This window comes from Hyperoodon ampullatus, assembly GCF_949752795.1.
Source record: "Hyperoodon ampullatus genome assembly, chromosome: 1".
Lineage (NCBI taxonomy): Eukaryota > Metazoa > Chordata > Mammalia > Artiodactyla > Ziphiidae > Hyperoodon > Hyperoodon ampullatus.
Genome location: NC_136914.1, coordinates 14178354 through 14250442, shown reverse-complemented (window position 1 = coordinate 14250442; position 72089 = coordinate 14178354). Strand labels below are relative to the sequence as shown.

Sequence of the window (72089 nt, the reverse complement as noted above, 5' to 3'; positions counted from 1 at the left end):
CCTTCCTTCCTTCCTTTCTTTCCTTCTTCCTTTCTTTCTCTCTCTCTTTCTTTCTTCTACTAATTCTTTCTTTCTACTTTTTCTCCCTTTTATTCTGAGCCGGGTAGATGAAAGGCTCTTGGTGCTGCAGCCAGGAGTCAGTGCTGTGCCTCTGAAGTGGGAGAGCCAACTTCAGGACACGGGTCCACAAGACACCTCCCAGCTCCACATAATATCAAGCAGCAAAAATCTCCCAGAGATCTCCATCTCAACACCAGCACCCAGCTTCAGTCAACGACCAGCAAACTACAGTGCTGGTCACCCTATGCCAAGCAACTAGCAAGGCAGGAACACAACTCGACCCATACACAGAGAGGCTGCCTAAAAACATAATAAGGCCACAGGAACCCCAAAACACACCACCAGACGTGGACCTGTCCACCAGAAAGACAAGATCGAGCCTCAACCACCAGAACACAGGCACTAGTCCCCCCCACCGAGAAGCCTACACAACCTACTGAAACAACCTTAGCCACTGGGGACAGACACCAAAAACAACGGGAACTACGAATCTGCAGCCTGCAAAAAGGAGACCCCAAACACAGTAAGATAAGCAAAATGAGAAGACAGAAAAACACACAGCAGGTGAAGGGGCAAGATAAAAACCTACCAGACCTAACAAATGAAGAGGTAATAGGTAGTCTACCTGAAAAAGAATTCAGAATAATGATAGTAAAGATGATCCAAGATTCTATTTCCAAGATCCAAAATCTTGGAAATAGAATAGACAAAATGCAAGAAACAGTTAACAAGGACCTAGAAGAACTAAAGATGAATCAAGCATCGATTAAAAACACAATAAATGAAATGAAAAATACTCTAGATGGGATCAATAGCAGAATAACTGAGGCAGAAGAACGGATAAGTGAGGTGGAAGATAAAATAGTGGAAATAACTGATGCAGAGCAAAATAAAGAAAAAAGAATGAAAAGAACAGAGGACAGTCTCAGAGACCTCTGGGACAACATTAAACGCACTAACATTCGAATTATAGGGGTTCCAGAAGAAGAAGAGAAAAAGAAAGGGACTGAGAAAATATTTGAAGAGATTATAGTTGAAAACTTCCCCAATATGGGAAAGGAAATAGTTAATCAAGTCCAGGAGGCACAGAGAGTCCCATACAGAATAAATCCAAAGAGAAATACGCCAAGACACATATTAATCAAACTGTCAAAAATTAAACACAAAGAAATCATATTAAAAGCAGCAAGGGAAAAACAACAAATAACACACAAGGGAATCCCCATCAGGTTAACAGCTGATCTCTCAGCAGAAACTCTACAAGCCAGAAGGGAGTGGCAGGACATAATTAAAGTGATGAAGGAGAGAAACCTGCAACCAAGATTACTCTACCCAGCAAGGATCTCATTCAGATTTGATGGAGAAATTAAAACCTTTACAGACAAGCAAAAGCTGAGAGAGTTCAGCACCACCAAACCAGCTTTACAACAAATGCTAAAGGAACTTCTCTAGGCAAGAAACACAACAGAAGGAATATACCTACAATAATGAACCCAAAGCAATTAAGGAAATGGGAATAGGAACATACATATCAATAATTACCTTAAATGTAAATGGACTAAATGCTCCCACCAAAAGACACAGATTGGCTGAATGGATACAAAAACAAGACCCATATATATGCTGTCTACAAGAGACCCACTTCAGACCTAGAGACACATACAGATTGAAAGTAAGGGGATGGAAAAAGATATTCCATGCAAATAGAAATCAAAGGAAAGCTGGAGTAGCAATTCTTAATCAGACAAAATAGACTTTAAAATAAAGACTATTATAAGAGACAAAGAAGGACACTACATAATCATAAAGGGATCGATCCAAGAAGAAGATATAACAATTGTAAATATTTATGCACCAAACATAGGAGCACCTCAATACATAAGGCAAATACTAACAGCCATAAAAGGGGAAATCGACAGTAACACAATCATAGTAGGGCACTTTAACACCCCACTTTCACCAATGGACAGATCATCCAAAATGAAAATAAATAAGGAAACACAAGCTTTAAATGATACATTAAACAAGATGGACTTAATTGATATTTATAGGATATTCCATCCAAAAACAACAGAATACACATTTTTCTCAAGTGCTCATGGAACATTCTCCAGGATAGATCATATCTTGGGTCACAAATCAAGCCTTGGTAAATTTAAGAAAATTGAAATTGTATCAAGTATCTTTTCCGACCACAATGCTATGAGACTAGACATCAATTACAGGAAAAGATCTGTAAAAAATACAAACACATGGAGGCTAAACAATACAGTACTCAATAACGAAGTGATCACTGAAGAAATCAAAGAGGAAATTAAAAAATACCTAGAAACAAATGACAATGGAGACACGACGACCCAAAACCTATGGGACGCAGCAAAAGCAGTTCTAAAGGGGAAGTTTATAGCAATACAATCCCACCTTAAGAAACAGGAAACATCTCGAGCAAACAACCTGACCCTGAACCTAAAGCAATTAGAGAAAGAAGAACAAAAAACCCCCAAAGCTAGCAGAAGGAAAGAAACCATAAAGATCAGATCAGAAATAAATGAAAAAGAAATGAAGGAAACGGTAGCAAAGATCAATAAAACTAAAAGCTGGTTCTTTGAGAAGATAAACAAAATTGACAAACCATTAGCCAGACTCATCAAGAAAAAAAGGGAGAAGACTCAAAGCAATAGAATTAGAAATGAAAAAGGAGAAGTAACAACTGACACTGCAGAAATACAAAAGATCATGAGAGATTACTACAAGAACCTCTATGCCAATAAAATGGACAACCACAAAGAAATGGACAAATTCTTAGAAATGCACAACCTGCCAAGACTGAATCAGGAAGAAATAGAAAATATGAATAGACCAATCACAAGCACTGAAATTGAAACTGTGATTAAAAATCTTCCAACAAACAAAAGCCCAGGACCAGATGGCTTCACAGGCGAATTCTATCAAACATTTAGAGAAGAGCTAACACCCATCCTTCTCAAACTCTTCCAAACAATATCAGAGGAAGGAACACTCCCAAACTCATTCTACGAGGCCACCATCACCTTGATACCAAAACCAGGCAAGGATGTCACAAAGAAAGAAAACTACAGGCCAATATCACTGATGAACATAGATGCAAAAATCCTCAACAAAATACTAGCAAACACAATCCAACAGCACATTAAAAGGATCATACACCATGATCAAGTGGGGTTTATTCCAGGAATGCAAGGATTCTTCAATATACGCAAATCAATCAATGTGATACACCATATTAACAAGTTGAAGGAGAAAAACCATATGATCATCTCAATAGATGCAGAGAAAGCTTTCGACAAAATTCAACACCCATTTATGATAAAAACCCTGCAGAAAGTAGGCATAGAGGGAACTTTCCTCAACATAATAAAGGCCATATATGACAAACCCACAGCCAACATTGTCCTCAATGGTGAAAAACTGAAACCATTTCCACTAAGATCAGGAACAAGACAAGGCTGCCCACTCTCACCACTCTTATTCAACCTAGTTTTGGAAGTTTTAGCCACAGCAATCAGAGAAGAAAAGGAAATAAAAGGAATCCAAATTGGAAAAGAAGAAGTAAAGCTGTCACTGTTTGCAGATGACATGATACTATACATAGAGAATCCTAAAGATGCTACCGAAAAACTACTAGAGCTAATCAATGAATTTGGTAAAGTAGCAGGATACAAAATTAATGCACAGAAATCTCTGGCATTCCTGTACACTAATGATGAAAAATCTGAAAATGAAATCAAGAAAACACTCCCATTTACCATTGCAACAAAAAGAATAAAATATCTAGGAATAAACCTACCTAAGGAGACAAAAGACCTGTATGCAGAAAATTATAAGACACTGATGAAAGAAATTAAAGATGATATAAATAGATGGAGAGATATACCATGCTCCTGGATTGGAAGAATCAATATTGTGAAAATGACTCTACTACCCAAAGCAATCTACAGATTCAATGCAATCCCTATCAAACTACCACTGGCATTTTTCACAGAAGTAGAACAAAAAATTTCAAAATTTGTTTGGAAAAACAAAAGACCCCGAATAGCCAAAGCAATCTTGAGAACGAAAAACGGAGCTGGAGGAATCAGGCTGCCTGACTTCAGACTATACTACAAAGCTACAGTAATTAAGACAGTGTGGTACTGGCATAAAAACAGAAAGATAGATCAGTGGATCAGGATAGAAAGCCCAGAGATAAACCCACGCACATATGGCCAACTTATCTTTGATAAAGGAGGCAGGAATGTACAGTGGAGAAAGGACAGCCTCTTCAATAAGTGGTGCTGGGAAAACTGGACAGGGACATGTAAAAGTATGAGATTAGATCATTCCCTAACACCATACACAAAAATAAGCTCAAAATGGATTAAAGACCTAAATGTAAGGCCAGAAACTATCAAACTCTTAGAGGAAAACATAGGTAGAACACTCTATGACATAAATCACAGCAAGATCCTTTTGGACCCACCTCCTAGAGAAATGGAAATAAAAACAAAGATAAACAAATGGGACCTAATGAAACTTCAAAGCTTTTGCACAGCAAAGGAAACCATAAACAAGACCAAAAGACAACCCTCAGAATGGGAGAAAATATTTGCAAATGAAGCAACTGACAAAGGATTAATCTCCAAAATTTATAAACAGCTCATGCAGCTCAATAGCAAAAAAACAAACAACCCAATCCAAAAATGGGCAGAAGACTTAAATAGGCATTTCTCCAAAGAAGATATACAGACTGCCAACAAACACATGAAAGAATGCTCAACATCATTAATCATTAGAGAAATGCAAATCAAAACTACAATGAGATATCATCTCACACCAGTCAGAATGGCCATCATCAAGAAATCTAGAAACAATAAATGCTGGAGAGGATGTGGAGAAAAGGGAACACTCTTGCACTGCTGGTGGGAATGTGAATTGGTACAGCCACTATGGAGAACAGTATGGAGGTTCCTTAAAAAACTAAAAATAGAACTACCATATGACCCAGGAATCCCACTACTAGGCATATACCCTGAGAAAACCATAATTCAAAAAGAGACATGTACCAAAATGTTCATTGCAGCTCTATTCACAATAGCCCGGAGCTGGAAACAACCTAAGTGTCCATCATCGGATGAATGGATAAAGAAGATGTGGCACATATATACAATGGAATATTACTCAGCCATAAAAAGAAACGAAACTGAGCTATTTGTAATGAGGTGGATAGACCTAGAGTCTGTCATACAGAGTGAAGTAAGTCAGAAAGAGAAAGACAAATACCGTATGCTAACACATATATATGGAATTTAAAAAAAAAAAAATGTCATGAAGAACCTAGGGGTAAAACGGGAATAAAGACACAGACCTACTTGAGAATGGACTTGAGGATATGGGGAAGGGGAAGGGTAAGCTGTGACAAAGGGAAAGAGAGGCATGGACATATATACACTACCAAACGTAAGGTAGATAGATAGTGGGAAGCAGCCGCAGAGCACAGGGAGATCAGCTCGGTGCTTTGTGACCGCCTGGAGGGGTGGGATGGGGAGGGTGGGAGGGAGGGAGATGCATGAGGGAGGGGATGTGGGAACAGATGTATATGTATGACTGATTCACTTTGTTATAAAGCAGAAACTAATAAAAAAAAAAAATGTAAAAAAAAAAAAAAAAAACCCTGCAGAAAGTAGGCATAGAGGGAACTTTCCTCAACATAATAAAGGCCATATATGACAAACCCACAGCCAACATTGTCCTCAATGGTGAAAAACTGAAACCATTTCCACTAAGATCAGGAACAAGACAAGGCTGCCCACTCTCACCACTCTTATTCAACCTAGTTTTGGAAGTTTTAGCCACAGCAATCAGAGAAGAAAAGGAAATAAAAGGAATCCAAATTGGAAAAGAAGAAGTAAAGCTGTCACTGTTTGCAGATGACATGATACTATACATAGAGAATCCTAAAGATGCTACCAGAAAACTACTAGAGCTAATCAATGAATTTGGTAAAGTAGCAGGATACAAAATTAATGCACAGAAATCTCTGGCATTCCTGTACACTAAGGATAAAAAATCTGAAAGTGAAATCAAGAAAACACTCCCATTTACCATTGCAACAAAAAGAATAAAATATCTAGAAATAAACCTACCTAAGGAGACAAAAGACCTGTATGCAGAAAATTATAAGACACTGATGAAAGAAATTAAAGATGATACAAATAGATGGAGAGATATACCATGCTCCTGGATTGGAAGAATCAATATTGTGAAAATGACTCTACTACCCAAAGCAATCTACAGATTCAATGCAATCCCTATCAAACTACCACTGGCATTTTTCACAGAACTAGAACAAAAAATTTCAAAATTTGTTTGGAAAAACAAAAGACCCCGAATAGCCAAAGCAATCTTGAGAACGAAAAACGGAGCTGGAGGAATAAGGCTCCCTGACTTCAGACTATACTACAAAGCTACAGTAGTCAAGACAGTGTGGTACTGGCACAAAACCAGAAAGATAGATCAATGGAACAGGATAGAAAGCCCAGAGATAAACCCACGCACATATGGTCAACTTATCTTTGATAAAGGAGGCAGGAATGTACAGTGGAGAAAGGACAGCCTCTTCAATAAGTGGTGCTGGGAAAACTGGACAGGGACATGTAAAAGTATGAGATTAGATCATTCCCTAACACCATACACAAAAATAAGCTCAAAATGGATTAAAGACCTAAATGTAAGGCCAGAAACTATCAAACTCTTAGAGGAAAACATAGGCAGAACACTCTATGACATAAATCACAGCAAGATCCTTTTGGACCCACATCCTAGAGAAATGGAAATAAAAACAAAGATAAACAAATGGGACCTAATGAAACTTCAAAGCTTTTGCACAGCAAAGGAAACCATAAACAAGACCAAAAGACAACCCTCAGAATGGGAGAAAATATTTGCAAATGAAGCAACTGACAGAGGATTAATCTCCAAAATTTATAAACAGCTCATGCAGCTCAATAGCAAAAAAACAAACAACCCAATCCAAAAATGGGCAGAAGACTTAAATAGGCATTTCTCCAAAGAAGATATACAGACTGCCAACAAACACATGAAAGAATGCTCAACATCATTAATCATTAGAGAAATGCAAATCAAAACTACAATGAGATATCATCTCACACCAGTCAGAATGGCCATCATCAAGAAATCTAGAAACAATAAATGCTGGAGAGGATGTGGAGAAAAGGGAACACTCTTGCACTGCTGGTGGGAATGTGAATTGGTACAGCCACTATGGAGAACAGTATGGAGGTTCCTTAAAAAACTAAAAATAGAACTACCATACGACCCAGGAATCCCACTACTAGGCATATACCCTGAGAAAACCATAATTCAAAAAGAGACATGTACCAAAATGTTCATTGCAGCTCTATTCACAATAGCCCAGAGCTGGAAACAACCTAAGTGTCCATCATCGGATGAATGGATAAAGAAGATGTGGCACATATATACAATGGAATATTACTCAGCCATAAAAAGAAATGAAACTGAGCTATTTGTAATGAGGTGGATAGACCTAGAGTCTGTCATACAGAGTGAAGTAAGTCAGAAAGAGAAAGACAAATACCGTATGCTAACACATATATATGGAATTAAAAAAAAAAATGTCATGAAGAACCTAGGGGTAAAACGGGAATAAAGACACAGACCTACTTGAGAATGGACTTGAGGATATGGGGAGGGGGAAGGGTAAGCTGTGACAAAGCGAAAGAGAGGCATGGACATATATACACTACCAAACGTAAGGTAGAGAGATAGTGGGAAGCAGCCGCAGAGCACAGGGAGATCAGCTCGGTGCTTTGTGACCGCCTGGAGGGGTGGGATGGGGAGGGTGGGAGGGAGGGAGATGCATGAGGGAAGGGATGTGGGAACAGATGTATATGTATGACTGATTCACTTTGTTATAAAGCAGAAACTAATAAAAAAAATAATAATAAATAAATAAATAAATAAATAAATAAATAAATAAAAATAAAATCCCATTTGCGGGCTTCCCTGGTGGCGCAGTGGTTGAGAGTCAGCCTGCTGATGCAGGAGGCACGGGTTCGTGTCCCATTCCGGGAGGATCCCACATGCCGCAGAGTGGCTGGGCCCGTGAGCCATGGCCGCTGGGCCTGTGCATCCGGAGCCTGTGCTCCGCAACGGGGGAGGCCAGGAGAGTGAGAGGCCCGCGTACCGCAAAAAAAAAAAAAATCCCATTTGCCTCCACCTTCACCCTGATTTCCCTAACTTCTCAAATCCTTTGATCTCTGGTTTTCTGAACTACTGGGGCTGCCATCCCGAAGACTATGACACAATCTAGTTTGGCTTGATAATTGTTTATATCTCCCCTCCCCACCTCAACCAACTTGCAGGGATGAGTAAACACATTATTCTTCTTTTCTATGCCAAATACACACAGTGCTGGGCAAAGAACTCAACAAATATTTGACCAGTTTTTAACCAATTCATTGGCATCTGTGAGATTTCTGACGTTTTCCTCAATGCTCCTTTCAACTGAAAAAGTAGTATTCTTTACCTTATGAGAGCTTCTTTAATGCCTTGTCTGTCTTCCAGTTTATTTTCAACTCTTAACAAGGCTGGTATGTCATGGCCTTCAGAGGAGAAAACGTGCAGTGACAGAAAGTCAGCCCAGTGATTTGAGCAAACCAAGAACTCAGCACCATGGAGTTTTGAAAGTGACTACAGGGGCAGCAAAAAGGAGTGCAAGCCAGCAGCCCAAGTTCTTTTAAGAAACAGCTTTGGGAGAACAGAGCTTCCTTCCCTCCCTCCCTCCCTCTTTCCTTTCTTTTCTTTCTTTCTTTCTTCCTCTCATTTTTTATTTTTCAGAATATGTTAAAAGGTAGGTACCCACCTACTTAACTGCTTTATACAGTAAATTTTCACGACAGGGACTTCCTTGGTGGCGCAGTGGTTAAGAATCCGCCTGTCAATGCAGGGGACACAGGTTCATGCCCTGGTCCAGGGAGATCCCACACGCCACAGAGAACTAAGCCTGTGCACCACAACTACTGAAGCCTGCGCGCCTAGAGCCCATGCTCCACCACAAAAGAAGCCACGGCAATGAGAAGCCGGCGCACCACAACATAGAGCAGCCCCCGCTCACCGCAACTAGAGAAAGCCCGCGTGCAGCAACGAAGACCCAACACAGCCAAAAATAAATTAATTAATTTTTAAAAAATTTCCATGACAAATAAGTTTGTACATATTTTTCACTTTTCTAAATTTAATGTGCCATAAATTTTTTTTCAATAAGTCTCTGAAAAGTACAGTTGTCCCTCAGTATCTACAGCAGATTGGTTCCAGGACCTGGAACCAATCTGCTGTAGATTGGTTCCAGGATTTTGGAGATACCAAAATCCACTGATGTTCCAAGTCAGCCCTCCACATCCACAGTTCTGAATCAATGGATTCAACAGACCTCGGATCATGTAGTACTGTAGTATTTGTTGAAAAAAATCCACACATAAGTGGGCACGCACAGTTCAAACCCATGTTGTTCAAGGGCCAACTATATATATATTCAAATTATAAACCCAATTTTTATAACATAGAGGAGGCTCAAAAGAGAAAAACAAGAAATCACAGCTCTTAGCTTACCATATATGGGGGTAAATGTGAAGTAGTTCAGATGACAAATATTATAGGCTTCAATTCTAACATCTTTCCAGATGCCCTGGGTAGGAAAGGAAGGCCCCCAGTCCCAACTAAAGGAACACTGTGCCTGTAATTTTAAGGGAAAAAAAGAAGATCGATTCTAATTACCATGAAACTTAAACATTATGAAAACCTTTTTCTTTTAAAACATTACGTACATGTGTACTAGTTTGCTACGGCTGCCGTAACAAAACACCACAAACCGGGTGACTTAAACAATAGAAATTAACTTTCGCATAGCTCTGGAGGCTGGGAAGTCCAAGATCAAGGTGTTGGCAGGTTTGGTTTCCTGGGCTTACAGATGGCCACCTTCTCACTGTGCCCTCACACAGCCTTTTCTATACACACACACACACACACACACACACGCCCCTAGTGTCTCCCTCTGTTGTCCAAATTCCCTCTTCTTATAAGGACATCAACCATACTGGATCAGGACTAATCCTAATGGTCTCATGTAACTGAATCACCTCTTTAAAGACCTCATCTCCAAATAGAGTGACATTTTGACCTTACTGAGGGTTAGGACTTTAATATACAATTTTGGGGGGCACAGAATTAAGTCCATAATAGCGTGTGTGTGTCCCATATACAGCATCTAAAATGACTCAAAATGATCCTCTCCTGGTATTCACGTCCTTGTGTAATCCCCTCCCCTTGAGTACGGATTAGACCTAATGAATCACTTCTAACCAACAGAATACAACAGCAGTGAGAGCACGTCCAAAATTAGGTTATAAAAGAGTGCACCTTCTGTTTTGGGTGCTCCGTCAGCTCTCTCTTGGCCAAGGGGGAAGTCAGCTGCCATGCTGTAAGGCAGCTCTGTAGAGAGGCCCACAGGAGTGAGCCTGGAAGCCCATCTGAGGCCTGCCAATAACCACATGGGTGAGCTTAGGTAGGCCTCAGCCAGGCTTAAGGTGACTGCAGCCCTGGTCCACAGCTTGCCAGTAACCTCATGAGTGACCTTGAGCCAGAGGTACCCAGCTGAGCCACACCTGCATTCCTGACTGACAGAAACTGTGATAATAAATGTTGTTTTAAGCTGATAAGTTTTGGTATAATTGTTACACAGCAATAGATAGCTAAAACAATAACTAATCTATCAACCTAGGCAACACAGTTAAATTTGGCAGAAATGTTCTCAGACCATAAAATCTAATTATGTACATTTATTCTTCAAAAGCATATTACACTGAAGCAACACAATAGTTACTCTTTAAATTTCTCCCAAATATCTCTGCACCCACTATTATATTTAAATGTAATAACTATAAAGAATGAAGAAACATATTGAAAGATAAAGATACAACAGTTTAAGAAACTCTAACTAGAGTTTCTTGCCAACCCCTATTTCCTCCAGTACGAATTCAGAAATCCTGGTTTCTGAACGTACAGCCCAAAAACAATCAGTTCAGCATTTAGACACTGACACAGGTGACCAGAGCAGAATTTTTCTAATTTCCTCTTCTTAAAAGAAAAAAAAATATTTGTAAAACACAGTCAATTAAACTTTGTGAGGCTATGAGTTAAGCTTTTAAAAAAGAACAAGCACCAGAAGTACTGAGATCTTCCTGAATGGAACACTTGTAGGATGGAGCCTGAGGATTTGCCCAAACTGTTCTCATTTAAGTATTATTTCCTAAGCTCTGTATTTATCTAAAACAGAGATAATTTAGTTTCTATTACAGAGAAAAATAAAGAATAAAAACCACTTCACACCATCGACAGATGAATGGATAAAGAAGATGTGGCACATATATACAATGGAATATTACTCAGCCATAAAAAGAAACAAAATTGAGTTATTTGTAGTGAGGTGGATGGACCTAGAGACTGTCATACAGAGTGAAGTAAGTCAGAGAGAGAAAAACAAACACCATACGCTAACACATATATGTGGAATCTAAAAAAAATAAAATGGTTCTGAAGAACCTAGGGGCAGGATGGGCATAAAGACGCAGGGGTAGAGAATGGACTTGAGGACACGGGAAGGGGGAAGAGGAAGCTGGGATGAAGTGAAAGTGGCATGGACATATATACACTACCAAATGTAAAACAGATAGCTAGTGGGAAGCAGCCGCATAGCACAGGGAGATCAGCTTGGTGCTTTGTGACCACCTAAAGGGGTGGGATAGGGAGGGTGGGAGGGAGGGAAACACAAGAGGGAGGGGATATGGGGATATGTGTATATGTATAACTGAATCACTTTGTTATAAAGCAGAAACTAACACACCATTGTAAAGCAATTATAGTCCAATAAAGATGTTTAAAAAAATAATAAATAAATAAATAAAACCACTTCACAGCATCCACATCATATAAAGTCACCACTTCAATATCAGATTCTCATGCTCAGAATGAAAACCGTCTTGGGGATGTTTACTGGAGAGTTTTTAAGTTCAGATACATAATTCTTTTATTAGGGATAGAGAGAAGGAGGCGGGCAAAAATATTCAACATCTTATAAGGCAGATTATTTTCCCCAGCAAGGGCTACAAATCACTGTTATTCATACAATCTCTCCAAATAAAAGTTTTCACTTATTCAAAAATATTTGTGAAGTGCTTTCTATGTTTCAGGCTGGAAGTATATCAATATACAAAACAGAAACAGTCCTTCTGCTTACAGCACTCACAGTATAGCAAGAAATTGAGGCATTGAAAACATAGTCACAAATCCAAAGGCAACAGACAGGGAACATATAATGGGGGGAGAACGGGTGTCAAGACAAGTGTCCCTGAATAACAGTGACTGTTATATGGAGACGTGACAGGTGAGTACCACTTCTCCAGTGTGCCTAGGGGAGAGGGAAGTGAATGCATCCCTTTCAGAAGGAACAGCATATGCAAAGTCCTCAAGATGCAAGAGAATATGATGCATTCCAGGAAATTAAGAGAAAACAATGGGAAGAGATGGGCAGAAGACTGGAGCAGTGGGCGTGGGGCAGCCTGAGCTAAGAACTTTGGACTTTCGCCTAAAAGCAACAAGAAACTGTTGAAGAGTTTTACAAAGTCGGGGGGGGGGGGTGCTATGATTTTTATCTGAAAGGAACATTCTGGCTGCTCCTTGGCAAATTAATTGCAGGCAGGCAAACGAGGTCGTAGGGTACCAGTTAGGCAACCAGGGCAATATTTGATGCAAGAAATGATAATATTTTGAACCCAAGCACGAGAGTAGAAATGGAGCAAGAGCAGATTCAAGAACTACTGAAAAGGTGGGCTTCCCTGGTGGCTCAGTGGTTGAGAGTCCGCCTGCCAATGCAGGGGTCGCGGGTTCATGCCCCGGTCCGGGAAGATCCCACATGCCGCGGAGCGGCTGGGCCTGTGAGCCATCAACATCATCAAAAGGACTTCCGGATCTCTTTTAAAAAAGAGACAGGGAGGCATCAAAAATAACTCTGAGGCTTCTGGCTTGAGTGACTGCTTTGAATGGTATTCCATTCAGTGAGACAGGGAGCCCTGGGAACAGGGTTTAGACCCCACATGCAGTGTTGGACACACTGAGCTTTAGGCACCTGTGGTATGGGTTGGCCAAAAAGTTCGTTCGGGTTTTTCTGGACGATAGTATGGAAAATCCCGAATGAACTTTTTGGCCAATCCAATATACAATGGAATTTAGTTGGTCTTAAAAAGGAAGGAAATTCTGACACGTGTTAAACACAGATGAACCTTGAGGACATCACACTAAGTGAACTAAGCCAGTCACAAAAAGACAAATACTGTATGATTCTACTTAGATGAGGTATCTAGAGGAGTCAAACTCCTAGAAACAGAAAGATGGTGGTGGCCAGGGGCTGAGAGTTGGGGAAAGCGGGGAGTTGTCTTTTAATGGGTATAGAGTTTCAGTTTTGCAAGACGAAAACATTCCGGAAATAGGTTTCACAACAATGTGAATATATTTAATCCTACTGAACTATACACTTAAAATAGTTAAGATGGTAAATTCTGTGTTATGTGTATTTTACGACAATTAAAAAAATTTTAAGTAAAAATAAAACTAAAAACTAAGTGTCACACAATATACTAATTCATCCATGTATTAGGATAAATCCAAGTCATCTACACTGAGATCATACACAAAGAATATTTACTACCTGTGGGTTTTGTTATCTTTTGTTAGATTTTATGAGAACCTAGCAGTAAAAAATCGCATGTCAGCAAATACATTGACAGTTGCAGAAGGCTAGTACTAAGAATCACTCATAAATATGAACCCTACAGTCTGGTGAAAAGTTTGATAAACCCAGGTGTTTTTTAAAAAAAATTTTAAAGGGGGAATTCCCTGGAGGTCCAGTGGTTAGGACACGCTTCCACTGCAGGGGGCATGGGTTCAATCCCTGGTCGGGGAATTAAGATCCCTGCAAGCCTCACGGCACAGTCCAAAAAAATAAAAAAAAATTGTAAAGGTACATTATCAGTCACCTATTTTTCTTCTTTTTCCAATGATATCTAAGTTCTGAAGCACTCCTCAAGAAGGAAACCTAGAAAGACAAGCTCTCTACAAAAATTCTTGTAACTTTTGGTTTTTATTTCTAATTTTTAAATCCCACTAAGGGGGCAGGAAAGAGATGCGCAACTTCTGAAATACAACTGGAGTCTTCAAACAAGCGTTTCATACGCCCTCATCCCATCCTCAAGGGTAAAGCCCCTCCATTGTGAGACTGTTACCTTGCGAATAAAGTTGACATGGCATTCGCCATCCTGCACACGTGGAGGGCAGTTGGGGGGCACACTGTAGTGAGTGTGAATTTTACTCCTCTGGTCCGCATATATCACTGGTGACTGGAAATCCACCTCAAGGATGTTTACTGCTTGGACCACATGTGTAATATCAAAGCTCTAAATTAAAGGGAAAGAACAAATGTGAAAGTAGCCTCCTGTGTAAAATTTTAGATATAGGCAGAATGTATGAAAGATGCATAAAATAATTGAAATCTTTAGGTTTAGCCTTTTTGCAGGAGAAAGCACTTCTCCAAAATAGTACAACTTAGTTGACTACTTTTAGTTATAACTGATCACATTCTCCTACCCAAACATAGATTTCTAGGTTTTCTCCTGCTATTTTTACTGGCAGATGATGGTCCTAGGCAAACAGAGCAAGCAGAGACTATCTTTAGCCCTGGAATGTCTGCTCTGGCTATTTACACATGGCTTTGAATTGCCAAGGATTTCCTAGACACTTCGTGATAACCTGACTCTCTGATATGCATAGCATGTATTTCTAAGTCATAAGTTATTTTTGTTTTGAAAAGTCTACCCTTGAGAGGGAAGGGACACCAGGATACAATCTCTTAAGGTAACTGTTCCCGAAAGGAAGGAACATTTTCTTTTAAAATGGTTTGTCAACTGTCATTTCCCATGAAACTCTGGATTACCAAATAACAGAGAAGGGAACAGCATTTGTCAAACATTGCCTATGTGCCAAAAACTAATATATAGTTTATATATTTTTATATAATTATAATCACTTTATATAATTAGCTCATTACATCCTCACAGTAATTCCATAGGGTTTGAGTGTCTTCATCATTCTACAAATATGGCAACTGAGAGATAAAGTAACTTACCCAGGGCATCAAAGGACTTGTACTGCCACTCATGATAACAATGAACGCAAATACATACAAGTGGTTCTTTTTAACCTGATGTCATTATGTACGTACATAGCTTCTGAACGTGTTGTCTGTTTCGCCAACAGGAACACTATTGATCAGGACTACTGCAACTGTATCGATGCCTTCAAAAACCAAATTTACTTTACTCCATTTTCTAAAAAAAGAAGATTTTAAAAACAAGATGTATAGAACATTAACTTAGATAATTAGCCTTTTTTATTAGTTAAGAATGAAAGGAATAAATATTTCATAGAAAATATACATTCTTAGAAGGGAGTTTGCAATGAAATTTTCAGAAATATTGCTTTAATACACTTTTATGTTGAGTGATCCAGTTTAACTTTCTTCACAATATTTCCATCACCATAAAATCATGAGCATGACTTCTAATTTCCATGCATTGACTTGTTTCCTAGAACTTCACAAATTCTTATAAGAACGAAGTTAAATAATAGACATAAAACATTGTCACAAACTATTATATTTACTAACACTAAGAGAACACATCAACCAATGAACAAGTACCTATGAGTGAACATTATGTGCCCAGCACTCTGCTAAGCCTTACAGGGAACTAAAACAGTCTCTGAATTTAAGGAATCTGCAATCTGGTTAGCACTGAAGCCTAAAACACAGGAAACAAAGAGAAAGCTTTCAAACTCTTCTACTTTGTGGTACAGTCTTGTTGGATAGACTACAAGTGCTATCAGAGTTTATGTCATAAGGAAAGACTTCAAGAAGGAGACAAGAGTTTAAAGAAGAACAAAATACATAAAATGTATACCCATACAATAAAACAGCACTCAGCAATAAAAAGAAATGAAGTCCTGGTGAATATGACAACACGGATGAGCTTGAAAACATTATTATGCTAAGTGAAAGAAGCCAGTCACAAAGGACCACATATCGTATAATTCCATTTCTTTGAGATTTCCACAAGAAACAAATCCACAGAAATAAAAAATTAATTAGTGGTTGCCTAGGGCTGAGAGAGGGATGGGGGATGGAGATGCAGGAAGTGGTGCACGATTGGCAACAGTAAGCAGCATTTTCACAGACAAGCAGAGAAAATTAAATGTAATCTGCCAATCGAAAGGAAGACACCGTCATTCTTAAGCAAGAATGTCATGGTAAAATCAATATTTGGGAAAGATGAATCTTATGTTTCTGCATACGAAAGACTGCAGAATAATAAAGGCCTAGGCAAAGGCGGAAACTTGGAAATGAGGAGGCAGGGGCTGAATCAAGAGAAATGATAGGCAAAAATTAACAGGACTCAGAAACAGACCGAATACAGGGAGATGAAGAAAAGATATGATGAGCCAAAAACTCCTTGGGCACGGAAGATTGGGAAGATGGTATTACAGTAAGAGAAATAATGAGGTTGCTGGAATATAAAGCAAGCTTTCAGTGGGAAAGTCAACTGGTTAAATTTCGGATATGTTGAGGTCAAGGTGAAAGAGGACCCCCTATCAGAGATATTTTAAGTATGATCTGAAAATAAGAGCCTGGAACACAGTAACTCCATGATATGGAGCGCTATTTTCTGGCTTTATTTCTTTTTTAAGAAGCTAGTAAATAATTACCCAAAAAAGGTCATATTAAAGGGACAAAAGGGTTTTTTTTTTTTTTGATTTAGCAATAATGGTGGTAGATACAATTGGGTTACATTCTGCTGCATAGAACATTACTGAAAACTATACCATGGTTTTCCTCGCGGCCTCATGACATAATCTAAGGCCAATGCCTTAGTTTCAGTGGCTGGTTAACACTACACCAAACAAAGGATGTATCTCTGATCCTACGTGACAATATTGTAAATATATACACTCTATGGATTACCGGGAGGGCGGGGAAAAGGAAAGGCAGATAAGAGAATTGACTAGGTCTAGGTGACTCCATTATAATCACTGGAAAAATGATTGAGTAAGACATAATTTTGTGACTAATGATCAGTGGCACCACCCTCATACACAAATCAAAACGTAAATCATATATATTCACTTTTATCGTACAGGCTTTAGTCTGACGATGTTCTGATATGCAACCTAAACAAACAAAAGATTATGGCAGACAGAAAAAGAACAAAAGTTCAAATAATAATAATAAATGAATAGATAGATATAGATATAAATATAGATATATACATGTAAGTACCTCATGTCAAAAGGGATTTTAAATTTCTTGATATAGGTCCAGTTATCCAAGGCGATCCATCTGTAGTTAAGGTTATTAAATCTGTAGTAAGGATCCTGTTAATAAAAATTATGGTAGGTGATTAAATATGCAAAAATAATTAATTAAATTAATATGAAATAAATTATCAATGATAGCTACTTATTACCTAAAAATTAATGAACTCTTGGTCTAAGAGTGCAAGCATTTCATAGGCTGGCACATCTCGTCCTCAAGGCTAAAGCTCCATCTGTTTAAGAGACCATTACCTTTCAAACAAAGTTGCCATGGCATGAGCATACTAAAAATACTAAAAATAATTTTAAACGGAAAAAAAAAGCCCAACACAATCAAAATACCTGAAATGAAAGAGCTCTGAGATACAACTATTACATAGTTTCATTATGAAAGAACATGTGTGGAGATGGAGATTGGCTTCCCCTGCTAAAACCAAACACAGAGGGCTTCCCTGGTGGCACAGTGGTTGAGAGTCCGCCTGCCGATGCAGGGGACGCGGGTTCGTGCCCCAGTCCGGGAGGATCCCACATGCCGCGGAGCGGCTGCGCCCATGAGCCATGGCCGCTGAGCCTGCGCGTCCGGAGCCTGTGCTCCGCAACGGGAGAGGCCACAGCAGTGAGAGGCCCGCGCATCGCAAAAAAAAACAAAAAACAAAAAACAAACACAGAACCTGCAAGGTATCAGCAGAGAATGAACGGCAGCACTTCTTACGGTGCGCAGCCATCAGACACTCACCACCCTCTGGTTCCCACTTTGCGTTTTGCTGCCACTATCCCAGCTGGCCTCAAGAGGAACACTTCTTCTCCTCTACTGCCCAAAGATCAGCAAAACTCCCACTCCTTGGATTAACTCAGCATTTACAAAGTTATTTTTCACTCAGCTTTACTAAGTGAACACAAAAAGGATCTCTGCAGAGAATATACAGGCAGCATAGATACTGTCAAACTTACAGACTTCAGGTTTCCTATATTAGCCTAGACTAGGTCAGCAAACTACAACCCATAGGCCTAATGCAGCTCACTGCCTGTTTTTGTACGGCCAGTGAGCTAAGAATGGACATGTGTCGATAAATAAAGTTTTACTGGAGCACAGCCAGACCCATTCCTTTATAAATTACATACGGCAGTTTTCATGCTACAATAGCAGAGTTGAGTAGACATGACAGAGACCAAATGACCCATGCAGCCTAAAATAGTATCTGGACCTCTGCCCTAGACAACTGGCCTGCTGGGTGTTCACAGACGTTCTTCCATCTCAGGGACCAGCCCCAAGTCCTCCCTTCCATAATCCTTACCTCTTTCTTCTCCTACTCATTTTCTACCCTTTACCTCTCAGATGAGGGCTCCCAGGCAGGAGGTGGAACAGAAAATGGTAAGAGAAGCTTCTCAGTTCTTATGTCTGTGAACAACACCACGGCTACATAGAGGGACACAGCACAGGCTCAGAGGGCTTCTCCCTTCCAACTGGGACAGGTCCAAGGGTGATTGCCTCAGGAACTGCAACTCCAAGTTGAGAGGGAAAAGCCAACTTTGTCTCAGTTCCACAGAGGTAAGGGCTGGCCACTGGCAACAGCCAGCTGGGCACTTACCCAGAGAACAAATCCGCAAGAGGCACTATAACATCACTGGATGTGTATCAAAATGGAGAGAAAGTTATCAGCCAGAAGCTGCTCCTGACTGGAAGAAATAATTTTGATAAGATACGAAGGGCATGGGGGGACTTCCCTGGTGGCCCAGTGGTTAAGAATCCGCCTGCCAATGCAGGGGACACGGGTTCGAGCCCTGGTCCGGGAAGATCCCACATGCTGCAGAGCAACTAAGCCCGTGTGCCACAACTACTGAGCCCGCATGCCACAACTACTGAAGCCTGCGCGCACCTACAGCCCTTGCTCTGCAACAAGAGAAGCCACCGCGATGAGAAGCCCGAGCACCGCAATGAAGAGTAGCCCCCGCTCGCTGCAGCTAGAGAAAGCCCGTGCGCAGCAACGAAGGCCCAACGCAGCCAAAAAACAAAAAACAAAAAAGATACCAAAGGGGCAGTCAGTGGTTGACGAGATTTAATAACAACCAATAATCACCAAACTGACTTTTAAGGTCTGGTTAATGGTGAGCTTTTGTTCTGCTAAATGGGGTGTGCCAGCTGCTTCCTTTTCTTCTCTTCCCCACACGCAGGACTCAGCCTCTCCACTGAACTAACATGGAGTAAATATTTAAGGACACAGGTTTGAAGAGGCACCTAGTTATTAACCTGCCTATGTGTCTCTACCCAGCCCTATTTATAACTCTACACTGTGGACTTAATCCAATATATTTAAAAATATCATGAGAAGAAAGGTGTGAAGGCTAATGCAGTTGCAATATGTTAACCTGCGGAGCCCCAGGGCTGGGTGATGATCTGGCTTGTGGGGCGCAAGACTCCTTCCTATCCCCCGGCTCCTTGAAGGAAGCTGCATGTCAAGCTCCAGAGGGTAATATTCTCAGATAAATTTTTTCTAGACAAACAGAATTTAGAAGTTAAATATTTTCTCTTACTTAAAAGAAGCCAATCTACAGCCAAGGCTACAGACTATATGATTCCAACTATATGATGTTCTGGAAAAGGCAAAACTATGGAGACAGTAAAAGGATCAGAGGGTACCAGGGATGAAGGAGGAAAGGATGAATAGGCAGAGAACAAAGGATCTCTAGGGCAGTGAAACTACGCTGAATGATACTATGATGGTGGCTACATATCATTATACATTTGTCAAAATCCATAGAATGGACAACACTAAGAATGAGCTGTAACATAAACTATGGACTTCTGGTGATAATGATGTGTCACTGTAAGGTTCACTGATGGTAACCAATGTACCACTCTGGTAGGGGGTGTTGATAGCGGGGCAGCTGTGCATGTGTGGAGACATATAGGAACTGTCTGTATTTTCCATTCAATTTTGCTATGAACCTAAAATTGCTCCAAAAAAATAAAATTTATTTTTTAAAAATTGCTTTAAGGGCAAATACCTACCTCCCTAAATTAAAAGTTGCAGAGACTCAGATTACATTTATAATAACTACTGCAAATGCTAAGCAACCAACTTAATTTGGTTCCAGAGTGGTCTGATCCCCTTTGCTCATATTAAAATTCTGAGTCCTATTTAAAGCAAATAGGACTACGTTCAGCATTACGTCTGATGACTAAGGACCCACGTAAGTGACTGAGTTCATAAGCAAACCCACGAACCCTAAAGACAGTAACAGTATCACTTATTGACCATTTACTTTATATCAGCCTCCAAGATAGGCACTCACTCACTCTTATCTTCATAACAAAGATGTGCTGTAAATACCGTTCTATAGAGGAAGAAACTAATGCTCCAAAAGGTGAAGTGTCTTTCCTGAGGTCCCATGATGAAGCAGAAGTACATCCAGGCATGAAACAAACTCAGTCCGACACCAAGGTCTACATTTTTTCAACTGTGCTTCAGTGCCTCACGCCATATTTACCTACACTTTTATACCAGATGATCATTGCATCTCATACCTACCATTTTTAGTAGTGTATGTGTATATTTACAATATATTTTGTTCTATTTTTAAGTGTATATTTTGAGTAAGAAAAACTTTATAATGGAGTCTATGCAGTTACTAAAAATTTTTCTAGATCTATATTTATAGACATTTATAGATACAGAGAGATTTTCTATAGATACAGAGAGATGTTCATCATATATTTTAAATGAAGAAGTAGCTTACAAAACCATCTCAGGGACTGACTTCATCTTTATATTATTATATTTGTTTGTATATACTTAGAAAAGTCTGGAAAGATATACATGAAAATTTCTACCTCTGCTTAATAGTATGCTTTTTATTAGCTTTTTCCTTCTTCTTTATATTTTATATTTCTCTGCATCAATATTTGTACAGTAAGTATTAAACATTTATTATTCTTTTTAAAAGAATTTTAAAAGAGAATAAGAAAATTCAGTATATAAGAATTTTGTGCATGATAAAAGTAATGTTTTGTATCAGTGGACAACAGAGAAATTGTTCAAATCATGTGATATAAAAAACTGTTTAACCATTTGAAAAAACTCAAATGGATCAAATTTTTAAATACAAAAGAGGAATTATAAAAATACTAAAAGGAGGAAATATAGGTAAATATTTATTTAATTGGGAGAGAGGAAATTACTTCCAAAGCATAATACCAAAGACAGAAACAATCATAAAAGAAAAAAAGCTTACAAGATTTCAACATATAAAACTTTAAAACATGTATATGACAAAATATATCATTAATAAATGGGAAATTTTTGAAAATATATAACAACAGGCCTAACAAATCTATATTTAAAAAGATAAATAGTCAATAGAAAAATAGGTAAAAAACAGGAATAAGTAAGCCCAAATCACCAATAAGCATGAAATAAACATATAAAACGTGTTTAACCTCACTAGAAAGTAAATTGTTTCTATTTTTGCTTTTTAAAATAATATCCAAGTCTAGCACTTAAAACAAGTACTCCAATAAAGTCATGATGGGAGTGTAAAACTGGTACAATTTTTATGGAGAACAACTTAGAATACATAGCAAAAGACTAAAAAAATACTCTTTTGAATCAACAATTCCACTTTTAAAAATTTGTCTAAGAGAATAAGGATGTACACTAACTAAAATGTAGCTAAAAATATCTTCCCATCATTGCAGAATAAAATCCAAAAGTTATTCCCAATGGCCTCCAAGCCCTGCATGATCGGCCCCAGATGGCTACTTTGAAATCATCCACCTGCCCCCCAGGTCACAGGGCTACAGCCTCCTGGCCTGCTTACTATTCCTGGAACTCATCAAGCACGTTCCTGCCTCAAGGGCTCTCCCCTCCTCACTGCAATCTTTTCTTCCTTTTTGCTGGGAATTCGCTTCCGCTTAAAACTGAACTCATCAAAAGATCTTTATCAAAATGGCTATCTTTAACCACCTTTTCTAAAATAGAATCTTTCCCAACAAGCCTTCGCTCTCTCTTCCTTTAACGTGCTTTATTTTTCTTCAGTGTATCCGCTGTCACTGTATTATCTATTAATCTGTTTACTGTCTATCTCCTCCACTAGAATGTCTATTGGGACAAAGACTTTGTTTTCTTCACCACTTGATTCCAAGCACCTAGAATAATGCCTGCCACATTGGAGGTACTGAATAAATATTTACGAGATAATTAGGTGAATGACTTCAGCAAGATATGTTTCAAGTTCTCATGTAAACACTGTATTTGGACCAGTGTCTGCTCTGAACTATAAAATATTTCCTAGGTCAACACCAAAAAGGGATGGCATAATAAAGCAGGTAGTATAACAACATCCTATTACTCCATAATGATACTTGATGTTGATGATTATTGTCAATAGGCCTGGAGTTCCCCAATCCCCAAAAGCTCCCCATCTCTTATCCCACTACCATTTAAGAACTACATCTACCTTTACTGAAACTTAAAGTTTTCCTAAGAATTTATTAACAGATTTAACAGACATTGTAAATTGTTCCCACGAGGAAAAGTCAGTTATTTCATTCTGTGAGCACATCATTCACATTAACGAGTAACCAAACATTGTTTCTTGATATGTAGCCCTGTAACATGAAACAGTAATCTGATTTACCACAGCCACTAATGATTTTCCATTGCCTTAATTTAATCAGGAAAATGAGGCAAGGAGAAACGCTGCAAAAGAAACACAGGCATTTTCAAAGCATGGGTAAGTGAAGCCTTGGGGTACCAAGGTCACCTGTGGTCCATGTCATAAGTAGTTTGTTAACTAAAAATAGTTCAAATACTTAAGTCTGAGAATTCTTTACTTAAAAAATAAACAGGACCATGGTCAGTGTCATTTACATTTGCTTCCTTTCTGATACACATTCTTGACAAAAGGCTAATGGTACCAGATCAGAAATTTTGCATAACCCTAGTTGACTGTCCTGTCATTTAAGTAAACTTTGAATCATATTCCTGACAGTCAACTCCAGTGTTTTAAAAACACATGATGTGTCAATGTGTCACACAGGGTAAGTGTCACACAGTACAGAAGGCTATGAAGTCAGGCCAGGCTGGGTTATAACTCCATTTCTGCCACTCTTAATTGCTGTGTGATCTTGGGAAAATTCTCTAACTTCTCTGGGCTCCATAATTCATATCATCCATAAAATGAAGATAAGAAGACTTACTCTTTAGAGTTGTTATGAGGATTGGGACAATGCATGCAAACCACGTATCAAGTACATCTTGTCCCAAGCAAAGCCATTAAAGATGTGCAGCAGATGGAAGGAAAAAACAGTGGGAGGTGGCAGTCTGTTTGCAAACCTCTAACCACAGGCTGCCAAACAGGAAAACGTCCTCCACCAGAAGTCTAGAAATTGAAGCATCTATTGGGACACACACATCACATCACACGCCCTGAGAGGAAACAGCATCTTTCTTCATATCCCAATCAGCCTTAAAAATTATTTAGCCTGTACACTAGCACTGACAATCCTAACCTTACACTTGCAGGTCTCATTCTCCTCAGCTTATGTGCTGCTGTATCAATTCCAAATCTGACTCCCTGGTGCCTAAAAGCGAAAATGAAAAACTGAGGCATTAATGAATACAGTTAACCCTTACTTGGCGAAAGACTATTGTGCTCTGCAGTGTTGGGGTAGTTGAAACAATAATCCCCCGCTTTAGGCTTTGTCAGTGACAACACGTCCTTTCTAATCTACGCTTCACTGGAGAACTATGGCAATAACACCCCCAGTAGAACTGTCTGGACCTCCGCTTTCCTGAGTTGCTGCTGTCCCATCGTGGGCGTGAGTCAGCCTCCATCTAGCCCGGCCCCCAGCGGTGATCTTCGCCAAGAGTAGATACATTGCCTCGGCGTCCCCATCCCCACCCCCTCACCTCCCCTACCCCCAGACCACAAGACGCAAAGGGGAAGTTAGTGCCAAAGCGAGGAGAACAGCCCCGGGCTCGGGGACTGCCAGGCCGTTCCTGGGCCCCTCTCACCACGAGAGGGACGCGGGCGCAGGCTCCCGGCGGGGAGGCCGCACACAGTACCTGGATGAGCCGCTGGTGGAATAAGGCGCTGTGCACGCAACCGGGAACCTCCGCGGGCAACTCCAGCGAGCCGTTCCCGCTGCGGATCCTCCAGCTGCCCCGCAAGCTGACGCTGACCACCATGGCAGCGGAGCCCGCACCGCACAACACAAGCAGCAGGAGCAGGCGGAGGAGCATGCCGGTGGCCGGTACCTCACCCACCCACGGGGGAAGAAACCCCGCGCTTCGCTGAGCCGCGGAAGTTACCCTCTGTTCGGGAGGAGCCCGGGCTCTAGCTCTCCCCGCCCCGGGGCCCGCCCCCAGCTCCCGGCCACGCCCCCGGCTCTCGGCCACGCCCCCAGGTCTGCTGAGCTGAAAGGACCTCAGCTGCTCCTCAGGCTCCGCAGGCTAGCTGGGAGCGCGGATATCGTGCCGACTGGCCGAAGCCCGGCGTCGCGAGTGCCGGAGCCGCCACCTCGTGCATGGTTCCGGGCTCGGACCGCTGCAGTCTGGGTCCTCCTCGGCTCTTATTCCAGCTGCTCCGGCGTCTGAACGGGAGGCGAGAACCATGCACGCTAATTGGGACACACCAATCTCTGGACGCAAAGTAGCGCACAGCCTCGGGGAGCTCAGGGACAGACAGTAATGTGCGGAAACTACAGCAAGAGAGGCTCCTCACTGCTTCAGAGAACCGAAAACCAAGACACCCCGTCACTTCAGTTCCCCCCAGTTTCCCCAGACTCTCATCAGGGCTGCAGGTGTCTGCCCGGCGCGGGTAACGCCCACCTCCTGCAGCTCTGCAGGTTTGTCTCAGAACAGTCTGCCCTTCAAACAATAAATCAGTACTAAAGTATCTAATTCGTACGGTTGTTGTGAGAGCTGAGAAAATCCGTGTACAGCGTGCAACATAAGGCCCGGCCCAGAGAAAACACAGCACTTTGGCCTGATGATAGTGGACTACAACCTTCTCTTTTATAAAGCTCTACAGAGGAGGTTCCTGAGATTCCGGAAACCTGCATTAATGCACAGGCAAATTTAAAATCCTCTGCCACTCACTAGCTGTGGGACTTGGGCAAGCCACAAACTCTCTAATACCCCCGTTCCCTGAACTCAAAAATGGAGACAGTACTCCTTTTTTGGGTTGTGATGAGCATAAAATGAGTTAACATACTTGGCTGTTCCTAACAATGCCTAGGTACCCAAGAAATACCACAAGTTTATTTCAAGTCTCATAGTGGCGCAGTCTACTTGAGTCCCATTTTTGCAATAGGATGTAACTGCGATCTAGGAAGTTAAGAGGGAATTTCACATTGCATAAAATAGACTAACGTATGACTGTGTTGATGTTATCTGCCTTATTTCTGTATTTAAGCAGAAGTCTTTGAAGAGAAGTTCTCCCCTCATTAAATCCCAGCTTTGTTTTGCCTTATAATGGTCCTGAAATTGCCTGAACCTGTAGACACTGGACAATATTTTATTTTTTCAGAGTCAGCACTTTTCACAAGCTTAGCATCTTGGCTTTAGGGACATTTGGATTATTCCGCCCAAGCCTCTGGCTTTAAAGCTGAGGGAACAGGATCCAAAGACGTCAGGTGATTTGCCTGTCAGACAGTGGCAGACAGGACCCAAACTCTCCTTTCCTGGCCCATAGACTCCTTGCAGTAGAGCCCATTGATATTAAGGGGGAAAGACTCTGGCTGGTTCAAAAGGTTTCCTCACTCCAGGAGCATTTTACTTTTGATAGGAATGGAGCTCTCAATTCAAATTATATTCCCTGATTCATGGCATTAAATGGCCAGCCCTAGTCTGTTCAAGACTGATAACAAGACTTACAGCAGCAAGAGTGGCAAAGAGTTTTTGTTTGTTTGTTTATTTGTTTTTTCATAAATCCCAGAGATCCCATTAAGCCAAGTCAAAGGAAAATTCATTCATGTGAATATGTTTGGATATACTCTGTTGTTCTATTAAGAAATATTTTAGGGAATCTATTTTTTTAAAAAAAAAAACAAGAATAGGACTTCCCTGGTGGTGCAGTGGTTAAGAATCCGCCTGCCAATGCAGGGGACACGGGTTCGATCCCTGGTCCGGGAGGATCCCACATGCCGTGGAGCAACTAAGCCCATGTACCACAGCTACTGACCCTGTGCTCTAGAGCCCACAAGCCACAACTACTGAGCCCACGTGCTGCAACTACTGAAACCCACATGCCTAGAGCCCATGCTCGAGCCCAAGCCACCACAATGAGAAGCCCGCGCACCACAACGAAGAGTAGCCCTACCACTTGCCACAACTAGAGAAAACCTGCGCGCAGCAACGAAAACCCAACGCAGCCAAAAAAAAAAAACAAACAAAAAAACAAGAATAGAGACTTATCATTCCTCCTTTCATTCCAAGACACAAGTATGACATCATTTGGATTACTTCACTTTGAAAACATACATTGGTCCAAACCCATATAATGTACAACACCATGAGTGAACTGTAATGGTAGCTACAGACTTTGGGTGATAATGATGGTAGGTTCATCGATGGTAGCAAATGTACCATTCTAATGGGGGGATGTTTATAATGGGGGAGTCTGTGCATGTGTTGGGGCAGGGAGTGTATGGGACATCTGTATTTTCTATTCAGTTTTGCTGTTTATCTAAAGTTGCTCCAAAAAGTAAAAATAAAGTATATATACATGTATGTATGTATATTCATGGGTCAAAGAAATAAAAGACTTCCAGTTACTGTTTTGTCATGTCAGGAGCTTGGAAGTCATCACTCCATCCTAAAAACAAGTAAAAAGCTGAACAAACTGAAAATCAACAGCTTTTGTTAGATCTGTCAGAGAATTCAGGTGAAAGGGCAAACTGCTGCCCCCAAAATTGGAGAAGAAGACAGGTGGATACAGAGAATCACAACTTAACCAAAGCAGAAACCCATGAGTAGAAAGCTCTGCGAAAACCAGTACTAGGGAAGGAAAATCTAAACTCTAATTTCTGGGACTCCCCTGGCGGCCCAGTGGTTAAGACTCTGCACTTCCATTGCAAGAGGCACGGGTTTGATCCCTGGTGGGGGACCGCATGCCGCAAGGCCAAAAAAAAAAAAAACCACACAAAACAAAAACAAAAACAAACAAGCAAAAAAACCTCTAATTGTTGAGTGGCTGGAAGCTCAGTGTGGACAAATTTGAGAGTTTAAAAACTCCACAGGGGACTTCCCTGGTGGTCCAGTGGTAAAGAATCTGTCTTACAATGCAGGGGACTCGGGTTCCAACCCTGGTCAGGGAACTAAGATCCCACATGCCGCGGGGCAACTACTGAGCTCATGCACCTCAACTAGAGAGAAGCCTGAGTGGCCCAATGAAAAAGATCCTGCATGCCTCAACGAAGATGCCGCGTGTCGCAACTAAGACCCAACGCAGCCAACAATAAAAATAAATAAATACGTAATAAATAAATCTTAAAACAAACAAACAAACAAAAACTCCACGGGAATTTAGTCTTAGTGGGTCTCCCACAGTTTTGTGTTTTGTTTCCAGAAGATCTACCAGCTCTCACGTTGAAGATTTGCGAGCAATTCCCTCATGCTTCCAGCAGAGGGACGGGGGTAAGGAACCATTTTGAAATACATGATAGTATTCTCAAGGACTACCCTCAAGAGAAACGATTTTATCAGAGCCTAACATGGGAGAAGGGAAATTCCCCCTAGGCTTCTTGCCTTACCTAAGGGGCTGAAAAAAAACGAGAAGCACTTATTAAATTCACAGTCCAGGACACAAGTTCACTAAAAGACTAACGCCTAATCATAGGACTATAGAAAACTTCCCCTCTCCTCATACCTTCCCACTATATCACTAAAGGCCTCTTTGCCACTGTTCATTTCACTGCACACATCACATATGACTTTCAACAAAAAAATTACAAGGCAAAAAGAGACAGAGCAAGCCCTAGAACCAGACTCAGATATAGCAGGGATGTTGGATTACCAGGACAAGAATTTAAAATATTAGGCCAGCACTGGTCTAATACCAACACCAGACAAAGACATTACAGTAAAAGACAACTGTAGACCAATATCTCTCATGAACATAAATGGAAAACTCCCCAACAAAACAGTAGCAAATTGAGGGCTTCCATGGTGGTGCAGTAGTTAAGAATCCGTCTGCCAATGTAGGGGACACGAGTTCGAGCCCTGGTCCAGGAAGATCCCACATGCTGCAGAACAACTAAGCCCATGTGCCACACAACTACTGAGCCCACGTGCCACAACTACTGAAGCCCACGTGCCACAACCATTGTAGCCCGCGTGCCTAGAGCCTGTGCTCCACAACGAGAAGCCACTGCAATGAGAAGCCCGCTCACCGCAACTAGAGAAAGCCTGCGTGAAGCAACGAAGACCCAACACAGCCAAAAATAAATATAAAATAAGTAAATAAATTAAAAAAAAAAAAAAACAGTAGCAAATTGAATCCAAAAATATATATTAAAAAAAATATATATATATATATATGAATCATGACCAAGTAGGATTTATTCTGGGTATGCAAGGCTGGTTCAACATTTAATCAATTAATGTATTTCACCACAACAATAGGTTAAAAAATAAAAATCACATTATCATATCAATAGATACAGAAAAAACACTTGACAAAATCCAATACCCATTCATGGTAAAAACTCCACACACTAGGACTAGAGGGGAACTTCCTCACCTTAGTAAAGAACACAAAGAACTCCACCTAACATTACACGAAATGGTGAGAAACTACAAGTTTTTCTGCTAAGATCAGGAATAAGGCAAGGATGTCTCCTCTTGTCACTCCTTTTCAACATCGTATCGGAAGCCCTAACTAATGTAGTAAGAAAAGAAAAGGAAATAAATAGTATACAGTTTAGGAAGACATAAAACTATCTTTGTTTGCAGATGACATGATTGCCTATGTAGAAAATCAACAACAACAACAAAACACTGGAAATAATAAGCAATTTATAGCAAGGTTACAGGATACAAGGTTAGTATACAAAAGTCTATCGTTTTCCTATATACCAGCAATGAACAATTAGAATTTGAAATTAAAAACATAGTGCTATTTACATTAGCACCCCCCAAAATAAAATACTTAAGTATAAATATAACAAAAAATGTTTAAAATCTACATGAGGAAAACTACAATACTCTGATGAAAGTAATCAAAGAAGAACTAAATAAATGGAGAGATGCTCCATGTTCATGGATAGAAAGACTCAGTATTGTCAAGATGTCAGTTCTTCCCAACTTGATCTATAGAGTTAATGCAATCCCAATCAAAATCCCAGCCAGTTATTTTGTGGATTTTGACAAACTGATTCTAAAGTTTATATGAGAGGCAAAAGATCCAGAATAACCAACACAATATTGAAGAAGAACAAATTTGGAGGATTAATGCTACCCTATCAGGAACTAAGCTGAGCTGGAAGAGAGATCTGAGCTGTCAGGAGTCAGAGCAGCCAATTAAAGCAACAAGGAGCCAAACTGAAAGTAACAGTGAAGCCTTCAACCACTTACAGTGATAGTATAAGCAAGAGGCTAAAACTGGAGAAGACGCCAACTCTCCCCTGTTTCATTGCCCAATAAAATGGCACACCAGTCACGGGTCAGGTGGATCAGCACAGGTGTGTGTGTTGTCTCACGTTGAGGGAGTCCTGAACAAAAGGCTCTGGCTGTTTTATGGGCCCTGGGGTAGGGGAGGAGAATGAGAAGGAAGGGCTAGGAGTGGAAAATTGCTGGGTACTGAGTTTGAGTAGGAATAAATGTATTCAGGGTTTCCCACTTCTCCTCTCCAATAAGGAGATCTCAGCGCAGTCACCTGAAGAAGACCTCTGCCCAAGGCCTCAGATAAAGAGAACAAGGGATGAAGTCACTGAAACTAGGAATGTAAATATGTGAAGAGCATGAACAGTCAGAGGGGCAATAATAGGTCCTTCACTGCAACTCCCTTTAGAGATTATAATACTTAGACTGTATACCAAGTCTGATTGGGGAGGACAGCTTTCCCTCGTGAAGCCTTTCAGGTAAAGTCTTTGTAATTGCCTATGGTCAGGCCTGAAAAACCACACTTATACCGTATGACCCAACAGATCTAATAGTGCTGGAGATATCCATGGAGGGTATATGGAGCTTTGGGCAAGCTCTAATAGAAGACTCACAGTGTAGTCCCTTATATTCTGGAGCAAGGCTATGTGCTTCACCATAGAGAACTGCTCTGTTGGAAACATAGGTCCTACTGTACTACTGGGTCTTAGCAGAGACCAAACCTCTGACCATGGTACACCAAGTGACTATGCAGCCTGAACTGAGGATCTGCAAGTCAACCAAGCCATAAAGCTGGGCAGGGGCTGCAATGTTCCACAGTGTATAGAAAGTGATACATCCAGACTCAAATGGAAGTCCAAGAAAATTACATGAATTGGTAGTCTAGCCTTCCATGTCACTATCTCTTCTGCACTGATGACGACACTGATGACCTCAAGGGGAGTTCCTCATGCCTGATTGACAGAGGCCTGATTCATACCTGGGCTGGTGCAATATGTATTGGAACTGGCCATAAAAGGACTGCTGCCACATTACAGCCCCACTTAGGAGTGGCCCTGAATGACATTGGTGAAGGGAAATGTTCCCAGTGCACAGACTTGTGAGATATATGTTTGTTTTTCACTTCATGTGAAAGGAGAGGTGGCTTGAGGCACAGTTATATATTGACACCTGGGCAGAGCCAAAAGTCTTATTTGGTTGATCAGGGCCTTAAAACAAATAAAACTAGAAGATAGGTGACGTGGAGGTCTGGGTAGATAATATGTGGACGGACTGTAGGAGTGGGCACAACACATGCTGTTTCTTTGTAACTCACATTAATGTTCACAAGAGAACATGTACAGAGGAAGCTCTTGACAGCCAAGTACACGGAAAGACAGTCCTATGAATTTTAGCTGGCCTCTCTATGCACCATTCCAGTACTTGACAGTGGTCACATGAAGAGAGTGGCCATGGTAGCAGGGATGAAGACTATGCATGGACCCAACATGGGCTTTCTCTCACCAAGGATATCTTCCTACCTCTGCTGATTGCCCAGCCACCCAGCAGCAGAGACTGATGCTGAGCCCTAGATAAAGGTACCATTCCTTAGGAGGACCAGACAGCCACCTGTTGGCACACTGATTACATTGGACACCTTCCTCCTTGATTGGGGCATCAAACTGATATACTGAAATTAATAGATTTTGAATATGTTCTGCCTTCCCGGACTGCAGTGTCTCCACTAGCACCATCTGAGAGTTGATAGAATTCTTTATCTCTTAAAATGGTATCCCTACCACAGTGCCTTAGAAAACATACCCACTTGATGTAAAAGGAGATGTGAAGATGGGCAGGTGGGCTTATGACCTTGAGAATCACTTATTTTACCAAGTACCCTATCACAGGAGCAGCCAGCCTCCTCTCAAAAACAATGCACCAAAAAACCCAAACCAGTGGAATGACCTGTGGAAAACTCAGCTTAAGGACAGCACTTTGCGGGGTTGGAGCACTTTCCCACGGGATGTGGTATATGCACTGAACTATGGTCAACATGTGGTGCTATATCTCCCCAGATTAGAATCCACAGGTATAAAAACCAGGATATAAAAGCAGGAGTAGCCTCCCTCATCATCAGTCTCAGTGACTCACTAATGGAATTTATGTTTCCTGTTTCTGAAACTGTTGATGCTGTTAGGTCAGAAGTCTTAAGATCCAGAGTTGGGGAAGGTACAGGGTTCCACCCATTTGGAAGTTGTGACTAATACTGTGGAGTCACTCTGGGTTTCTTATTCTAGTGGACAAGCAGGTAAAGAATGAGCTAATATACTGACTGGGGTAATGAAATGATTACCAGATGAAGCTAGGGTTGCTACTACTCAGTGAAAAGCAGGGAGGGTTATGTTTGGAACCTAGGAGAGGCATTGGAACATCTCTTACTACCTCCATGCCCAGTGTTAACTATCAGTGGGAAATTACAGTAACCGTAACCTAACAGAGACAAGACAAGCCACCATGGCAAGATCCTCAGTAGCCCCAGCACCCAGGCTTAAAGCAATCACTCCCTTGGCGATTCTGGCTTCTATTATCACTTCTAATCTCAGATGAAGCACCATGCTGCAGAACATGGGATCAGGCTTCCCCAGCTGCTGCCTAAAGGTGTTTTCCCACTTCCTCTGTCTTAATTCCTTTTTCCTACACTCTCACTATTCTGGGACTGTACCTCACAAAAATAAATAAATAAATAAATGAATAAATTAAATTAAAATTAGCAATTAAGCTTTGCCTCAGTCACTGTTTGCTAGAGGACTCAGGCAAAGACAACACTTTCTCTCAATTTATATTCATTAGGCTACTCAATCATTCTAGGGCTGTCCAATAAAAATTAGACATCCAGAGCAGTTCGATAGAATTATGTAATACTCATACGTAATTCAAAAATATCTAGTAGTCACATTTTAAAAAGTAAAAAGAAACAGGTGAAATTAATTTTAATAACATTTTATTTAAACCAATATATTCAAAATACTATTTTAACATGTATTCAATATAATTATTGAGATATTTTACACTCCTTTTTCATACTAAGACTTCAAAATCTAAATTTTATACTTACAGCATATCTCACTTTTGATCTGTATTCAATTTCATAAATTTTGCAGTGAAACAAATTTACATACCCAATTTGTTCTGAAATATTGGAAGATAATTCTCTGATATTTCTGAACATCTTGTGAACAGAGGCACTGGATTCTTCTGTTCCAGATGATCTTTTAATAAAGGATGTTTGTATATACATCAGCTTTGGAAGAACAGCCATGTTCTAACCTGTGTAGTTAGGCAGAGAGAAAATTATTTCTTCTTCTGCCTTTTTGTTCTACTTAGGCCCTCAATGGATTGGATGATGCCGATTCACAGCAGGGAGGACGATCTGATTTACTTAGTCTACAGATTCAAAAGCTGATCACTTTTGAAAAGACCCTCACCAAATCACCCAGAAATAATGTTTAACCAGTTCTCTGGGCATCCTGTGGTCCAGTCAAGTTGACACGTAAAATTAACCATCACAGTGCACAGCTCAGTGAGTTTTGGCAAACATATATACTTGTGTAATCACACCCCCATTGAGATACAGAACATTTAATCCTAGAAAGTTCTCTTGTGCTTCTCTCCAAATTCCTCCCATTCCAGGTAATCACTGTTCTGCTTTCTAGCACCATGGTTTAATTTTGTCTCTCAGATGTCATGCAAATAGAATCATACACTATGGTTTTTTTTTTTTACTTCTTTTGTTAAAGTGTTTTTCAAATTTATCCATGTCATTCATCCTTATTCTTGAAAGATATTTTCCTTGGTATAGAATTCTAGGGTGATAGCTATTTCTTCTCAGTGTATTGAAGTTAATATTCCACTGTCTTCTGTTTCTGTTGCTGTTGAGAAATCTTTCATTTTGCTCTTCCATCAATCAACCTATTGACTTTTTTTTTCCTTTCTTTTTTCAGGTAATCTACTTTATTTGCAGAGGAAATAACAGCTCTGTACGGACCCCTGGACTACAGGTGGGCTGCACACATGCTGTTCAGGTGTGTAACCCTCCAGGCCACAAGAAGCTGTGTGCAGGCCATGCAGGAACTTTGGTTTCCATGTCAAGGGGGCTGCAAAAATATTATCACCTGGCCAAGGCTGCAAGGTCACAGATGGATTGCATTCCGGGACTGTGGAAATTTACTAAATGTCTTCAAACCCACCCCAGCCAACCCCCAGCCCATACCAGGAACAGCTGGAGAGCCTCTTTTTTCCTGCAATATCCCTCCAGTGCCTTCTACTGAGAAAGCTTAATATTGTGTTCAGTTTAAAGGGAAATCTTAAAGGAATTCAGTTGTTTATCACAGAGGCTATATTTATTGAAATGTGCATTTAGGGCCTAGAGGCAATAAATTGATCTCAAGCTCCAATTAGACATGTTAGACTGATTCACATCTCACTCCATGTTTCTTAGACTCTTTACATCTCTTTGTGCTACATTCAGAATTTCTTCATAACTTCCACTGCTCTAATTCTTTATTCACCTATGTCTGTTGGGCTATTAAACCTGTCTTCTGAGTTTAAATTTCAGTTATTCTATTTTTTTTTAATTTCTGGAAGTACTGCTTTTGGTTAATTTTCAAATCTGTCATTTTTTATAGTCTCTTGCTCTTTATTCATATTTGAAACTTTTATTTCTGGCATAATGATTAAGAGGCAAGACTCTGGAATTTCATTACCTGGATTTATATCCCAACCTCTGCCATTAACTGAGTAACCTTGGGTAAGTCGTTTATCATCTTTGTTCCTCAGTGTCCTCATCGGTAAAGCAGAAATAGTCATGTAAGTATATAAGTCTGTTAATTAAGTATATGTTTGTTGATAATAATGTAAGTGTAAGTAATAAGTATATGTTTGTTATGAGAATTAAGAGTTAAGAATTAAGAATTCAGAACAGTTCTTGGCACCTAAAAATTATTACCTAAGTGTCGGCTACTGCCTTCTGTGGCTGATTTTTTGGATAGGAAATTCATATAACATGAAAGTAACCATTTAAAAATGTACCATTGGGCTTCCCTGGTGGCGCAGTGGTTGAGAGTCTGCCTGCCGACGACACGGGTTCATGCCCCAGTCTGGGAAGATCCCACATGCCGCGGAGCGGCTGGGCCCGTGAGCCATGGCCGCTGAGCCTGCGCGTCCGGAGCCTGTGCTCCGCAACGGGAGAGGCCACAACAGTGAGAGGCCCGCGTACCGCAAAAAATAAATAAATAAATAAAAAATAAAAATGTACCATTTACTGACATTCAGTGTGTTCACAATGTTGTGCAACCATCACCTCTATCTACTCCCAAGGTATTTTTATCACTCACAAGGGAGACCTCATACCTGCTAAGCAGTCACTACTCATTCTTTTCTCCCCCCCACCCCCAGTCCCTGGCACACATCAATCTGCGTTTTGTCTCTATAGATTTAACTATTCTGGATATTCATACCAATGGAAGCATACAATATGTTTCCTTTTACGTCTGGCTTCTTTCACTTAATATGATGTCTTCAAGATTCATCTACATTGTAGCATGTATCAGTACTACATTCCTTTTTATGGCTGAATAATATGCCATTGTATGGATCTATCACATTTTGTTTATTCATTCATCCATTGTTTCCATTTTTGACTATTGTGAGTAATGCTATGGATATTCATGTACAAATATGTGTTTGAACATGTTTTTAATTCTTTTGTGTGTATATCTAGGAATGGAATTGCTGAGTCATATGGTAATTCTGTGTTTAATTTTTTGAGGAGTTACCAAACTGCTTTCCATAGAAGCTGGATCTTCTTACATTCCTACCAGCAATGTACAATGGCTCCAGATTCTCCAAATCCTCACTTATTTTCCATTTTTAAAAATTATTGCTATCCTAGCGAGTGTGAAGTGGTATCTTATTTTGATTTGCATGGTAATGATGTTGAACATCTTTTTCACGTTTGCTGGCCACTTGTACATCTTTGTTTCTTGTTGTGGTTTTTTTTTTTTTTTTTTTTTGAGAAACGTCTATTCAAATCTTTTGCCCATTTTTAAATTGGTTTTTTGTTGTTGTTGAGTTTTAAGGATTCTTTATATATTCTGGATATTAGACCCTTACCAGATATATGATTTGCAAATACTTTCTGCTTTTAGGTTGTCTTTTCACTTTGATAGTGTCCTTTGATACACAGTTTACAATTTTGAGGAAGTCCAATTTATCTATTTTTTCTTTCATTGCTTGTGCTTTTGGTATCATATCTAAGAATTTATTGCCAAATCGAAAGTCATGAAAATTTACTCCTCTTTTCTTCTAAGAGTTTTATACTTTTAGATCTTCCATTAAGGACTTTGATCCATTTTGAGTTGTTTTGTATATAATGTGAGGTAGCGGCCCAAATTCTTTTTTTTTTTTTTTTTTTTTTGCATGTTAATATCCAGTTGTCTCAGCACCATTTGTTGGAGAGAATGTTCATTCCCCATTGAGTGGTCTTGGCACCCTGTTGGCCATATGTATATGAGCTTATTTCTGGACTCTCAATTATATTCCATTGGTCTATAAATTTATCTTTATGCTAGTACCATACTGGTTTGATGACTGTAGCTTTGTAGTAAATTATGAGTCCTCTTTGTTCTTCTTCAAGATTGTTTGGTTTTTTGTGCTCCTTTGCAATTCTGTATGAATTTTTGTATCTTCCATTTCTGCAAAAACAGTCATTGGGATTTTGACAGGGTTTGCATTGAATCTGTAGATTGCTTTGGAGATCACTGCCATCTTAACAATAAATCATCTAATCCATGAACACATGGTGTCTTCCCATTTATTTAGGACTTTTTTTTCAGAAATACCTTGTAGTTTTCAGTATACAAGTTTTGCCACTTCCTTGGTTAAATGTATTATTTCTTTTTGATGCTATTATAAATGGAATTTTCTTAATTTCATTTTAGGATTCTTCATTGCTTATAGAAATACAGCTGAGGGAGTTCCCTAGTGGCCTAAATGGTTAGGATTCCAGGCTTTCACTGCCATGGCCTGGGTTCAATCCCTGGTCAGGGAACTGAGATGCTGGAAGCTGTGTGGTCAAAAAAAAAACCCCAAAAATGATGTTTTTTTTGTATCCTGCAATTTTGCTGAATTATTAGCTCTAATAATTTATATTCTATATCACGTCCACTGCAAATGTAGTTTTACTCCCTCCTTTCCAATTTGGATGACCCCATGTTTTTTAATGTCTGAAATTTTTGCAAGTCAACTCCTACTCATGGTACCATGTTCCTTTGTACTTTTTCCTTTCTGATTTTTAACTGTGAGCTATCATTGAGTCCCTGCAGAGTATTTGCTTCCGGCAGCACTGGGTTGCTCTGATTTGGAACAACTTTAAAAAATAAATCTTCTGCTTGGGTTTTCTCAGACTACCTATGTAGTAAGACTTAGGGCTACAAATCTTCACAAAGGCCAAACTATTACTACATATTCTGAGAGAATACTCTCCTGCCACAGAGCATCAAAATTCAAGGTATGCAAACTCCTCATCGTATGTATTAGGGATGGGTTTATCCTGTTTGAACACCACTCTTTGGATGCATTCTGGGCTTTGCAAAGGTCATGAAAATACATTTCATTGGTTCTTCAAGTGTTCTCAAGATGAAAGCGTTTCTGATTATAGTCAGCTTCCTTTTTGGGTTCCTGTTTCAATTTGGTTTTGGCTTGAGAGTACTTTCTTTCTTGACAGATTTTTTTTAAAACACATTTTTTAAAAGTGTTTTTTTCCCCACGTTTAGTTGCTTTTTCACAGGAGAGATGGTCAGTGTAATCATCTATACTGACAGAAACTGAAATGTCCATCCACTCACTGAGGTGGCCTTTAGTCAGTCAAGGTTCCATTAATTATTTTTCTATAGTACACTGAAGTTTTTGGTTTTTGTACTTTTGGAGTTAAAGAAAAACAAGGAATACTTTTGGCAAAGCCTACCATTTAGCTCACAGTCATCTATTAAATAGCTGACCACCTAACAATGTGCCAGGCAGTCACCTAAGTCATGCAGGGGAACAAAACAAAAATCCTGTTCTTAGAGCTTAAATTCTGGGGTGAGGTTGGGGAGTTAACAGTAAATATTACATTTAAGGTGGGTATTACAGAGTATGCCACGGTGCACTCTTGCTGGTATTTTATATAGAATAGTTGAGAAAAAAACACCGATGGCATGACATTTGAACGGAGACCTAACAGGGAAGAAGGAGCCGAACTTTATCTTTGATAATTCCAGGTAAAGGGAAGAACAAGGGAAACATCTTGAGGTAAGAAAAAGCCCACCGTGTTCAAGCCTCAGCAGAGGGCTGTGTGACGGAGCTGAGGAAGTTGGTGGGGAAGAGTGATGAGGGAAGAAGTCAATGTGGTGGGAAAAGTCATTCCAGCCTGTAAATTGCTTTTAGGATTTTGGCTTTTGCTCTGAATGAGAAACCATTAGGTTTGGAGCAAAGCGATAACACAATCAGATATGGTTTAAAAGGAATATGCTGGGTGCTGTGTCTGGGACAGATTACTACAAAGTAAAAAGCAGGGACACTACTCAAGTTATTTCAAGAATCCAAGAGATGATGTAGATTTAGACCACTGTGACAGCAGTGAATATGGTGAATAGGTAGATTCTGAAAAAAAAGAAAATTTAAGTAGAACTGACAGAATTGCTGTTTAATTTGGAAGTGTGAGAAATCAAGGTTAATGCCTGTTTTGGGCCAGTGCAACTAAAATGTTTGTACTTACTGAGGACAAGAAGAGGTAGGGGCGTGTGTCTGCGTGTAGAAATCAAGTCAGTCATCCTTTAGACAGCCAGATGGGATGATGAATAGGAAGTTCCTGAATAGGAAGTTCAGGAGAAATGGCTGGTAGGTCAGCATATCACAATGGTTAACTGTGTTCTTAAGCAACTAGGGCATGAAAGTACTTCATTGTTTGGCCTTACTTGACAATACTCAAATCTGATATGGTAAACAAGGAATCGAGGTTACATAGAGGCTCAGACAATAGTAAGAATGAAAAGTAGTTATTTCATAAAACCATTTTCTACAATACAGAAAAAAATTAAGAGGGCTCTTAAAAATTTTTAAATACATAATTTCATCCAGAAAGTGTACAACTCGGGAAGAGATTATCGACAACGGAATGTTAAAACAACATATTCCATGTAAAAAAGCAACTATCAGGAACACTGTGTACCAGTTATTCATTAAAAAATTCTTCAAAATGAGGCAAAGAAAGGAACTAGTAGTTTAACAGAGTATCAGGAAAGAATGCAAAATATTGGTTAATTACTGGGGACCTGAAAAAAAACTCGGCTAACTGCAATCTTCCTAGTCTTCCTAGAACTTTTTGACCTTTCAACACAAGTTCTTCCATAACTTTTATTTTGGAGGGGGAGGGGCTGTCACGTCTGAAAATTCTGGAACAAATACCCTGTTTATTTTTCTATTATACTGGGAGAGTAGAAAGTTTTAATAGCTACCTTAGGGTACGTTCAGTATCTTCTAAATTCAATGAAGATTGCCAATACCCTTAACATGACATCTTACGTTTTCAAACCACCTCCCACAGCCCCCCAAAAGTTGCTTAGGCCACAGAATGAGACCAGGGCTCAAATCCTTGTTCAGTTAGGTTATCTAGCCAACCCTCAGCAGGAAAACTCTTGCACCTCGTTACTCATTTTAACTAATACTTGGCTATTGGCTGAATTATGCATACCCAGAATAAAGTTAGGTCTTAGTTATAAATTTGAATGTCAATGGGTTAGACTGTTACTCAAATTAGTTCACTGTAGGATGTTAATAAATCTTAATATTATTAAGTAAACATGTAAATCAACCCACAATATTAAAAGTACTATGAATTTGTCATTGTTAGAAATGTAATACTTGGGCATACAATATAACAAGTTCTCTTACAGCCATGAAACATCAAGACTAAAATGAGTAAAATCATCACAGGGTCAGAAGTATCACTGCCGTAGTCTACTACAAGGGAGAACTAGGAACAGCCTTCACCTGGATGGTTTTTCCAAACAGGCCACTGGGTACCATTCCATAGTTTCTCAATCATGGCCGGGAGTGGGGTCTGATAACTTCCATTTTAGAGAACTTCCCAAATGATACTGATTATTGCTGGTCTTGGGGTCACGTTTTGAGAATCACTGTCCTAAATTCTTTACAGACCATAGTTTTTGTTATAACTTTAAGAAATTCAAAAATAGAACTCACACACAGTATAAAGTTAAGTGTGGATTTCACGTTAGCTGGAATTACCGAGTTAAGACCAGAGTGTCTTTAAACACAGACTTTAATGGTAACAATCCTTTAAGCTCTATTAACCTTAGCTATTACAAGTGTTATGCAGATGTCACTATTAGACAATATTTAGTGACTTGCACTGGGTTCCTCATAAAATAGAGACAAATTCACTTAAAACTGTAATCAACAATCATTTAACAGTTTTGTTATGCCAACACAAAACATGGCTAATTTGAGTCACTTCCAAAATCACTAACACAGCATGATCAGTATCTGAAGTATATCAACTAAGCCATTAAAAAAAAAAAGTGAGTGTTTCACTACCCCTGAGACCACCAGTTAACTGTGGTTCATACTTTAAAAAATTGTGAGTACACCCACACAAGAAAGCAGAGTAGTAAGTTATTTTTTTTCTTTTAAATCTGATTATCACATTGCAAACCTGCCCAGGAATAAAAATGAGTCACTTAAAATATAATTTATCATTAACAGGTCAACTGGACTATAATTCCCATAGATTAAGAGAAACTTAAGTATTTAAAATCTGAGTTATGCATTAAAAGACATAGGAAACAGGAAGAACCAAAATCAATTTTTAATCTAACGATCACTTCAGTCCTATACATGGCACTAGTAATATATATGGGGGGGAAAAGGACAAATTCTTGGATTCTTTTGAAGGTTTCATTGCAGATGATCTCAAGTCCAGTGTTCATACATTCAAAAATGTTGGTTTTCCAGGTACTTAACTGTTCTCTTAAACCTGGAGAAGCCTTTATGGCTTATTCCCTTAGAAGTGACATACGAAATATAGAAAGCATCAAGTCAAAAGATACAGAGAACTGGACACATCTACTAATCATTATGACAATAGTTTAAGGAAGTCATCTCTATAAACACTTAAGGGCCGTCTATGGCTAAAAAGGTCAATTTGAAAGCCAATTAGGAATCCAGAAGCTCTGACAAGTATGTTTTATTCGTGGTTGGCTTTTAAGAAATGATATGCCTACTATAAAAGCTGTTATTTTGAGGGAATCTCAGAATTTATTCTAAAAATAGAGCAAAAAAAAGTTTCTTACCTTGTGGAGAGGTATGTTACTAATTTCTCATTTGTACTTTGAATCCAACAGTTTTAACAGTATGACATCTACCCTTGAGTTATTTTTAAAGCAAAAGATAAAACGAAAAATTCACTCATTGGAAAATTGTATAACTGGATTGATATTTCTCAATGAAATGCTTATTACAGAATTAACAAAGCCAAAACATCTTCGGAAGGCATGCATTTCACTTTCAGTTTAGAGAAGAACCTTAAGTCAATAAATCATGTCCAAACTACATATTAAAATGTTTATAAAAATCAAGCTTTAACATTTATTTTATATCTAACTTTCCACATCTGTGCGCAGACAAGGAATAAGATTGCACATAAGTGTAAGCAGTGCAAAAATGTGGAAGTGGAAAAGTCACCGATGTGCTAGAAATTGAATACAGGACTGTAAGAAAGCAATGGACAAATCAAAATAACTAGGAAAAAGTAATAAAACTATAGGGTCAGAATTAGGAAGGGTGAAGAATGATAATGCCCTTGTTACTACAGAAGTTAAATAAGTGGCACAGATAGCACTTGTCAAACAAAAAATAATCCAATAGCATTGACTTTTATTCATTCATGTTAAGTCACCTGAAATGATATCTGTTGCAGTTAAATGCTCATTAATGTAAGTGGCTGAACAAATTCATTTTAATGGATACTCACTCCATTAAAAAAAAAAAAACTCAATATCCCACATAGTTAAGTCACTTCAACATAGCCTTATGACAACTCCCACACCAAAACAGTACTTTATTTTGTAAATTTTGACCCATTATTACTCCCATGTTATGTTTTTTTCAGCTGTCAAGTGTACAAGGTGAAGAAAAAATTTAGTTAGATGGGGGTTGCACCTGGAAAATAAATTTCTTAAACTCCACATACATGTTTCAAAACTGCTGGGTCCCAAGTCCATCAATGAACTCCCGGGCTGCCAGTATCATGTGCAGCATACTAAAGCTACACTATCTGAATAGCTTATTAATTCTGCATAAATCAGGTCAAACAATGTGTCAACCTGTAACAGACTGCACACTTTTAACTGAACATGGCAAAATATTCACTCTCTAGAACTTTACATCATCATTTGATGTCAAACAATGAAGCAAATCCCAACAGTATATACAAAAAACAGCTTTGCATTTACAAAAGATTGTTTCCCATACTGATTAATCCAGGCAGCTAACTCATTGGTTTATGCAACTTTATTGAAGAAAAATAAATCAATTACTAGCAGAGCTATTAGTTGATCACTCATCCATTGACAACTTGCATCATTTATTCAGTGCTATATTAAACAGTGTATTGGAAGATAGATTAACTAATAGCTCCAAGCCTCCTAACAATTTAAATGAAAATTACAAAATGTTTGAGACCCTATTTTGGAATACAAAGGGTGTTTGACTTCCAATTTCCATTCTCTGTAGAACAAGAACAGGTCATTCCTTTATTGACATGCATAAAATACATCACATTTTCTGTTCTGCTGATGCTATAAATTCAATACCAATTCTCCAGCCACATCAGTTATGAGCATAAAGTATATCATGTAACCTCAAATCTCTAACAGTGGAAGGCTTACACAAGATGGATGCTGCTAGAATAATGCTGCTTCCTTTGATGTGGCAACTGAGCATCCATCTCCCTCCCCCTCTGATGATTCTTCAGCATGTTAGAGCAGTGAGGAATGGTTTTAGTCTCATAACCAAGTTAGAGTGAAGACATTGGCCACATAATACACATGCTCCATTTTTTAAAAAATTCTGAATCTTGGGCAACTGTTCTCTTGTAACTACTTTACAGTTTCTAAAAGCAGTTATTGTCCAAAGCTGGAAGAACTTAAGTCTTCTCAGATGAGCATGTGAATGAATGGAGGGAGGTAAACAAAAAATAAAATTAAAAAAGATGAGGTCTGATAGGGGAGCAGCCGGATAAGAAAATCAAAAAAGGAACAGTAATTTAAAGTTTATTCCAGCTATAATGCAGGTTATTCTGACTTTAAGGTAGCATCACATGGCATACTTCTGAGTCCATTCCCGAGATATTCTGTTGTACCTGTAAATAAAAAAGATGTTATTTAAAAAGTTAAAATAATTTTTAATACTTAAAAGGGAAGGAAAGAATCTATTTTACCTCTAGACTCACCAGGGAGTCACCTTTAATGGCTATGATTAGAATAAAGCCAACAAGGAAGAAAAAGCACTGATACTCAAAGCACTGTAGGAAACGAGAACTTTATGCTTCAACACAATGTCCTAATACACTGAAAGCAGTATTTTAATAAACACATAGAATGGCTAACAAAAATCAAAGACCTTTTCTGTCTCCTACCACTGAGCTAATGTTCTATTAGAAACTCTACAACTAGTATCCATTCCAACAAATTTTAACATTAAAAATTTTTTTTTTACAATTCATCAGAACAGCAGATTCTGTACATCTATAGCAATTTCCATTAAAGTCAGACCAAATAATGAACTAAAACATTTTAATCTGAATCCTAGACTTTGAAAAGTTACTTGACCCTGGATATTACCAAAAGAGAAAATGCCTTTGAGACTTCGGCACAGGCAGAAAAGTAAGACGCTGGGTTAAGGTGATAAAAGAGCAGTAATTTTCAAGACGAGGTGGGTGTGTCATGTGTTCATCAAAACCACGTTACTTTTTTTTTTTTTTTTTGCGGTACGCGGGCCTCTCACTGTTGTGGCCTCTCCCGTTGCGGAGCACAGGCTCCAGACGCACAGGCTCAGCAGCCATGGCTCACAGGCCCAGCCGCTCCACGGCATGTGGGATCTTCCCGGACCAGGGCACGAACCCATGTCCCCTGCATCAGCAGGTGGACTCTCAACCACTGCGCCACCAGGGAAGCCCAAAACCACGTTATTTTTAAAGTGTGGTGATTGGCGCTAACAAGCCCCACTTGAGACCTGATGAATGAGACTCTGGAGTACAACTGGGGGCATCTTTGTTTTAAAAGAGCAACAGGTAATTCATACATGAGTAAGGTTATTTATTACTGAGGAAGATCACTAATACTGATAAAATGTTACCAATTTCTCCTTGTATTACAACCATGCCACAGGCTACTTACCCGAACAAACAATGAAGTGGTAACTTTAAGAAACAAATATATAAAAGGGCATAGGAGAACTTTTGATTTATATTTACAGTTTGACCTCTATAAAATATTAACTAACTTCATTTCAAACCGAGAACTAAACATAATTCAACCATTTTTCTAACTTTAACATATAAAAATTCTTTCCTCCAGTTCATGGTTACCTCATTTAAGGATACCTCTTGTAAAGCCAGCACTTTAAAACAAAGGTTTTTATTTAGCATACGGGGAGCCACAAAGTATAGCTGACACTAATGCATGCTTGTCAGTAATGAACATTTAGTATAGATGGTGAGGCTTAAAAGTGTTTCTCCCTTACACTGTTATCTCTTGGCAAAATTTTAACCAAGTTACCACATTCCATATAGTACTGAAGTTTAAAATATACCAATTTTAAAGTTAAAATTTAAATACTGTAGTAGTTTGAAAAAGAAACTCAAATTTTCTTTTCTTACTGGTGCTAGATAACTGGTTTGCCATGCAAAAATACTCTCAAGCAATAATGACTATTGGGTATACTTTCACGCTAAACAGAGATCAAGCAGTTAAATGTACAGTTTTCAGAAAACTGCCACATCTGTTACCTTTTGTTAGTTAATCCAGTGCCTTAATGCATGCAGCACTCAAGTGCTGGCAGTACCATGAATAAGCGCACCATAGAGTGCAGATCCTCTTACCCTACAACATAGCGTATTTCTCTGTCCACTCTCTTGCTAACCTATTGTACCTAATTGAACAAGTATACTTAGCATTAATTATAACATACAAAAGTTATAATGGTAAAGTTGTACATACATAAAGAATTCAATATATAAAAAATTTAGACCAAATTTTTACAACAGTACCGGTATTTTTTTTCAAAAACATAATTGGGGTGAAGAAAAAATACCTTTCTTCCTCAAAACAAAGTGACAAAACATTGAACATGTTAGAAAAATAAAACATTTTAGATGGGCTATTTATTGCCACATAAACCAAAACCTAGTAATTAAAAAAAAAAATCACATTTCAGTAACTGGCTTTCTGTACATTTCAACTATCATCTTACCAGAAATAAGCATCAAGTCTTCTTGGCGTTGCCATGACGACTTACAGCAAAGTATAAGCCTAACTCATTAAGAAAAGCCACTTTTTATACTGCTTTCTTAAACTAGTACATACTTACTTATCTCTGTCTGTTTTATAGATCCGTGCAATCTCTGGCACTAGGGGGTCATCTGGGTTTGGATCACATAGCAGTGAACAAATGGATAAAAGAACTGGAAGAAAACAAATGCCTGTTACCTATCATCAGGAATTTGGATAAATACAAGTATTTAAAAACATGTATTATAAACCTCAATCTTCAAAAGATTTTTATTAGTTTATATCTTAATCTCCATAAGACAAAGCTTTACAGAGATTCTGCTTTATAGGAGACAAGTTCCTGGTAGGTAAGAAATACTAAAAATAGATATTTGCTGGCATCAAGTTTACTGATTAGCTATAAAAATCTGCCAAAATCAGGGGTTCTAAGACAGTCAAATGATGCCATATTAGTTTATATTACTTTTCTTTTTTTCTTTTTTTTTTTTTGCCATTCTGCAAGCCATGTGGGATCTTAGTTCCCCAACCAGGGATAGAACCCGTGCCCCCTGTAGCAGAAGTGCAGAGCTCTAACCACTGGACCACGAGGGAATTCCCTGTATTACCTTTTAAGTTAAGTGGTATAAGAATTTAAGTAACTGGAGTTTCTTGGTACTCTGCAGGGTGGGGGGACCTTGAATAAAAATATCTGGGGAACATCTGTGCAGTATTATTCTTAGCTGTTTGCCATGATAAAAAAATCCACTTTCTGTCCTGCTCTCGGGGGAGTTTCACAGAAATTCACAACTGCCCCCACTGACTGTATGTTTTGTCTCCCTGAATTTATAAGGTAGAGACCATATCCCAAGAGTACTGGTTAAATTTAAAAACGCCAAGATCTATTACTAAATGGGCCTTCAACTCTAGCTCTTACCCTGCCCTGTTCAAAATATCAACTTAAAAGATGCCAAGCATCATGGAACATGTACCTAATTCATTCTGAATGTCTGTTATGTGCCAGACACTGTGCAAGGTTTTTATAAAAGTTTAAGATATAAAAGCTTAAAGTGGTCAAAAAACAACATTATCGCACATATAATTTTAAACCCAAGTGCGGGGGCAGATATAAAACTAAACCCACATTTATAGAAGAAGTGTTCAGTATTACACTGCATTTCCAACGATGGTTAAAAAAATAACCTGGAACCTAGTATTAAAGCTTTCTTAATACCAGATATCTGGTGTTAACAGAGTCTGATCTGAAAAGAAACTTGAATGTAGCCAAGAGGGTGAAAAATAGGCCTAAAATTATGCCGCACTTGAAAGAATTACAGCAGCATTCACCCAAATTGTTTTTCTTTCTCCCCGCAAAAAGTATTTCCTATCAAATAAAATTTTGGGAACGCTACACAGTCCCTTTAGGCGATTCAAAAGCACTGTACAAGCATATGAGAGGCTTTATGATGTCCTGCCTTAAAAAACAAATGAACAAACAAAACCAGTTTCACTTTGCATTTACCATACTCATAAAACTTTTGGTAAAACACTATTAACTATTTCAAGAAACAATTTGGGGAATGCTGCAGTAAGTACTCAGCCAGAAATTGAGAATGCTTCGAGTTAGCTGCTATCCTCAAATATCTGAAATACTGTCATAATTAGCAACGTTAAAAACTAATTTTGTGTACTAAGGAATGTCAATACCCAAAAACTGAAAATTACTAAAAGGCAGACTTCCTTCCCATTAAATAGTTTTGTGTTAGATGATTTTATTTGTGGGGTAAAAGCGACATAAAAGCCACCAGAGTCATTCAAAGAGTAAGAGATGGAGAGACACTCCATCTCCATCTGGGATATTGACATGGAGACTGGACAACCTATTAAAGATGTCACACAATGGATCCCTATTAAAGTAGAAGAGAATTTATCTACAGACCTTCCCAAAACTATACATTTTAGACTATTATTAGGTAGGAACAACCTACCATGATCACAAAACACCTAACTAAAGGTTTTTAAAAAGGTTTTTTATCTAAAAAATAATAAACACAGGAAAGGAAAACCACAATTTTTCTGTAAGAAAGCTCAAGTTTCAAAAGCTCTATTAACTTTCGGTGTATCATTTTAGCTAAAAGGCAAGGACTGTATGAGATGTGCAGGTGGCTTGGGACTGAAAAATACTGCAGAAATCAATTAAAATAAACATTGCTACTGTTATTTGCAAATAATGCCTCCCCCATTTGAATGTTAACTTCTTCCCACAAAATGTTTTTAAATCAATACTGCTGAACGAGAAAAAATGATGTAACTTCTTGTTCCTTTCCCCACCTTTGTCAAAAAGTTGTCATTATAAAAATACTTAGAAAAGTAGGCCCAAAAATGAAACTCCTTTAACTATTAGAAAATCAGCCTCTCAAGACTTTCTCTAAAACTATTTTACCTTTAGAAATAGTTAAAGCAGGAGACCACTGTGATCTTAGAATATCGAGACAAATGCTGCCATTACTGTTAATATTTGGATGATAAATTCTTGTTGTAAATGCAACCTAAAAACAAAAACAAAAACAAAAACTTTAGGTATTTTTCCCAAATAAAAACAAGCACCCTAAACTCTGGCAGAAGACTTTAGCAAGACTCAGAATACTGTTAAAATTCTAAAAAATCAAACAGCTAAAACCTAATTAATACACCTAAAAGGACCAAATATTACAGCAACTGGTTTCTATATTCTGACCAAGATCCCTCAGGGGCTCCCCTATTTTTAATTAAAATGGAAAATACAACTTTGGGGCAAAAATTTTATTGTCAATGATATGGTGGGTTGTTCTGAAGGTTAACTTTTGGCCCTACCATATCATGAGTATCAAAGAGCCATTTGAAGGGTATTTAACATTCACTTAAAAATAAGAAACTTCCAAATGTAAACCAAAACACACAGGCCAGCTCATTTAAGGCATCGAGCTACAAAGGTATGTATTTGACCCTCCATTTCCACTGTACATAAAAAACACAAATTTGAATATCACAAAGGCATTTCATCTAAAAGAACTGTCATATTGCACCTATAACTGTGAAGATAGTTTTAGTGAAGTGCCAATGTTCTATATATATTATCTTCCATAGTTATTCATATAGATTGAGTTTATCTCAATGGCTCTGAAAAGTTAAGGACCACATGCTTTTAAGACCTATAAACCAGTCACCCCAGTGCATTAAGCAACTCTTGAGTTTTGATAAATTTACTGTTACGTGTGCAAGCTCAAAGCCCAAAATGTATTACAGTCTGTCTGAACCCCAATACAAATACGGTATAATTTTTAGCAACATGTGAAAATGCATACTTAAGTTGGATATTTGGAAGCCTAGTATTATAAGACACTAGGGGTAATAATCCAAATCCGTATGAGCACAATAAAGGGGAAAATAAAAAAAGCTTTCACATGGTATATTTGAGCCTTGCAACATTAAGGATACGGCAATTCTCACCTCCACTTACAAAGTTCAAATCCAGATTTAGCTGCTCTTTTAACTAAAGGTTAAGAGTCAGCATTCAACATCAGTGATTCAACTCAATATATACATTCATCCTCAATTATTCTTATTCACTATACATTCATATCAATTTAGCCTTGACTTACACAGAACCCTAATTTCTAAGAATTAGAAATTCTTATTTCTGGAATAGAACACAAATCTATACTCACAGATTTGGAGGGGAAATACTTGCCTTAGGTGGTTTGAAGGGGTAGTCTGTAGGAAAATGAATTGTCAAAAAGAATACACCGCCTTGATATGGGCTGTCATTCTGTGAAAAGAAAAATATGCTTAACTCTGCTATTTTACATGTTATTGCTAGATAATTCATGTAACATTTCTATTTTCTAAGCATTTCTCTAATATGAAGCAAAATTACCTATTTGCACTGCAAGAGTCTAAATTATTCCACAATGAAGTTCGTATTAGTGAAAAATCACAATATTTACTATAGAACAATGAACCCTAATTTACACAGATCCTACTTTATGTAAGTTAAAGAAATTTAGAAAAAATAACCCAGAAACACAAGGTTCTAGACCCCAATTTTCACAAAGTATACTTAGCAATAAAACTCTACATAAAAATGTACCGAATTATAACTTGAAAATATAAGTTTACATTTATTTGTAGAATATTTCTTCTAATGATAGTCATATATACACAAATGGCTTTGTAACTCAAGAGGCTATCCTGGTTACTGGCAAACCAAAAAGTTAGGTCTTGTAGGTAACATAACAACTCCCTTCAGTAGGAGAAGTAGAACAGAAACAGAATATGTTTTTAAAGAAAGTTTAGTTTCCAACTGGCTCCTCAAAATTCTCATTTAAAAACCATGAAGTCTTGGGACTTGCCTGGTGGCACAGTGTTTAAGAATCTGCCTGCCAATGCAGGGAACACGGGTTCGAGCCCCGGTCCAGGAAGATCCCACATGCCGCGGAGCAACTAAGCCCCTGCGCCACAACTACTGAAGCCCACGTGCTCAGAGCCAGTGCTCCGCAACAAGAAGAGCCACCACAATGAGAAGCCCGCACACCGCAATGAAGACTAGCCCCGGCTCGCCGCAACTGGAGAAAGCCCGTGCGCAGCAACGAAGACCCAATGCAGCCAAAAATAAAAAAAAATAAATTAAAAAAATAAAAACCATGAAGTCTTTTCTTCAAAAGCACACTACTGAGTTCTCTACAGCCAATCAATACACAGGATTACTAGATTTGGAAAACTGTGGAATGTTTGTTTGGTCCATTTCAACAGAAAATACAAAATTTTAAGCTATAGCACTACTTTTTCTCCTTAGCTGTCTTGCCCACTTTGAGTATGAAGAACTCCTCAGTAAATAAATACTATACAATGTTAGTATGAAGTAACATTTGGGAGTAACATTTGCTAGTATTTTACATTTAATTTATTAACCAATAAAAGGAAAAAGATATTGTTCCCATTTTATGAGTTGAGTAAAATAGGACTTGAAGTAACTTAGTGAAGTATACAATTGGTACACGATAGAACCAGGATTCAAACCCAGGTCTTCTGAAAACCCCTGCCTGACTCGGATCAAAGAATGACGACAAAAGATGGTGACCCACTCAAGGATTTTAAGGTCAACGTTTTTTTTAAAAAAGGGACTGCGTAATTGTCTCTGGCTATGCAAAGAGCCAACCTGAAGACGTGTTTGAAAATTTGAGTTATTACCAACACCTATTCCTCTGCATTTGAGTGAGGATGTATACAGCACTAATATGAGCCTTTTTCTATGCTCACTCTGTATGTGAGGCAAATAACCTTTACAGGTCTGATGCTGTAAGTTCATTTAATCCCCAGACCTCTGTAAAATAATTAAACATTAGTTGAATTACTTTAACTCTGCCGTTCTATTTACTAAGTATATGTAAGGGACACAGAACAATTTCTTATCTTGATGAGTTTACAGTCTGGTAAAGAGACATACAGTGAAATGTTATAGCTATTATGACAAATGAACAAGGGTATATACCTGGGCTTTAAAGGAGAAAGGTCAACTTACTGATAATCAAGTTCAAAGAAACATCACTATTAAATGGAAGTACTACTCTCTAAATAAGTCTTTCCTACTCCCAAGTCCCTCCTTTTCATAGTGCCTACAAAAAATTTTAATTAAAAAAACTAAGACTGCAAAACAGCATTTGAGAAGTACAGAAAAACAAATCAAAGCAAGGCACCAGGATGTGATCCGAACTTATTAGACCAATATATCATTGTTAAATAATAAAGCTACATTAACTGGAAATAGATGCTTCAAACAGCATACCCTTTTAGAAAACAGGCTCATACTTAAGATATATGTTTGTACTGAGTACAATTAACAATTTAAGGGTAACCCCAAAACATTAAGTTTTCATTAAAGCCAATTCCAAAAGTTCTGTTTAAGCTTTCATTCCAAGTTTCATACAATCAAGCACTGTATCTGACTGTTTCTTAAAGGCAGTCTAACAGTAAGATTTAGGCAAAGCCAAATTTCATTTCACTTTTTCAAAAAAAAGAACTTACAGAATGAAAACATTTCAATGTTACAAATTAACACTAAAATTCCAGCAAATAAAAGAGGAAAAACTGGTAAAAACCATAACCAAACTATGTCATCTAAAAAAATTGAGGCTCTATATCAAATTTACCATAAATTGACAGCAAACAAATACACCAAGAAAAACAAAAAGGAATACACTGATCAGCAAATTGACCCAATCTTAGAAATCCAGAATACATATTGTATCTCTTTTTTAGAAACCTTCTACCCTGGTTCTGCTCAAATTTGTCCAAGTTGCTTCTCCCTCAGTGTCTGTACTCTTCCCCTAAGGCAACTGTAATGTATTGGTATTCCTACGGATCCATCTTCTGCTTCTATCTCCTGTCCCACACTTATTTTGGGAACTCTGGAATCTATCTCTAGTGTAGTTATTCATTCCAGGACATATATTCAAATGCCTACTGAATATTTCTACTTGGATGTCTCATGTGTCAAAGACTCAAACCACAATCGTGAAGCCACAAACTAGGATCTCATCATTGATCCTTTCCCATCTCCTCACAGTAGTTACCAAATGTCAAAGACCCTTGAAGTCTCCTGAACCAGACTCCTCTCCTTTATACCCATGCTTTAGTTCAAGATCTTACTACCTTTTGTCTACATTATGGCAATGGTTTACTATTGGTAGTATTCCTGCCTTCACTCTGGCTTCCCTCCAATTTATGCCTCACACTAATGCTGAAGTGGTCTTTTCAAGGTACAAGTTACTCTCCAGCTTGAAATCTAGCACAGCTTTCAAGATTAAAGTTCAAACTCCTGTGCTTTAATGATCTGATTTCCACCCATCTAGTTAGTCTCATCTTCCACCTCTTCTCCAGAATACACTCTCTGTATTGCACATAAAATAAGGATGTTTCACATCTCCTTTTTCTCCTGTTTCTTTCCCTACTTGGAATAGTCTTCCTTACCCACAGGACCCTACCTATACTATAGGGTCCATCTTGTGCTTAAATGTCTTAAAAAAGATAAATAATACAGCCCTCCCTTTAGTACAAACTGCAGGCTGTCCTTTTTAAAATATCTTGTTCTGTACACTATTATCCAACATAATTTTAACTTCCTTGTGTTTTCCTCTTACACTAGACTATAAAGCTCCTTAAAGAGTAAGGTACGGGGCTTTCCCTGGTGGTGCAGTGGTTGAGAGTCCACCTGTCGATGCAGGGGACACAGGTTCGTGCCATGGTCCGGGAAGATCCCACATGCCGCGGAGTGGCTGGGCCTGTGAGCCATGGCCAATGAGCCTGCATATCCGGAGCCTGTGCTCCGCAACGGGAGAGGCCACAACAGTGAGAGGCCCACATACCGCAAAGAGTGAGGTACTAAAGAGGAGTTTTCACATATTATTAGCCTTCGCAGGAAAAACATAATAAACAACATAAACTGAAAAATTCACCCTTATGTAACAATAAAACAATACCCACTGCTTTAGTTCAAGATCTTACTTCAGATGGACCAAATATTTTACTTCAGATGGTTTTTGTATCTGATTCTGCTCAGGCTGCCAACAGTTACATTATTCACAGATACGGTACTTTCTTCTACGGCTATATATCACAGATTAGATGGAAGTTAACGTGGTTCTCAAAATAATTTCAACAATGTCTTTCTGTCAGCTCCGTTTACAATTAAAAAAAGTCAAGCATATAAATATCAGAAACAATAGGTAAGGAAGTTAGTTTCTCCTCACTGCATCAATTCTTCATGGAAATTTCCCTTAACATAGCACAAAATAACCAACAAAAGTTTAAAAACCACATAACGAGCAACACTGCCACCTTCTTTCAACGGTTTATTTTTATCGGCATTTTTGCTTCCGCAGTATCTTGCCTTTGGAAAGAATAAGCTAGCACGTAATTTTTAAGAACCAAGCATTTTTGTTCAATCATCAAGAAGATTTCCTTACTATAATCCACCAAAATCCAATAGTAACTCTGTCATGAAACCTCAATTAGACGATCCACACCTTAGAGAGTCAGAAATCTTTAGTTCTGTGACACTGCCATCACTTTGACCTAAGAAGCACTCCAAAGCAAAAGTAATTTTGTTAACGTTTATTCTTTCAGCAAATCTGCAATTTATGGATTGTTATGCCACCACTAGCCCTACTGTTTTGGATCACATCTGCATGCCACTTAGGGTAGGCATACTAACAAAATAATATTATCTAATCAAACTGTGACGTTCTGTCATAAAGATGCAGTCAAAAGCCAAAACAGCATGGTTGTTTCATTGATACACTTCATAGTAAGGATAATTGTTAACCATTTACAAGCTGGCATCTAAACTTAGGTGCTTACTTACAAAACGCGCAGTTAAAATCTGCATTTTGGGTGAGTTTTTATAACTTTTGACTCATTCCTGAAATTACCCAATAGTGAAAATTAACCTCCTCAGAAAACAAGTACATTTCAGAGACTAATGTTACTAAAGCAGAACTATGCTGCTATGGTATAAATATATTTTTTGCTCTTGTTAATCAGGGAATATTTAAATAGTTCTGAAAATGAAATATCTGTTTTCAAAAGCAGAAAACTGCTATTCCTTTATATTAAAAGGTTGCTGAAAAAAAATACCAAAGCATAGCCATAATCTGAAATACATATAAATGAAAAATGTTTCCTGAAAGTAAAAGCAAATTAACAGCTGAAAAATTCTTCAGGATAAGCAATCTTCTATTCTGTGGAAAATTACTAACAAACGCCTCAATTATGCTTCACTTTGATTTACTATAGGTGTATTCCTTACCTTTTGGAAAGGAATAAATAAAATAACGAAGACTCAAAAGTCAAGCAGAAAAACATTACACTGATTTAAAAGTTGGTTTATTACGCACACCACCCAATTTTAAGTCTTGACTACCAACTCTTTTGTGCTTTATTAGTACAGACAACTAATTTTTATAATGAGACTATCTTAAGCACTCTGAACCAAAGATGAGCTTTATTTGGTATAGATATGGCAAGGCATTTTACTGAATTCTTTGCTTTGAAAATTGGTGATCTATAATGGGAAAATTCTAGAAGTTTCAACTGTAAGTGCCTAAGTGGACCTGGTGGCAATTGTGGCAGACACACACTTTCTGAAGAAAGGAGGCAGCTGCTACTCCACCCCACGCTTGCAGAAGGAGGGTCTAGTGACAGGGTTTTTATGTGAAGATTGTCAACGTGTAAAACACTGTGTGGGCCAGCACCTCCCTGGCGGTCCAGTGGTTAAGACTCCGCGCTTCTGCTGCAAAGGGCACGGGTTTGATCCCAGGTCAGGGCCAAAAAATAAAACTTTGTATGGGCCAAACTGGGTAAGCCATGACTTACTTAACTATGTGTATTTAAGGGGGGGCGGGGCTGGGCGGGAATCACAGTTTTGTCACCAGTTAGACAAAAGCAAGCACTTAAAACAGTAAAAATAGACCTTGAGGTAACTGGAAACAACCCTGACTGTAGTTTTTTCACTAGAATCTCAATCACAGACACATCTCAAATTGTTAAACTAAATATCCCCCCTCTATGTGATTTACAATCAGAACTGCTGAATAAACACTTGCTAAACCAACCCACCCACTGGCTAGCTTTTTTTTCCAAGGGCATTTCTTCTTTTAGAATTATAAATATCTACTTACTGACCATTATCTCACCTAGTACATTACTGCCAGTTATGTTAAGATTAAAATACCAAAAGGGGGAAGAAAGCAGAAAATTCAGTAACACACACACACACCCCTCAGAATAGAAACCCTTAGGTGCCTTCCAAGTCAAAAAAAATGTTAAGTATTGTTTGATATACAGTCTTACCCCAGGATGTTTTACTGTGCTCTAATTCTGTGAAACTCTTAGATGGTATCCATAATTCTGAATATTCAATTATCCAGCACATACAGTTTCTTATCTACCCGGGATAGAAAGGAATTTTGCTGTATTCAAAATATCACATTCTAAAGACTTCCCTGACGGTGCAGTGGTTAAGACTCCACACTCCCAATGCGGGAGGCAAGGGTTCAATCTCTGGTCAGGGAACTAAGATCCCACACGCCGCATGGCATGGCCAAAATAAAATAAAATTATCACTATCTACCTAAAAATATTCAAATTTTACATGAAACTGAAGTTTTAAAAAACTCAAATATCAAAATAATAAAATTAAGCTAGATTTTAGGCAGCTACAATAAGAGAGTAAGATCTTTGAGTAATATCATGGTACAGCCAGAAAACTAATGGGCTATAAGTCAGGAAGCTCTGTGACAATACTTTACATTGCTATGAAAGAAAGTTAGAATGGAAGAGATATTTGATAGGTCACAGAAAAGCTATATATACTCTAGAACCTGAACACAGGGACAGACACAATATACTTAACTAATGACCAACTGTTTCTTCCAAAAGCAGTGCAACAACTATGGCATATCTCAAATAAAATTACAATGTAATAAAATAAAGCTAAAGGCTTAATTAAAAATTACTAACTACATCAATGCTGGATTTTAATTAAAAGCAATAACTTAATTCTCAGTACTTACAGGTCCCATAATTGTGGCTTGCCAATGAAACACTAGAAAAAGAAAACACTCTTGTTATTATCTAAAAATACACAAAAGCTTTTTTGAAACTAACTGTAAAAATCAACTTGAAAATTACTTACTATCATCCCCAACTGGACCTGCAGAACATTGTGCTGGAGGGTCACGGGCCAAATCACTAAGTTCCTACACCAAGACAGAAAATGCTGGATCATTTAACCATAATAGAAAACACAAGCAAGTAAAGACAGTCGTCTGCTTCCAATTATTTTTACACCATTCTTTAAGGGACATATAATCACAACTTACATCAACAATACACTCTATTAGGAAAGAAAACGTAAGTAACCCTAGTCCAGTTTCTGGGACACACTAGGCACAGTTATTTTATGGACACATACCAAGACAATCATCTCGGCTAGGGGTTCATAAAAGCACACACACACATCGCTATGAAGTTTTACTGCAGGCATACACCTCGTTTTCCCATGCTTCACGGATACAGGGTAGGGGTGTGGGGGGGTTGTTTTGTTAAAACAAATGGAAGGTCTGCAGCTACCTGTGCCATCTTCCTAACAGCACCTGCTCACTTTGTGTCTTTGTATCCTATTTTGATAACTCCTGTAATATTTCAAACCCTCTACCAGTAAAGAAAGATTACAACTTGCAGGAGATCCAGACTATTAGTGTTTTTTAGTAATAAAGTATTTTTAAATTAAGGTACATTTTTTAAGACATAATGTTATTGCACACTTAATAGACTACAGTAGTGTAAATGTTAACTTTTATACGCACTGGGAAACAGACAAAAAAAAAACACGTGACTTGCTTTATTGTGATATTCGCTTTATTTGGGTGGTCTGGAACCAAACCCTCAATATCTCTGAGGTGTGCCTGTACATGAACAAAAGCTGTCCTCTTATAAAATGAAAAAGTTGTAATCAGACACTTTCCAAGGTTAAGAACTTAGGGCAGTTATCAACATTCATGTTATTTGCTGAGCTTTCAGACCATCTCAGAGGCTCTGTCTTAAATACTGTCTGCTGTCTTAAATACTCTGCTTTTTCTGAACCATACTACCCAGTGACCACATTTTCTCCTTAAAAAATCTCTCATGGGGTTAGGGAAGTACCCCTTTTGGTTTGATCTCCTTATCCCTCAATTCAACCTTGTCTTTTACTCAACATTGAGTATATCTCTGGAAAAACCTACCTCTCCAGGTAGAAAAGCATTGCGCTCTTAGCAAAACAAGCAGTATCCACAATTCCATTTGACCTTATATTTCCAACATAAGTGTAATTTAGCCCTTCCATGACTTGTGCATAACCCATATGGATAATCTACTAAGGAAACAGAGTTGCTTCTTTACAAGTTTTTAAAAAATTATACAGCTTTATCTCTATATACCTATATATAAATTCCTACAGTACAGGGATTTATAGACCTTTGAGATAATAATGGACTTCTAAGAAAAAGGCAGGGAATACACTGCAGGAAGACATAGCAAATATTTGTCTTTACTATGGGCAAAATAATGCACTTTAGAAAACAGCCAATTGTTCAGGAATATCAGCCTAGATTCATTCCATTAAAAAAAAAGATCAAGGCAGAAGACTTGTCCTTGGGGGGGGTAATCATTTTGCAATATACATATATCAAATTATGTTGCACATCTATTACATTATATCTCAAAAATAAAACTGGGACAAAGGAGTGCCTTGATATACACTTTGCCAATTTGCTTCTGAATCTCAAACTATGACTGCTTATAAGGTTATCAAGGCAGCCAGGGAATCCCAGGAGTCACAATCTTAAGATGACTGGAAGATCAGATCAGACTTTTATGCTTGCCCATGTAAATATACCTCATTTGTTCAACATATTTAAAGAAAGGAGGAAAATTCATTCCAAACACTTAGATTCTCATCAGTACTAATTACAGAAGCTCTTATCCCAGAGTTAAGCAACTAGTTAAAAGAAACTGCAACTATGTACACCTTTAGCTTAGAACTGAATCATAGTTTTTTGAGTAAAAAAAATATACTGGCAGCTTGAACTAATCAACTATCCAAATGACTTTTTCATAGGCCAGATCAACTCTCATAAAGCATTTATTTGAATTCCATGATCAGCCACTTTATTATAATGGCAAGCTACTTCAATACCATCTCAAGGTATATACTACTTTATTGCAGATAAGGATTGAGCATAGTCTAACTGATATGAAGAGAACTTTTTTCCATGTTCCAAAACTTATTTAACAAGTTCTGTTGTTTAAATGATCCACCAAAAAAAGATAAACCAGAAGCTAACTTATGCAGGCTAACTTCCTCTGCCGGAACGTAAGGGTCCAAAGAAGTCTATTTTAAGATTAAAAACTTACCTGTTCCAAACCACCCTCTCCCCTTTCCTACACAACGATAAAGATGTGAATTTTCAAAAATGCTACTAAAACCAAACACAAACTTGCGCATACAATTCAAATGCTCAAATATAGCATCATGAAATAAGGACAATGAATATGCACCTCCCTCAATATGGATCATCAGTCTGGAGTCTCACTTTTAATCCAATTTAGACCCACTATTTCCTAGGCTTATTTCCTCATCTCTAAAACACAATAGAAATGCCTGTTGTTACAGAACTTTTGAAAGAATGAATAAGATAAAGTACTTCAGCACACTATCTGGCATATAATGTATTAGGTGCTCAGCAAGCGGACCACCCACCTTGAAGGCAAGATTTCCTAGACAGGCACTCAAATCACTTGTTTACTAAACAAAAGCAAGACTGCTTTATAAATAGGCTACTTATTATAGCCTTAGCTTATTTAAATCTTTTGCCTATGTGATGAATTTTTATGCTTAGTTGTCTATAACATACTCTTCTAGCAATTATATGGCTCATGCTATGATATACATTAATAATACAAGGTCAGCAATTCGAGGGCTATTTGTGGATAGGGTTTTAAAGAAACCATGTTATTGAATTGTATGAATTTACTAATACTTGACCATTTCTGAACTGCAATTTCATGTGGTTCTACCTAAAACTGGTAAGCATGTGAACTCAAATATTACTAAAATGAGTTTCTTACACGGATCTACCCCAAAGTTATGTACTTTTCTGTACTTAAGCACTTTTACATATGTTAAGAAAAATACCTAGCATTTTTAAATTAAAAAGTAATTTAATGATGGGTGGTCTAACAAAATACCCAAGTGATGCTGAAACAACTTCATGAAGTTCAGGAATCTATAAAGCTGACCTAGAATATATCAACATCCTACTTCGAAGTTGCACATTTTATGAAAAATCTAAGAAAACATTTTTTAACGAGTCTTCCTGCACATGGACATCTCTGAATCACTCAGCCTCTACATGCTGACATTTTCACTCCTTTACAGCGAATGTATAATTTCAGAGAGCACTGAATTTCAGCTCTTCACTCCCATAACTTCAGGCTCTTATTCCCCTCAGATAATTTCTAAATGCCTTATTTTCCAAGTTCTCCATGACTAAGACACCTCTTAAGTAATACTCCAAGATCTAATATTCGGCCAAGTATGTACCAAAATCAACTTTAAAGTCAACATAAAAAAATGACCTAAAGTAATTTTAAGAATCAAAATATCTTTTAAATCATATACCAGCACTTACCTCAAAGATGCCAACTAATTCTCATGACATTATTATGTCCATAGCAGAAGCAAGTAAGATATAGAATATCTTGGCAGTGAAAATATATGAGAAAAAGCATAGTAAGTCATCTCAGATGCTCTTCCATGCACCACTGTCTACTCAAACCCTCTTCTCCTACTTTCCTGGAAATGCTTTTCTCATACTCCACAGGTATGATTGTCGTGTTGGGGTGACTGTCAGCCACCATTAACCAACTACTCAGAAAGGGTAATCATAGAATTTTGTTCCATCTATCCCTACCCAAGATTTTCAAATTGAAGCTGGAAACGACACTTTTTCCTTCTCTAATCAGGAGCTGTAAGGATGTGACCTAGAGCTACTGGCAGGCATATGCCCTGAAATTACATGGCGAGTCCAGAGAAAAAGAGGCCACACTGGGCAGCAGAGATAAAGAACTTGGCATACAGATACACAATTTCAGTTCCTGAGGTTGTAGCTTGCTCTAATTCCTACAGTTACTGCTTTGATTGTTAACCACCCCAGTTTTCTTCAAGGGGCGGGGGCAGCAAACACAGAGTAAGGAGAGATCCGCTCTAAGCAGAGTGCTACCTGGGCCCCATTACCAATTATACACATTTTATCCCACGAAATGTGTTGCTTTAATCTTGCTGGAAAACATGTAAGAAATATAAATGAAGCAAAGTCTCAAAAGGAAACTAGAGGAAGCAGGGAGAAATCATGTGGCTTACCTAGTAAAGAGTTAAACTTTCAATAATAGGAACTAAAGATTAACTTAAATCCATTTCTAAAATAAAAAGTGTAATATCAGCTCAAGTTTCACCCAACAAAGCATTTATTCATTTATAGGAAGACTACCTTTTTTGGTGTCAAGCATGTTAGGTCTGAAAATACCAAGACAGAACATGAATGCCTCTCCCAATAGACTGAGCTAAAAAAAAGCAGACATAATACAAAACCAAAAAATTATATTTCAAACAACCTGAGTGCTTAAAGTAAAGGCATTCAACTGCTTTGTGAATCCTGAAAAGGTTATCACTAACCTCGCCTGGGTTTAAAACAGTGACATTTGAACTGGGTCTTGATGGAAGGATAAGCATTCAAGGTAGAGAAACTAATTCAAAACCAGGGGTGTGAAAGAAAACAGGCTGTAAAAACTTGCTTGTAGTTTGGTATACCAGAGACACAACAGGGTACCGGTAAGGGAGTAGCAGATGTGGCTAGAAAGGTTAATCAGGGCTGGATCTTTTGAGAGTCTTGAATATTATGGCAAAGACTATTCCACAGCCAATGGGAAGTCACTGATTTTTAAGCAGAAATAGTTTTTAAGCAGGAGTAAGACAAATGAGATTTGGATTTTCTGATGTACTAGCAGTAGTACACTAGGAGTGATTGACTTTTTAAATTATTAATCCTAAAAGCAGCCATGTATCTGTATACCTAGCTTGATATTTAAGCTTAACATTTTTACTATACCTCTTTCAGATTTTAAGTTTTGCAGATATAATAGAAGATCTCTCATGTACTCCCCAGATGCCCTTCCCTTTCCCTGACAGGAGGTTAACACTATCCTAAATTTGGTTTCTGCCATTTCTCCACCTTTTCATACACTACTACACATGTATATAGCATTGTTTGTGACAAGGTCAAGGACTTCTAAGAACCTGATGAATTACTGACCCTCTATCCCCCAAATACACATGCCCACACAAAATTTTACTTAATATGGGATGTCAAAGACCCTCCTCACCCTCCAAATTGTAGGAATACCTACTACAAAGGACGTATGAGTAGATAACTACATTAGGAAACTATAGCAGTAATTCAGGTGAGAGAAGAACATAAACTAAGTCACTGGGGATGAAAAATATCTTAAAACACTGATCACTTTACCCTTACAACCACCGTATGGAAATAGGTCTCATCTCCACTTTACATTAGTGCCGCCCCCCCCCCCCGCTTAAGAGGGGAAAGGAAAGACTGAGTTCAAATACAGGACATGCTGCGCTTCAGGATGGGTAGGAAAGCAAAGTAGTGTATGTACTAGATGACCTGAAAAATAGGTCCAGGGATACATTTAAGGCTGCTTTCTAAAGAGTGTCCTTGCATCAAAGATGTATTTAAGTTAAAGAACTTGATATGTTACTTGGCAAACTGGAGAAAAAAAATTTCAATCACACCAACCCAACTCTTCATCAAGACCACTGAAACAAGAAAATAGTTGGCAGGGGAGTTTGGCACACACTAGCTAAATGCTCCACTCACCTTGAAAGGACACTGGATCAAGGACATATAATACAGGGTACAATGCTAAAAACTGTACTCTCCATGAAAAAAAACCCACCAAAGTGAGACACTTCTCTGCCATGGTGTGCTCTTTTGGGGAAATTTTCTCCTTTCGGGATCACCTTTCTCTGAATTGCTTCTCCTGAAACCTCCTGAACACCTGGCTAGTGTGAGAATCCAGGCCTTCTCCCACTGGGAAATACGTTTCTCCCTTCCCTTTAAAAGCCTAAATAGACCGATAGGAAAAGGAGTCAATCAAATTTCTCTTACAGGCAACCAACAGGTATAGCTTAAGCCACTGAGTGTTCTCATCTGGAGGTACATGATTAAACATTAATGAGTCTGACCATTCATTATGTGGGACTCAAAACAGAAAGCCTACAGTTTGTTTTGAGGAAGATCTTTGCTTCTATCACCATGGGACACAGTATCTTTGACAATTGACTGTTGGAGATAAAACATGAAAAGGCTGAGAGACACTGACCAAGAAGAGAAGTCTAAACATACTGCTAAATATTTGGTTTTTGTTTCTCTAGTCTCTCTACATCTTCCTCACTCGATATGAAATGACCAACCACAGACTACAAAGAACAGGAAACCAAGGTACTGAACAGATTAGAGGCTCTGAGAGATGTTAGGGAAGTATAAGAAATGATCACTGCCTCCAAAAGGCTTATAAATTGGAAATACAAGAACTATTTATGAATAACTACAGAGCAGCCATATGAGTAGATGAGCCTCTCGTAAGATGTAAGACCTCCGGTAACTATTATTTACACATTCTGCTAAACATTCTTTCAATGACAGCCACTACTTATACAATATAACCAAAGTCAGCATTTAGGAAAACAAATTTGTTTAATCAATTCTGCTACTGAAGTGTAACTCCCTGTATAACCTTTTCTAGTTTGTCCAGTTCCATCATTCTCCCAAGGGCTGGCCAAAATTTAACCCAGATGACTACTGTGGTAAGGCCAAGTACAGTAGTTAATTACGATATTAAGTACAATAATTACCACAATGTTCCACCATCATGTTATCCCAATCTCTGCCATCCATCTTGCATCATCACACAAAGTCATAATAGCAGTACAGATACATTTCCTATCATCACTTTTGGGAAAACTTGAAGTCCATCCCATTACTGCAAGTTAATTTCTTGTATTTTATTCAAGAGTCCATTTCTTTCAAAACTTTTACTTGACTTCAAGATTTGTATGAGCATGGGAATCAACACTAAAAAGAGAGCCCTTGGGACTTCCCTGGTGGCACAGTGGTTAAGAATCTGCCTGCAATGCAGGGGACATGGGTTTGATCCCTGGTCCGGGAATATCCCACATGCCACAGAGCAACTGGGTCCACGTGCCACAACTACTGAAGCCCACGTGTCCTAGAGCCCGTGCTCCACAACAAGAGAAGCCACCACAAGGAGAAGCCCGTGCACTGCAACGAAGAGTAGCCCCCACTCTCTGCAACTAGAGAAAGCCCGCGCACAGCAACGAAGACCCAACACAGCGCCCCCGCCCCCCAAAAAAGGACAGCCCTTGCCTCTTAAACCTATACTGAGCAACATAAAATACTACCTTGGGAGCTGGATGAGATGAGGGCATGAGGTAGGAAGCAAGGAGAGTAAGTGCCTTTAAGAAATTCTGAAATAAGAATCACCCTCAAAGAACCTTTACAACCTAGCAATATAAAGGTATATATCTTGACCAATGATAGAGGTCAAAATGCAATATTAATTACCCAATGAGGCAGACAATAATTGCTCTAGTTCTTATAAAGATCAAGTTTGCTATGAAGTAAACAAAAAGTTTTTAAACTTCAATGTTGTGAAATTTATTTTACATACCGCATGTGGATACAAATAGCAAGGAAGGAAACAAATATCTCAGAAATGCATGGTTACCGGAAGTCATTTCAAAAGAAGGAAGCTTGGCAAAAAGATTTTGAGATCTGAACAATTTCATATGTGGACTTAAGAATGGGAAGGAATAGTCCCCTTAAAAATCATTTTAGTTTGGAATTTGTGATTTCTTCTAAGAAATCCTGAAAGTTTCTTTTACATTCAAGATTAAGAGGTTGAGTGCTGCATACCATGTCTCATTACATCACTGACAAGAAATTAACTTCCTGTTTAGTTATAATTATGAGACAAGTATGCCTGTTCATTCAGACAAGGTACAAAGAATAGCTTGAATGAATAATACTGTAATTTTCTTTCTTTAGATCACCATTAAAAATAAGTCACTTCAGATTACTCAAAGCTGTTCTTTTGTAAGCAGTATCTCTAAATGGGCAAAGACACAGAGCCAAATTTAGTTCCTAAGCTTTGATCCATGAAAGCAAATAAGGCATTTTATAGATATGAAAAACAAAACTTAACAGCAGTCCAGAGGTTGAAGACATTCAATTATACATTAGCCAGGAAACTGTAACAAGGCTAGGATTAATGTGAGGTATTCCATCCTGAAAATGAACAAGTAACCAAAAGGTAGTGAATCACAACGAAGACCCAAAAGGTTAAATACAACAAATTTAACTAAGAAAAGCTGGTTGGGGCTTCCCTGGTGGCGCAGTGGTTGAGAGTCCGCCTGCCGATGCAGGGGACATGGGTTCGTGCCCCGGTCTGGGAAGATCCCACATGCCGTGGAGTGGCTGGGCCCGTGAGCCATGGCCGCCGAGCCTGTGCGTCTGGAGCTCCGCAACGGGAGAGGCCACAACAGTGAGAGGCCCGCGTACCGCAAAAAAAAAAAAAAAAAAAAAGCTGGTTGGAGGTCTCTGAATGATACAACATTATGTTCAAAATATAATTGGAGATAAAAATCCGATGTTTAGGCAAAGTATAAAATACTCATTTAAACTTTTCCCCTCCCCACGTAACAGGACCGAGGGTAACATTTTGAGACTAAATCTCATCTAACAACATAGACTGGGAAATAATATACTCACTAAACATACCCATTTTTCATTACACTATACAATTTTGAAATAAGATCACTGTTATGGTAGCAAAACTAGATCAAGAGCACAAAATTTCCAGTGAAATAAAAATCATTTAATTTTGTTAACACTAATTTGTCTTGGAAAGGGAACTAAAGTAGTTATAAAAAACACACTCTAACAGTGAAAAATATATATATAACTATATATATAATATCGTATAGGAAAGGTATTTAAATAAACCTATCTTTAATAATGGGTGAATCTGGGGCTTCCCTGGTGGCACAGTGATTGAGAGTCCGCCTGCCGATGCAGGGGACACGGGTTCGTGCCCCAGTCCGGGAAGATCCCACATGCCGCAGAGCGGCTGGGCCCGTGAGCCATGGCTGCTGAGCCTGTGCTCCGCAACGGAAGAGGCCACAACAGTGAGAGGCCCGCGTAACATCAAAAAAAAAAAAAAAAAAGGGTGAATCTGACATTGGAATAACGATTCCCCTTATTTTAAATAAATGCTTCCCTTACTTGATTTATAATAATTTTGAAAAGTTGTAGAGTGACAAATACCAATTTATGTGTTTACATGCTCATTTCCTTCATTCAAAGAAGACATCCTCATGGGTAGTAACAGGCTTCCCTATATTTTGTCCCCTGAGACTACACTACTGTGCCAAACAGTAAGACCTCAATAAGTATTGATTAAATGATTATCCCTTATGTCTGAGGTTCTTAACCAGAGGGAGGCTTCAGAATCACCTAGGGGACATTTCAATATTATGCCTGTTCCCAGAGAAATGATTCAGTAAGTCTAGCAAGACCTCATGTACCTATATTCTTTTAAAAGCTGTTAAACATTGATATATAAATGTAACCCATGTCAAAACCCACATACACCAAATCTAGTAGAATGCAAAAGTTAATCTAGGATTTGAGAATTCAATCTGATACATTTTAATCTCAATACTAGGAATTTGGTGTCTTCTTTAATAAAGAGATTATAGTGAAATGCTTTGGAAAATCCTCAAGAATTGACTTATCTTAGATAACAAAGGACACCTGAATGCAAGAGTTAACATACAATATGATGATAGAGATATCCAGTGATAGTTTTTCCCCAGTGCTACCAAGAGTATTCAACTTTCCACTTGTATGATAACTACTAGAATTAACACTGATGGTGATCGTGATGAAACCAAAGCATAGTGTCAACGTCACCCTTATTCAAATAAAAAACTGAGGTCATTACATGATCAGCATTTTTCAGTCAACAAACGCCCTACAAACTAAGTTAGCTGGCTAAAGACAAGCCTTGAAACATGATGCATACAGCCTATAGGCTCACTGGAAAGAAGTTTATGATGCCCCTAGTGATCAGTCAGCACATAGTAGTTCCCTTAGTCCGTGAAGATACTAACCGAAAATACACTCCTACTTTCAAAACTTATGTTAGCTAACATCTAAACTCACAAATTAGCTATAACCTAAGAATAAAGTTCAATCCCAATTATTTAAATGTGAAGTGGGAGGAGAGAGCTTATTTCAGGAAGCAAGATTAAATTTAGGAATTGAAATTGTTCAAAATAGCAGACAGCATGAAATTTAAGAGCTTGAGTTCTTGAGGTAGACTATCGGATTTGAATCTCAGTCCCTTACCAGCCATCTGACCAGAGACAAGTAACTCACTCTATACCTGTTTCCTCACATATAAAATGGAATGGTAAGAGCATCCATCTCATATGGTTGTTGTGAGAATTAAATAAGTAGATACTCATAAAGGACTTAGAAACAGTGTTCAATACAGAGCAGATGCTAAGTCTAGCTGTTAGGAGAATGATGCATACAAAAGAAAACTTTTAAAATACCAAAACCCTAAAAAGATGACATGACAACGTAGTGGTTAAGAGCACACACTGCAGAGCCCAAATTGCCTAGGTCCTAATCCCAACCCTGCCATGATATGAGGACCCTTCTTTTTTTTAAACCTCTCTGTGCCTTAGGTTTCTAATTTTAGAATGGAGATAATAATTATACCTACTTCCTTGGGGTGTCATAAGAGTTAATACAAGTGCTTCAAACAGTTCTGACACACTGCAAACACTCAAGGCATGAGCTATTCTTTCAGGCTTGGTTCATATTACATTTCACGTAAAGTTCTCTTTAAACTTCCCCAAAATACATGCACTATGGTCATTCTGTTTGATGAGTAGTAAAACTGCCTCTGGCTCCCAAACACCACCAACCAACTAGGGAGTTCACATATTTTATTCTTGTTGACAGCCTTGTAAGACCACAGCTTGTCCAAATAATACAAGGGGGAAAAAAAAAAAGAATAGGGCTGTTTGATAAGGCTGCTTGGTCTAAGAAATATTCAAAAAAAACTACAACATAAGCTTTAGAAAGAAAACAAATTTAAAAGCTTAATCAAATGAACTGCTACTGATTAAAAGTATTCCAACAATAAGCATTCCAATAAAATGATCAGTGAGGAATACAGATATATCTTAACATTTAAAATCTGGGGGGCTGCAGACAAGAATAAATTAAAAATAAAAGAGAGGTGCCTAAAATACAGAGCATTTCCCATCAGAGTTGTCCACTTGCTAAAACTGTTTGAATCTGGGACTTTTTTTTTTTAAAGTTTGACCATGTGATTCTGACAGTGACAGCTGAAGACCAAACCACATGCACAACTAAACTTTTCTACAGGTTGAATCAAAAATGTCCCACATCAACACTGTTTTTTTCCAGTTTGGAAAGTGCTATGTCAAGTTTCTGTATTACACAGATCTTCAAAGTATTTACAAAAGGAGACAATCTGGTATCGATGAAGAGTACTAGACTCGAAAAGTTCTTTAATAAAAGCTCTTGAAAATTAAAGTTGCAGTAATAAATTGAGTGCCTTGTGCTAGGGGCCTGTTCAAAGCCACACATTAACTTATTTAATCCTTAAAAAAAATCTTGGACTCTAAAATTTGTTTTGCTCACTGCTGCAACCCTAGTGTCTAGAATAGTGCCTGGTACACACGAAACACTCAATTATTTATAGCTCATACACAACAAATATTCATTTTATAGAGGCACACAGGTAAATTTGCCCAGAATTCTAAGTGGAGCATTTCTGCTCCGAAGTTCACACTCCTAACCATTATACTGCCTCTCTAGAGCTTTTAAATCATTAAAGTGGTGTCACAGCAGCTGGGTATCACCTGTAAAAGAAAAAAAATCCATGAGACCTTCCTTTAAAGTGTCCTGTTCCACGTGCATAAAAATCTATGGATTTGAAATTATTCCACATCTTAGTGGCCCGAATTAATTCCTACAGATAAGAGGCTTTGATTTGTACTGAATACTATGTTCAACTATATTGCAAAATATAACTATGCTTCTCCAGTGTGTTGCTGGCCTTCAAAGTGGTCATAGAATGAGATGTTTAATAACCCTTTGTACATTAAGCCTTAACTCCTAAACTCCTCTCTTTTTCCATGGTCTCAAAAATACAAAGACTTAAGTTTGTATTTCACATAAGCCCACAGAGACAATGCAATGATGGCCTAAATCAAAATTTACCATTTCAACATCAATACTTTGAATCTAAACTTTCATCATTCATAAGATACCAGTTTTGCCAAATAAGTTCCAAAGTCACACGTTAAATAAATGTAAAATTAAGCAGCATCAGGCCTATTTTTAGTAAAGCCAAGTCCTTGCCATTCCGTCCATGTAAACTCTGTTTAAAAAGCAACCCATCAAAACCAAAGTTTGTAATCCACAACCTCCTGTTTCCTAGTTTTAGTAAGGCTGAATTTATTCCATGGCATTTTTTTCAAGTTAGCTGTAAATACTCCACCCTCCTCGATTGTGCAAGAACCAAACACATCACACACAAGTTACAAAAAAGGGAAATACAGCCTGAGAGTCTGAATACAGATAAGTCTTGAGCAGGAGATCTTAGGGCAGTGTACAACCTGATGTAAAAGTTAACATTTAACAAAGAATATTATTTCATATTATTACGAAAGGAGATGCCGGAAAGAGCCTGAACCACTTAAAGCAGCCGCCATCTTAAAATGCGGGATAGAAGTTAGAGCAAGAAAATGAGACTAAATCACCGGAGGTGGAGGTTCCGCTCCCCACCCGAGCCTCGAAAAACCCTATTTTTTCCAGCATGGATCCACAGTGTACCATCAAACCTCGCTTTAAATAGCTTAACCATTTCCCCGGAGGCTGCTATGAAACGGACTGAGGCAGACATAGGTACACCTACCCTCCTCTCGCCGCCACCACTCTCTCCCCCCCTCCCCCGCCAAAGCCAAACGGAGCTTCCAGAAGGGCTTTCCATCAGTTCCCGGGGCGCCTCTGATGAACAGTTTCGGGTGAAACGCCGCAACTACAAAACACAGAAAGCGGCAACACTGTGTCAGCCCACCTCCTCCCAGCCCCACTTACTCCTGTGCAAGCTGCCCAGAGTCGAGCAGCTTCTGGCCAGGCCCATTCACTACGCTTCAGCTGGTGAGACTTCTACCCCGACCCCTTAAATCACGTTCGGGACCCGCCGCATTTCTTAGGTCTTCTCTCCTCTGAGCTTCCCCCGTCTCTTCTTCCAGAAGGCCCAGAGCCTTGATCTTACAACTAAAATAAGTTTCCAAACCCCGAGAATAGGAAGCGCCGTGACATTTGCGGGAGCGTCTCCCGGCAATTCCGAAGAGGGACTAAACTCTTCTTCTCGAAGAATCGAGGCGCCTGCAATCACCACTCTCCCTCATCTCTAATTTGCACCGATTCCATTGAAACACGCTCAAGATAACACCTCACTTGCCGCAAGTGTTCCGTTCCCGAGTTTTCCCCCTCGTTTCTTCTTAAAGTACAGCCGCGTTCCCCATCCCCCAATGGACGAAGTGACCCAAGGAGGAGTCTTTCCGAAATTATACCCCCCCCCAATGCCAAGGCTCTCCCTCCGACTGGGCCTTCCTTTCCTCTCACGCCCCCATTCCCTCCGCCCCAAGAGTTACCTTATTAATCCGTTTCAGCGCCATAGTCTGTGCTTTTCGTCTGGCTCCTCAGTATCTCGGTGTGTGTTCAAAGTTCCGGCCAAAACTCTTGATTATCCCGGCGGCTGGGAAGGATTGTCTCTTGGTCTCACACCGGCTCTGCCAGACACAGGCGCCTTTTGCAAAAACGGAGCAGATCAGCACTCGCACAGGCCCCGCAGAGACCCTGACGAGTCCAAGTCCCTCAAAACCGGTCGCGATCCGGGGTGGGTGGGGCGGCAGAGCCACCGACAGCCTCTATGCCGAGCTTCGGCCCGAAGAGGGGGCGAGGGTGCCGGGAAGAGCGGAGGGGTGGCTCCAACTGTGACTTCCCGGCCTCTCGAAAGGAAGAGACCCGGGTGGGAAAGGAAGAGGCGTAGGAGAAAGGGGTGGGTGCGGGGCAGGGTCCGGGGCCCAGCAGAGGAGGAGCCGGGGCCTAGTCGGCGCTACGCCGGCGTCACTAGGGCAAAGAAAGGCAAGGGGGGAGGGGAGAACAGGAGGCTCCGGACTGACGCCCGGCTTCTTTCGGCCGCTGCTCAAAAGTGCGGACGGGGAGGGGAAGGAAATAAATCAGAGGCTGGATGTGTACCGCTGTCCCCGCAGCTAAAGCTATGCTGTGTCGCCCCTGACGCCACCATACACTCCGCCTTCCAGCGCGCTCCCGCGCGCGCCCGCCCGCCCAGCCACCGCCACCACGCGCCCGAGCTGCCCCTGAGGCTCCGGCTTAGGTGCGAGGACGCGCCCATTCCCCCTCCCCCTTAAACGGGAGAGGCCCCGGCGTCCTCAGCCTTCCTACCCTACCCTACCCCACCCAACAGGCTGGTCACTCAAGCCACCGAGGGCCTGTATTTCCCTCCTTACCCGGCCGGCCACTGGGCCGGCCTCCCTTCCCTTCCCCTAGCCGTCCACACCCACGCGTACAGAGGGGCCGGGGCCTCCCTCAAGCTGCGGCCTCGGCCTCCTCCCCGCGCGGCAGCTGGTGCCTCCCCGGCCCTACGGGGCTCACGCGCACGACACAGCCACAAGATGTCCGCTCTGACGGAACTACTGCCAGCTGCCACGCTCCGCCCCTCCCCCCTCCTCCTGCCTCTTCACCGCCGCGTATCAGTCCGCCAACGCCGCCGTCGCGAGCGCGGCACGAATCTAAGGGCGAAAGAGGACGGTTTGTTCCCCACGTCGTGGGCCGAGCGTATCTGTGCCAACCCCCTTCTCGTTCTTTTCGGAACAGCACCTTCTTACTAAACAGATCGGAGGTTGGACTGGGAGGGCGGGGGCCGGAGGCGGGTCATGGGCTGGGGGGAAGGGTAGACGAGCGGCGGAAACCCTTAGACTCAGAGAAGCATCGAGAACCGGAAGGAGACCATGGGAGGAAGGTAACAGAAGCGGCAGCTGCGCGGTCGAGCCCCACGCCCCTCCCGACAGCGACCCCCAATTTCCTCACTTGGTATTGAGGAGGCGAATCTCGCGAGAATCTCGTGGCTGTCTAACAGGAGCCGTAGCGCTGCAATGACTTAAGGGCAGTTTTGTGCCCTCTTCCTGATAGGGGCCCGCCCCCAAATCCACAAATTCTCGCGAGATGCAATGGGGCACCGGATCGACCTGGGGCGGGCCGTGGCCGGGAAGCACCGCCCCTGAATGCTTATATTGGTGGGAGGGAGAGGAAATGGAGTTCCCCGCACTGGTAAGAGTGCGTGCCGACACATCCCTCCGTCAGGCGCTCAGTCAGGAATGTGCTGTGGGAGGTACTATGGGTTAATTACTGGATACCTTTAGTCTACGTCGACTCGG

The 72089-nt window shown here is 39.3% G+C and overlaps 2 protein-coding genes across 5 annotated transcripts in view; both read right to left on the bottom strand.

Annotated features, from left to right (window-relative positions):
* Positions 1-24833, bottom strand: part of MANBA (mannosidase beta) — a gene marked incomplete at both ends in the record, with an annotated part of 144998 nt that extends 120165 nt beyond the window's left edge. The window contains 5 exons of the mRNA XM_079719116.1: positions 9727-9850; positions 14451-14621; positions 15446-15551; positions 17555-17649; positions 24657-24833. Of these exons, the coding sequence (XP_079575242.1) occupies positions 9727-9850; positions 14451-14621; positions 15446-15551; positions 17555-17649; positions 24657-24833 (673 nt within the window). The remainder of the gene's footprint in view (positions 1-9726; positions 9851-14450; positions 14622-15445; positions 15552-17554; positions 17650-24656) is intronic.
* Positions 24834-42145: 17312 nt separating this feature from the next.
* UBE2D3 (ubiquitin conjugating enzyme E2 D3) lies at positions 42146-71514 on the bottom strand. 4 transcript variants are annotated; one of them, XM_079713845.1, is made up of 8 exons: positions 71223-71334; positions 70284-70438; positions 56511-56574; positions 56389-56420; positions 49509-49586; positions 48222-48327; positions 45882-45975; positions 42146-43653 (listed from the first exon to the last, which is right to left on the bottom strand). In XM_079713845.1, the coding sequence occupies exons 2-8, from the start codon at positions 70305-70307 to the stop codon at positions 43608-43610; spliced, it is 444 nt and encodes a 147-aa protein (XP_079569971.1). In that variant the 5' UTR covers positions 70308-70438; positions 71223-71334; the 3' UTR covers positions 42146-43607. The 4 variants fall into 4 exon arrangements, with proteins under 4 accessions (XP_079569971.1, XP_079569969.1, XP_079569972.1 ...); XM_079713843.1 differs by lacking the exons at positions 56389-56420; positions 56511-56574; positions 71223-71334 and adding an exon at positions 71397-71514; XM_079713846.1 differs by lacking the exons at positions 56389-56420; positions 56511-56574.
* Positions 71515-72089: the final 575 nt, after the last annotated feature.

What these genes read in the sequence shown, in the direction of transcription:
- UBE2D3 (XM_079713845.1), bottom strand. Translation starts at nt 70,307, where the DNA reads ATGGCGCTGAAACGGATTAATAAG. An exon ending in CGCTGAAACGGATTAATAAG is followed by an intron (nt 56,575 to 70,283) that starts GTAACTCTTGGG and finishes GTCTTGGTGTAG; the next exon opens with GAACTTAGTGATTTGGCCCG. An exon ending in TGCTTTAACTATTTCTAAAG is followed by an intron (nt 45,976 to 48,221) that starts GTAAAATAGTTT and finishes GTTTTCTTCCAG; the next exon opens with TTCTTTTATCCATTTGTTCA.